Raw genomic sequence first — 63,963 nt, forward strand, 5'->3', positions numbered from 1 at the left:
TGACGGTGAGTTAACAATTACCAGTTGACATTATGTCCACACCTGGTGACTATCCCTGTGACCATGTCCAGATACCCCCCCCACCCGGTAGTGTACCTACTTAGGTAGGTACCTAGGTATGTACATTTTCTATATATCCCGTCAAGCAGGGATTATGTAGGTAGGTACCAAGAGGATGGAAGCTCGGCAGTACCTGCAGAATACCTTATCGATGTCGATCTTTGTAGTTATATAAGAGGTAGTCATTAATTTTCCGAAGCGTGTTGTTTTGTATATGGCTGTTACCTAGCAGAATTCTACCTAGCAGCCTAGTATATTGTAGTTGTTATCCTTAGTGTGCTTAAGATAAAATATGGAATAGAAGGAAACTGATCGCATCCATGGATGTCTCTACAGCACCTAGTATTATGCCAGAGCTAACTACCCCATCTGCCCATATATCGCATAGGTCCTAGATGTTTGCTGCATAGCGCTTGCTTACCTACCTATGACTTCATCATTCGGTTTGTTGTAGCTCCGTGTGTACCTAGTTTTGTGATTACGACGTCCAAGATCAACGTCCGAAGCGTCCTTAGGTACCTAACTTGGTTACCGGACCTCCTATTCCGCTAACTTCATCAATGATCGAACGAATCGAGTGCTGTGTAAGGCTGTAAGCTTCAACTTATGCCAATCTGAACTCCTGGACCCCTATCCTATTTATGACGTAGCGTAAAAAGCTTAGTCGCAAATGTAAACCACATTTCCTATCCCATGAGGCCCGAAGATTCTGTCGATTTAGCGCCCCCCACTCTTAAGCCCTGATAAGCCAATCACAACAAAGCTTCATGAAGCTTCAGTGTTATTTCTTCCTCCACATGGGTTTTTTCATTCTTATATATCGATTTTATAATATACAATGGCGATATATGGTATAAAGATATATGTGGTAGGTTTAATCGTTCAAGTTTTCATACGACCAAAATGGGGAAAATCTCTAATGTGATTGGTTAATGAGGTGTAGAAAGTGGGGGGCGCTAAATCGACAGAATCTTCGGACCTCATGGGATAGGTAGGACCTAGGTACATATCATTCTCCAGGTAGTCTAGACCACGAATTTAATTCATCTAGAAAATCAAAGTACAATGCAGTTTTACTATTTCCATGATCAAATCATAAATTTACTAGAATAATTACCTATTTGGAGATTTAAGTGGAGAGCAATCTGATTTCACCCCAAAAAATTAGAAATTAGACATAAGTGTCCCCTTCCCGTCTTTGAAGCATTTCGAGGCTGCGAGGCTAAATAATTATCCTCGTTTTATTAATCAAATGTACCTAGATAAGTAAACAAAAGAGGCCGTATATCTTTGTGGACCCGGAATTCGACAGCTTAATGTCATATTTAGGGCGCAAGACGATGTAGCTACAGAACTACCCCGCAATAAATACCTACTTAGGTAAATATCGTGATTGTTATATTAATCAACTTGAGAGGTTTTCCTGAAATCAACTCCAGGAGCGTTGTTGTAAATTTTGGTGGCTTCGTATTGTTTAATCGTCAACTATGACTACTCAACTCCCATCTACAGTCCTCATCATCGGGGCGACAGGCACTATCGGCAAGTATATTACCAATGCCATAGTCTCGGCCGAACCGCGTGTCGGCCGACAGATATCTATCTTCACTTCGCAAGCCACGGCAACTAGCCCTGCTAAGCAAGGTCTGTTGTCCTCATGGAAGTCTAAAGGCGTTTCGGTAATCACAGGCGACTTAAACAATTCCGATGATGTCAGAAACGCCTACAGCGGCGTAGATACGGTTGTTTCGTGTTTGGGAAGAAATGCGCTGGCTAGCCAGATCGAGCTGCTTAAACTTGCGGAAGAAAGCAAGGATGTGCAGTGGTTTTTCCCCAGCGAGTACGGCACGGATATCGAATACGACGCCTCAAGCAAGGATGAGAAACCACATCAGAACAAGCTCAGGGTAAGGGAGTTCATCCGCGACCAGGTGAAGAGGGTCAAATGCACTTACGTCGTCACTGGGCCATATCTCGACATGTTCCTGGCGTTGGCACCAATAGCCGAAGATGCTGGAGGCTACGATGTGAAGTCGAAGAGGGCCGTAATTGTTGGAAGTGGCGATGAAAAGGTTGGATTCACCACCATGCCAGAGTAAGCCTTACTACCTACTACCTACTACCTACTTACTACTTTCCTATTACCACATACTAGTGGGATTGTCCAATTGACATCTCACAGCGTTGGCAAGTTGGTGACTGCGGCTCTACAACACCCGGAAGTGTCGATTGGGAAAGTTCTCAAAGTTCAGTCGTTCGTTACGACTCCAAACGCTATTCTGGAAGAGTTTGAGAAACAGACAGGCACGAAGTGGACGGTCGACCATACGACAAATGAGAAGCTCCGAGAAGTCGAGAAGGAGAAGTGGGATGCCAACCACCCAATAGCGACGCTATACACATTGAGGCGTATTTGGGCTGAGGGTGGCACTTTGTATGACAAGACCGACAACGAGGTATTAGGTCTCACACCAGGAGATATGGAACCCCTGGGCGCTGTCGTGAAGAGAGCTGTCAATGGCGAAGGGTACTAGCGATAGTTTATCCTCTATGTGACATATGTAGTATCTATATATTAGGTACTATACTATATGAGGAGAGAAGCTCGTCGAGTTTCAATGATGAAATATCATGATATTATGGGAATATGAATATCTCAATTCAATGAATGTAATTGAGCAAATCATGCATTTATATCGTGTAATGCCGGTAGGCAATGAAATTTGGTACCCCGCAGCCCCGCTAATAAAGGTACCTACTACATAGTAGGTACATGACTTGGTCTATCGATAACGTGCTCTTAGAAAAAAAATTTACGATCGGGGGAAGCTACGATTTGATGCCGACGCTTGTTAATTGAATTATTCTTTTCTTCTTCTTCTTGATCTACGAACCTGTAATAGTCATAAAACAGTCACCAATTTAGCGGTCCATTTGACCTGGTTCGTCTGATACGGAATGGCTGATGAACAAGCATCGACATCGGCTCTGGCTTCCGAAAAGAAGCATAAATCTCATAAGAAGCACAAGCGACATCTGGAAGCTGATGGTACTGAGAACGAGCGAAAACACAAGAAGTCGAAGAGCAGCAACAGTGTGCCTATCGTAGAACCGGAAGCTCCAATTCGGATAGAGACTAAAACACTCGAAGCAGCCGAGACAAATGGCGCTGACGAAAAGACGGAGAAGAGAAAGCGACGGAAACATAAGAGCCATGCGACAGATAAGGTAGACGAAGGTCAACCAGCACCAACGTCAGCGCAAGATGGCGCAACAGATGTGAATAAGGCAAAGAAGGAGAAGAAAAAGTCAAAGTCGAAAGACCATAAGAAAAAACACGACATAATTGAAATCAACGAGACAATCATACCTTATAGCCAGGAAGATCTTCCCAACCCCGATTCCATGGACATCGACTCGGGGCCTGCTGAGAACGAGATCGTTGGTTCTGACGAATTCGGGCAAAAACCAGTGGATAAGGAATACCCTTTCTTTACCCAGACCGTTTCCCAGTACCTCGCTTTATTTCCATCCGGTCTAATCGAACCGGTGGAAGGCTTCGCAGATCAACATCTAAGGCCTCTCCTCAAGCGATATGTCCCCAGCTTCCGCGGCGTTCTGCTGGCGTATCAAAACCCCCGTGTTGGTGAGGCGCCCGGCAGGGGATCTTTAACTGAGGAAAGCGCATCAGACGACGTTGTACTGCTCGAATCGATTAATGAATATGCTGTGAGCTATGGGTGGTTAACGGTAGATGTAGACGTCTTCCGTCCTACCCGAGGCGCCTGGATGGAAGGTATCGTGAATCTACAAGGCGAAGGTCATATTGGTGTTGTCTGCTGGGACCTGTTCAATGCTTCGATTGAAGCTGGTCGACTACCTAGTGGTTGGCATTGGGTCGATCTCCTATCAAAGGACAAGAGCAAGAGCAAGGATAAGGGTAAAGGTAAGCAGAACGACAGAGAAAAGACGGCCGAAGAAGCCAAGTTACCTACCCCTGATCCCTTCGACGATCCCGATGACGAACTTGAACACGATACGACCCAAATACATATAACGGGTTATTGGGTGGACGAGAATGGCACGAGAGTGCGTGGAGGAGCCAAGCTCTACTTCCGGATTAAGCATTACGAGGTTGGCGTCAGCGGCGACTACGGCTACCTAAGTATTGAAGGTACTATGTTAAACGAAGAAGAAGAGAAGGCCAAATACACCAAGGAGATGGAGGTCTCAAGGCGTCGCAAGCAAAAGCACGGGGGCGTCTTGCGGAAAGAGCAGAAACGCTTACCCGAGTTCAGTATGACCAAGTTCGGCGTGAATGAAGCCGAAGATAACGAGGCCCAACGTGCTCCCGTGCAATGGGTCGCAAGCCGTCCCGGAAGCGACACGGAGTAGACGAATCATAATTACACGTATATCCATCATTGGGAGTAGGCGAACATCGGCGTCACTGGTTCGGTTGAAGGCTATTAAAAATTACCTGTTGCGCATGTCGATATGAATATGCCCGTACGTTCAACTTCTCGGCGGAGGGCTAGTCCACGGTTGGGGTATAATTGATATTTAGATAAACATCTACGAGTTACTTGATTCATATCAAGTATTAGTTCTTAAGTGCGTATTGTTCGTATTGTTCGTATGCGATTCTAGGGATACACTTATACTTTTTCGTCATCTTGAATCCATTATGATTACCCAGGTACCTAGGTAGTGGAGGAGATGTTGACTATCAAGACATCCATGGATGCTCTGAATCCATCTGCTCCATAGCTTTCCGGCTTGGTTTATGGCGGTCGGTATGTATTATTCCTCACCTACAAGGATTCTAATATGTTTGCGAGTAATAACTAGAAGAAATATTGGTTTAGAATAATATTTGGAGTATTAACGTTACTTGCACATTGTGTTGGATATGGCAATATTCTGTACCCGATCTGCCAATATCAGGCTAGGGAAGTTACAACTACTCCGTTCATGCCCCGGAAAGCTGTCCATGACACAGGTTACTCCACGTACCCTTGTACCTCCGCGCGCTCCACGCCTGGCGGGAGCTATTTTAGGTACATAGTACCTGGGCTTTACATAGTAGTACCTTGCACATACCATCAATTGAAACTCCCAATATCATCACAAACGTCGAGTTAGGGTCTCGGATCGTGTCATTTACTTAACTGAGTCTTATTCCCATCTACATTGTATCCTACCTTTCCATGTAAATCTCTAATCGATACCTCTATTGAACGCTAAATATGTCGTCGTCCGGATTGCGACAGTGCATCCGAGATGTCTCTCCGTACCTCATCCTCTTAGTCGCCATTAGCACCCTGGGACCGCTACAGTTCGGCTTCCATCTTGTATGTCCAACTCCAAATATACTATTGTCTCTTTCGATCTCACAGTCTGACCTACATATCTCTAGGCCGAACTCAACGCACCTCAAGATGTTATTTCTTGCCGAGCGAAGCAGCAATCCGTCTCACGATTCTCATCCGTCCTATCTTTGATGTCGAAGTCCTCCAACTCCGATGAAGTATCTACTACCTCTGCCCTTCCCGACTGCATACCCATGAATGATGCCCAGTTCGCCGTCGTATCAAGCATGTTTACCCTGGGCGGTCTGGTCGGTGCTCTCGGAAGTGGCCCCATAGCCTCTGCGAGGGGCCGCCTATTGGCCATGCGGCTGACCAGCTTATTCTACATCATCGGTTCTGTCGTTGAGGCCCTAGGTGCGTCTATTGCTATGATGGCTGTGGGTCGTGTGTTCTCTGGTGTAGGTGCTGGCGCTGCGACTGTCATCGTGCCCATTTATATCAGCGAAGTGGCGCCACCGCGTGAGCGCGGTACCTTTGGTGCCATGACCCAGGTCAGCATCAACGTCGGTATCCTAATTACGCAGACCATGGGGTATTTCCTCAGCTACGGGTCGGCGTGGCGGTGGATTCTAGTTGCTGGCATCCTCATTGGTGTGCTGCAGGGCTTCGGGCTCCTACTGCTGCCAGAGAGCCCAGCGTGGTTGGCAGCCAATGAGAGCGTCACCCAAGCGAGGCGGATACTGCAGAGGATACGTGGGAAGCACTACGATATTGAGGAGGAGACCTTGACGTGGGGCGATTCAGCGGTGTCGCCAGAAGAGGAGGGTTTGCTCAACGATTCAACTGTCGGTTCCAGGAGAGATTCTACCACCAGCAAGGTTAGCGGGAGAAATAATGGCAACCTTGGTTTTCTGGAAGTTATCAAGGACCCATTATACCGACCCGCTCTCGTCGCCGCTATTGGTGTCATGTGCGCCCAGCAATTATGCGGCATCAACTCCATCATCATGTACTCCGTCTCGCTCTTGAGGGATCTCTTGCCAATCAGTTCCGCGCTGTTGACTATCATGATATCGGCCATCAATCTCATCACCACGGTCGCATGTTCGCCGCTCCCAGACAAATTCGGAAGGAAGACTTGCCTGCTTCTTTCCATATTCGGTCAAGGGGCAAGCGCTCTCGCTTTGGCGTTGTCCATTTTATTCGAAGCCAAGATACTGTCAGCGTTCATGGTTCTTTTCTTCGTGGCCTTCTTCGCCGTCGGGTTGGGTCCGGTTCCTTTCATCCTCGCGTCCGAGCTAGTCGGACAGGAGGCGGTCGGGGCAACTCAGTCCGCCTGTCTGGGTGCTAACTACATTGCTACCTTCTTGGTAGCACAATTCTTCCCCATTATCAACGTTGCTCTAAATAAGCAATTTGGTGGTGCCGGTTGGGTTTATTTTATCTTCACTGCCCTAGCTGGTCTGTGCGGGCTATTCGTGCTCTGGCGCGTCCCTGAGACTAAGGGTAAGAAGGATGCAGATGAGGTTTGGGGCCGGACAAGGCGACTTGATTAATGTTAATGGACACAATATCTGGAAATGATTTATATATGCTGCCTAAGGTTTATTACATATAACGATATATCATGAATTTGACATCTCTAGTTTTGATTCTGGGTTATCACGGTCTCCCGGGAAGCAACCTCTGGTATTTGATCATCTGATCGATTTGTGTTATGCCCGCCCTAACACCATCTACCACATGCAATTCGGAGTAGGCAAATTCTTCTCCTTGCGCCTCGCTGGCGGCGCTCCGGATAATCGCTTCCAGGCCGGCCATCCCCGCACACCCCATCAAGATAACCTTTACACCTCCTTTAGAAAGAAGTCGCTTGGTAGCCTCCTTAAGCTTCTGCCTTACGATGGCGGGGTCAACACCATCGTGGAAGTCAGACGCGTTTAGGCCTGTAGACTCAACGCCCCTGAATCGCGAATTCGGATCTCCGCCAGCCTTTGATCCTAACATGAAGTCTACCCCATCGGCTAAATGCTTCTCCCACCACTTCCCCGTCGTCACGATACCCCAGGTATCATCGCCCCCGAGCAGAGATAGGGCAGCTAGGATACTGGCCTCGAAGATGCCGGTTACGGATTTGGGATATGCGGAGGAGAGCTGCATGGCAGTTACGAGGGGGTGCACGCTGTAGCATGCGATTAGGACGCCATCGTAGGGGAGGCCGGTTGGGTTACATGATGATAAATCGGCGAGCACGGCCGAGTGGCTGAGGAGAAGATCGTCTCCATTGTTTATGCTGGCTGGTGAAGAAGGGGGAGCCGTGTATGTGTATATTTCGGTGGACTAGGTGTGGTTAATACATGGGTAGTGAGTTTTATGTGTTTATGATGAAAGTGACGGTGTGTGATGTTTCATCTATAAGTGAACTTTTTTCTAGCTCTCTCTCACATTTCTTGAGACTGTCTCACACCTGGGGATTATATACGGGCTATGGGATATTGAGAATAGGGGCATCGGCGTACATATGGTAAATCTATAGAATCGATCACGTTTTTTAGACCGTCCGTCATGGCCTTTGACGAGTTGGGATTTAATACTAAGATTTTACTTAGTTTCCCACGTACAAGTTCGGTAGTCATGGCGGTCGTTGTCGTCGTCTATCAATATAGGGTGATAGGTAGGATTAACGAAGAATCCAGTGCGTAGATAAATGGTTCGATATAAAATATATGTATTTATGCCGTTAAATTAGAGAAATCAAAGTCTGGTATTGGTTGAAATTAGTGCTTGATCTCTTCGGCAGAATATCCAATAAAATATTTTCTTTTATACCCGTTTCCAGTTAGAGACTAAGTTGAAGCATACATTCGACCAGATATGATGAACTTAGCGAACTTGGGGTAGGTTGGTGGGGTAGTACCTACCTAGTAGTTGTGAATGAGGGTTGTCATCTGACAATTCTGTATCGAATCTATAACTCTTTAATGCAATAGATAGAAGATTTCATAATCAACTTTAGTGGAACCAGAAACCCCAGATAGAAAGTGGGGGTAATCAGCCACATTTGACAACGTCAGGCTGTCTCAGCCTCAATGGAATGCTACTACCTAGCAGTACAGCTGTACTTACCTCCAACTAGAACTGGTTTCATTAATTCAAGTACCTAAGTCAACTGAACTGACGAGCGCCTCAACTCCAAATCCAACCCCGCCATCCAAGCTACAAGCTGCCTGGCCAACTGCAGCCTACACGATTTAACGTAAATATACTCCCAAACTCGTCCTCGGACGTTTACGGCCTGCCTTTTTCTACCAAGGGAGTTATTAAATCATGGCTGCTCCTCCTCCTATCGGTCAGTAGCATTTCACTCTTACCCCCAATACTTACCTGGCAGATAGCTAGAGTAGCGAATAAAAGTATGGATGCCTAACGATACCAAACTAGTTCTCGATGGAGGTACCGGTTTCTTAAAGGTCGGATACGCCGCACAAAACTTCCCCGAATTTCAATATCCATCCATTGTCGGCCGACCAATCCTACGAACGGAAGAGAGGAACAGTGACAATGACATCGTTCTCAAGGATATCATGTGCGGTGACGAGGCGGCGGCGGCGCGGACCATGCTTCAAATCTCCTATCCTATGGAAAACGGTATTGTTAAGAAGTGGGATGATATGCAGCACCTATGGGACTACACATTCTACGAAAAGATGAAGATTGACCCAAAAGGACGCAAGATCTTACTCACCGAACCGCCTATGAATCCCCTAAAGAACCGAGAACAAATGTGTGAGGTTATGTTCGAACGATACGACTTTGGCGGTGTTTACGTGGCTATTCAAGCTGTGCTGGCCCTCTACGCGCAAGGTATATATCGAATCGCCCGAACTTCGTGGGATTCCATTTTAACATTAACTTAGGTTTGAGCTCTGGTGTTGTCGTTGATTCCGGTGACGGAGTTACCCATATTGTCCCCGTATACGAGTCCGTTGTTCTCAACCATCTTACCCGAAGACTTGACGTGGCTGGTCGAGATGTGACACGTAACCTGATCGCCCTTCTTCTGCGAAGAGGTTACGCGCTTAACCGAACGGCCGATTTCGAAACCGTGCGACAGATCAAGGAAAAGCTATGCTATGTATCATACGACCTGGAACTGGATAAGCGTCTTAGTGAGGACACGACAGTGCTAGTGGAAAGTTACACACTGCCCGACGGCCGAGTGATCCGAGTAGGCAGCGAAAGATTCGAGGCCCCCGAATGTCTCTTCCAGCCTCATTTGGTAGATTGCGAACAGCCTGGTATCGCGGAGTTCCTCTTCAACACCATCCAAGCTGCCGACGTAGACGTTCGCTCTTCTCTCTTCAAAGCCATTGTTCTCTCTGGCGGAAGCAGCATGTATCCAGGCTTGCCGTCGCGATTGGAGAAAGAACTTAAGCAATTATGGCTCACGCGCGTTCTTGGCGGCAATCCCGAACGGTTGAACAAATTTAAGGTTAGGATAGAGGATCCTCCTCGTCGTCGGCATATGGTCTTCTTGGGCGGTGCGGTGCTGGCAAATATCATGGCGGACAAGGAGAGCATGTGGATCACGCAACAGGAGTGGGCAGAACAAGGGCCGAGGATCCTGGAAAAATTAGGTCCGCGGTAGAAAACTGAACTGTTCATGATTCGAGCCTGCGAGAAGGAAATTTAGAGTTGAACGATCATGGAGTTTTATGAAGTTGTAGCAAAAATGATTCTAAATAGGTTAGCCCAAGGCGCCATCGTCGTTTTTATTTCACCCAATCCACCTAAATCGACGTATTCGTGTCTTATCTTTCTAGCTTTCCTACCTAGTTATCTATTTGAATTGTTGTATATGTGTAACTTACTCGAACCGAATCACTGTCTCACACATCGCCTTGTACTTAATTGAATCCATTATCTATCCTCGACTACCTCCCGCCTATGGGCAGGGGTGACTGCGCCACAAATCATCAGCCACATTGCCCAACTAGAATGAGCCGGACTTCAACTCTTCCAACTTTAAAACGCACGATGGTCGATGAGGCAAGGAATCCGCAAGTCAATAATAACCTTTCCATTTTGCTTTCCATCATATATTACAACTCACTCTTACTCTCTCATTTACGCTATGTAATATTACCCGCCATTTATCCGATTACCCATCGAGCTACATTCTTAATCACTCATATTATTTCTAATTGTCCCCTGTAAAAAATCACAAATAGCAAATAACAACATCGAAACTGGACACTAACATAATCGGCCTTCCGACGGGAACAGACACACACCACCACCTCCCGTCATCTCCGTCATCTCCGTCATTAGGTATCCAGTAAGATCCATATCATCTACCCGAGACGTCCCGCCCCCCCTTTTTCTAGATTTTAGAAAGGTTTCATTAGCCAATACGGATACATCAAAATCTCACCGTCCAACGACCTAATACCGATACATCATTCTCGGCGCACAGCACGAAAAAAAGAAAAAAAGAACGCATAGGCGCATGGGAGATCCCGCCGGCTGAGAAGAGGAGTTGAAGCGAGAGGACTAGATCGTAAGAGAGCGTAAGAAAAGTGAGAGATAGTAAGAGACTTGTCTCATCTCACTCTGACGCTGCCGGCCGGCAGTGAACCCGCAACCCGCCGCGGGCGCGCGCCTGATCTTTTTTTTCATTCAATCTGAAATCTGGATCTGGTACTGCGTCTGGATCTGGGATTGATCTGAGCTGACCGGCTGCCCCAACTCGACACGAGCACGAGCACGAGCACAGCAGCGTCTAATAAAACGATGAGTCTCAGTAATCCTGCTTCGGCCGCGTCGGGACCAGCTTCGGCCACCGCAAGAAACCAAACAACCCTGAAGAGGAGCGTACAAGCCGCCTTTGAAGGTACGCAAGAAATGCCATATTCTTATTAGTCCACATATCTTTATTTTATTTTTATTTATTCTTATTTATTTTATCGAATCCTTCTTTTCTTCTTTCCTTTTTCGGCGTATATCGTATACCGTAAATTTCGTCTGTTTGTTGGTTTATGTACTTTGCCTACTTACTGCTTGCTTTGTTCGCATCTACTCAACAATTTTCTCCTTCCTCTTTTCGGCCGTCACAGTATCTATCTCACACCTCGAATCGCCACCTGATTGGTGGCCTTCGGACTTATTCAACTTTGGCGACATGCTGCGCCGCTGAGAGCTTACCACTCTGTTACCGTCATGTTCCATACCTAGTATTCATATATCTTCACTACGACTCTAATTTTCCGATCCCAATTTCTTTCTTCTTCACATCATCAAAAAGCATCCTACATCATATGATGGTGTTTGGAGACGGCCTTGATAATTCCTTACGGTATCGCCGAACACGGCTACCAGAGGAAAACAAGTCGTCTTACGGTCCTCCAAACACGGGCTTCTCTCTACTTAAGTCTTATGAGCCTAGACCAATAAATCATGCATTTCATACGCCCACATTCCAACCACACCTTTCTCCGTTCCGTAATCAACGTACGGATTAAACATTTCTTTTATATTCCTTTCCTTTAATACACCAGTTTAATCGTAGTGGGTGGGTAGCTAATTCCGATATAGATCCTACTGATAGAGGTGGAAGCGTAGGTTACCAGTCCAAGGTTAGGGTCGTCGACAAGTATAAAGTCATCGGTTTTATTAGCAGCGGGACGTATGGCCGAGTATACAAGGCCTTGGGTCGGCATGGCCAACCGGGTGAATTTGCTATCAAGAAGTTCAAGCCCGATAAGGAAGGGGAACAAATACAGTACTCTGGTATATCACAGTCAGCGGTGCGCGAGATGGCTCTATGCTCGGAGTTGAAGCATGACAACGTTATCCGCCTTATCGAGATTATCTTGGAAGACAAATGCATCTATATGGTGTTCGAGTATGCCGAACACGACCTCTTGCAGATCATTCACCATCACACCCAGCAACCACGCCATAGCATACCACCTTCCACTGTCAAAAGTATCATGTTCCAGCTGCTAAATGGATGTCAGTACCTTCACAGCAACTGGGTTCTACACCGCGACCTCAAACCCGCCAACATCATGGTCACATCGAGCGGACAGGTCAAGATCGGTGACTTAGGGCTGGCCCGCCTTTTCTACAAACCCCTGCACTCACTGTGGAGTGGCGATAAAGTAGTTGTGACGATATGGTACCGTGCCCCAGAGCTGCTCCTAGGAAGCCGGCATTATACGCCAGCAATCGACATGTGGGCCGTAGGTTGCATATTCGCCGAATTGTTATCCCTTAGGCCTATCTTCAAAGGAGAAGAGGCTAAGATGGATAAGAAGACAGTGCCTTTCCAGCGTAACCAGATGCAAAAGATCGTTGACATCATGGGTCTTCCTACCAAGGAGCGCTGGCCCCACCTACCTAGCATGCCCGAGTATAACAACCTAAGCGTATTACAACCGCCCATGCTACACCCGGGCCATCATCACGGACACCATCACCATCATCACTCCAAGTCCGCTGGCTCGACCAGCCACCTCGAGAAATGGTACTACACCACCATCGGCGCGCACTCGTCAACCTCGTCCCCGAATTCCAACGCTACCCTCGCGGCTCTCGGCGCCGAAGGCTATAAGCTACTTGCTGGCCTTCTCGAATACGACCCCGAGCGTCGTCTCACAGCCGCCCAAGCCCTACAGCACCCCTTCTTCCAGGTTGGCAGCACAGGTGGCATAGGCGTCAGCGCAGGCTGCTTTGAGGGCTTGAAGGTCGCATATCCCCAGCGCCGTGTCAGTCAAGACGATAACGATATACGTACCGCGAGCCTGCCTGGGACAAAGAGGTCTGGGTTGCCGGATGATAGCGTTGTTAGGCCTGTTAAGAGGATTAAGGAAGGCTAGGAGTCTTGACTTGCTGCTAAGGAGCTGCTAAGGAAAATATATCTATGGGTGGCCTAGAATTAGGTTCTAGTGTAGGCAGATTATATGGGTGGTTTGATTTCATGCGAAGGAGTTTGGGTTTGACTTGGGGTATGGGGGCGTGATTGATATTGTTATTTCAAGGAATAGGCATGGAGTAAGGCGATATGGTCTAGCATGGTAAAGCATGACGTTGTGTAGGTAGTATTGATATTGATGTTAACATCAACATGGTCCTCAAGGTTACCATGCGTCCAAGCTTACCGCCGTTCAGAAAATCATTAGCTTTGCAAAATTCGAAACCCATGAATACTTAGGTAGGTAGGTAGCAGGTATCAAACTGCCTGACTAGCTCACACACCCTTCAAACTAGCCAGGCCGTCAATATTACAATATTACAGTATTAATATGTACGTATGTATCTGTGTACAAAAAAATGATGGTGCTAAGTAGATAGTATGTTAAAACACCCGCTCCCGCCAACCGCCTAGATAGATGTGCCGCTCCCGTTAGTGTCGTAAAAAGCAAGTTCGATATGATGGTATGTATGGGATAGATTTCGTGACCAAGAGACAAAAAAGCAAAAAAAAGACTAAAACTTTGGGTATGCATATAGAAAAGAGGGGGTTGGATTAGGAGCCTCGGGTATATCCGCTTCGCTTCAACAACTATCATTGCCCCCGATCGAGTCCGTATACGAACGTATTGACTATAGCAATCTATTGCAGCCCGTATTTTTCTCAACCCCCCTTTTGCTATCTTTGCATGAACAACTGGTGAGACTAAAGATTGGAGGGTGTCAGGTAGGAGTGTGGTGCAAAACTCCGCTAGACTCTATCGCATGGCTGCCCCATGCCACTCTCTGATGGCAAAATTCCAAGTCGCAAATTAGACCCTGACGCAGAAGACCCTTCACTTTATCGTATCGTGCCGAAAGGATTTCATATCCGAACCAAAATTCTTCGTATTATTAGAGCCATACGGACTATGCGACTCGACAGACGATTGCGGCTCGATCCATCAATGTCCACGCCCGCGCCCCACTGGCTCTTTGCGACGCGGTTATTCTAAATCAAACAACAAGGGTATCAAGGGAACAACAGAGAATTAAGAAGCCCTACTTCTTGGGCGGTGTAGGGGGAACCTTGACATTGTTCGATAGCCATGCCAGACCCTCGAGCAGACCCTCTCCCGACATGGCACAACTGGGCGCCACGTTCCAGATCTTGTCCTTCAAAGACGGGAGTTGTAGAGCATCCGTTACTTCTTGGGGACTCATAGCTGTAAATGGTGTTAGTATGCTATCATATTTCCCCTCGGGATCGGAATAAAGACTAATTAAGACATACCATCCTTAATATCTTGCTTGTTCGCGAATACCAGTAGCAAGCTGTCCTTCATCTCCCTGTCGTTGATAATACGGTGCAGTTCTTGTTTGGCCTCGGCCATTCGTGCGCGGTCGGAGGAGTCGACAACGAAGATTAGACCTTGGGTTCCTATTCATATATTGACATCAGTATTGGTATCTCTTATGGTTGTTTGATCGCCAGACAGGTATGCTACGTTATCGTGTTTATGCGCATACTAATCTGCCTGCCCATTCAAGGGTCAAAGTCCATGGAAGTCCTCGTCTATGAACGGACACGCAGATTAGCAAGAAGAACGACTTGTTACTCACCGCTAAAATAATGTCTCCATAGAGGTCGGATCTTGTCTTGACCACCAACATCCCAGACGTTGAACTTGACATTCTTGTATGTGACCGTCTCGACGTTGAAGCCGACTGTAGGAATGGTAGTGACGTCCTGACCGAGTTTGAGCTTGTACAGAATCGTGGTCTTGCCGGCAGCGTCGAGACCCAACATCAACAATCGCATTTCCTTAGATCCGAAGATCTTGCCCATCATCTTGGATAGTTGACCCCCCATTTTGATCTTGGTTGTTGATTTCTGTCAGGAGAGATTCTACGAGGTCGATCGAAATAGGTGAACTATGAGGGAAGTCGGGTCACGTCGTACGTTTAGGTTCCAAGTGAATATTATATCGCCCCGGTGACTGTCATTAAAGTCTGGAGGGAGGGAGGATGGTAAGTAGAGCGGTGATTTGCAAAGCCTAACGCGTAACTATTGGCTATCGTAATATTTGTAAACCCAGCAACTGAACAGAGCTGCCGCGTCTTTGGTATCGTGTGTGGTTGAAGGGAATCGTGAGATAGATTTGCTGTGCCGACGGAAACGATGTCGCAGTACTCCGTTATGAGGGTGAATAAAAATAGATAAAAACTACAATTTCCGAGATTGACACATGCACGACGAATGAGTGGAAGAAAAATAGGGAGATTAAAAAAAAGAGTGAGTAAGAACAAGGGGAGAAAAAATAGTTTGCAGCGTCGATTTCCAAATTGGAAGTTTAATGAAACATTAAAAATACGCCAGGACCCTCATCAAATGTTTCAATCTCCGCTGTTTTCAGGTGGTCTTAGCAGTCTCAGTCGCTCTCTAGTTGTTTTCTAGGTGCTGCAATCCCCTAAAGCTGCTACATGTAAGGGCTTCAGGGCTCACACGCGCTACAGTATCACGCTAGAAACGCGCTGGGTGCCCAATGAGGTTAGACAAACAGTTTCCCCTGACGGGGAGACAGGTACAGTACATGCTACATGCTAGGTACGGAGAATAAACGCTTGGGCCATCTCGATCAAGCTCCTATTTAAAATCATCTTAAAAAGGGGGGACACATAGATCTACTATGTACCTTACGTGGTACGTCCAGGTATGTATCTACCTCTGTTACTACCTAGTATGTACTATGTATTTATTTCTCAAAGAGACACGAATGCGTAATAAAATAATAAGAGGGACATGATAGTAATAAATTTTGGTTTTTTTATCTGGCCTGGTTACGAATAATGAAGAAGATGGCCCGTTTAAGAGAAATGGTAAATTCAACTATCGTACTAGGTACTGAAGATGTTTTAGGATATCTCGATGGCGCAGTCATTAAAGTAGGATAAAGAGAAATAATTGCAATTTTTTAGGCCCAATAAGCTCAAACCATTCGTAGTCGTCCATAGAAACTCCCCATTAAATACATTAGGATTCCTTTTCCATTTTCTCTTTCGTATAAGATAGGGCCCCCTATAAGGATATTCCCAGACGTAACCTAACATCCAACCTACGTTCTCTTGCGCAACTTTGGTTATAGTGACGCACCGTTGCTGTGGTCTTCAACCTCACAGAACGCCTTGAAGGTTGTGAGCGAGTCATTCGAGCCCCCTTGAGATTCTAGGATTAACTCCGCCGTGGCACCAACAAAGAAGACATACCCTTCCTTGATCTCTTCGGTTTTAGACCCAACCGTGATTTTACCCTTACCTCCGGTACAGATGACGATGCTTGGTCCATCGAGAGGGTCGAACGTAGCCTTTGACCCATCACCATTGAGGACCGTTCTGATGACACTAAATTCATCGATCGGTGGATCATATAGATTTGCCTCCGAGCCAGAGCTGTATGCGGCACGATTCAGTACTACATATGGGTATTCAGTTGGCTCCATCTTCTGCTCCTCGATAGGTGCGTAATTGTAAGTAAGCAAGTCAACCAATGTTTGGACATCCTTAAACTTGGGTGTAAATCCTGCTCGAACAACATTGTCGCTTGCTGCCATACACTCAATAATATCTCCCGAGACATATGCATGTATGTCATCCGCCTTGAGGAAGAGGGCTTCACCAGGAGAAAGCTTGACGAAGTTAAGGAAGAATAGGACGAAGAGTCCGATATCATCAGGGAATTGCTTGTTTAATCGAGTCACTAACTCGGTTAAAACTGCTCCGTTGGTCGACTCAACTCCGCCATCCGCAAATCCGTCTCCTTTAGTCTCGGCCTCTGAAACGAGTGCCTTGGAAGCTGAGGCTACATCTTCCTGAGAAGAGTTCATGAGAGCAGCAAAGGCAGACTGTAGGGCTCTCTTGTTTTGTGTCGTAGACTCGGATGAATTGTCACTCTCCTGGCCTCGAACCGTGTCGATGAAAGATTTGGCTGCATCTTCGCCTACTAGTTGCCGTAGGGCGGACACCGATGATAGAAAATGAGCAATCTCGGCGAGTGGACGGAATCCGCATAGACCTTCGAAATCGGTTATGGCAATGGCCATCTCAGGCTTATGGTTATCGTCGGGGTAGTTTCTGGGGTCTCTGGCATGCAACTTCTCGGCAAGCTTCTTGTTGGGATGCGCTTGAATGGAAAGCGCTTTATTTATAGAGAGCACCTTAAAGAGAAAAGGTAACTTGGTGCCATACCTCGCTCTCACAGACGGTGCCAGAAGCATCTGGTTTTCCTCAACCAGCTCAAGAAGAGTACGGCCAGACTGGAGGTCTTTAGACGGGTTCGAAGGATGTGTACCCATCCATAACTGTGAACGCAAAGTCCCTCAACATTAGTGATCGAGCTGCTTAAATTCAAGCAGTAACAGACGCACCTCGGCGTATGGCTTGTCTGACTGGATGCTTAAAGTATCGGATGGTGTTGCTGCGGCAAATTTTGCTGCTGCAGAATCAGATCCGATCTTGCCCCAGTCATAAGAGTTCACTCCGCATTGGAGCCGTATTAAGGGGACGGGTAACACCATTCTTAATGGTTAGTCGAAAACTACGCTTAGTTTGTAAGAGTGTTCGATTTAATTGTGATCGTGATCGAGGTGAGAGTCGGAAAGGGATTGCTTTTGCAAGTACGATTTAGCAGAGATATATTTTCTATATCGCCTAGTACTATACGTGCGTTGGATCTCGTTATGGGTCAGTTTCGTCGTGGATGGAAGCGTGTAATAGTTAAAAGTGAAGAAGTAATCAAATCTTACCTACCTGCTAAAAGCTCAGGATGCGGGGCGTTGCTACCCCGCCGAGCTGCCGACATTCCATCATAGCCCCACGTAGCCCCACGTGCTCTCAGGTATCTACCTATGTACAGTATGTACTAGGTCTAAGGGTCCAAGCCACTTTCAGATTGGGAGCTACTTATGTAACAGAACAGCACAGTGGACCTGATCCTAGAACTGTTTCACAGACCACTTTCAAGCCACAATTGGCGGACTGAACTTCAATTGGCGCCATCATAACAACGTTTATGAGAGGGTCGCGGGCATCCATCACTCACTTTTTAGACCTAAAAGATGGTCACACTGTCTCTAATTAGACAAAATCTTAGATACGCTATGAAGCCTTTGCTCTTGGGCCCTTCCAATGCTTTCAAATCATCCTTGTTATTATAAAAGGCGACCTTGTCGTGGTTTCCCACTTACTTATGGTACATATCATTCATAATTGCTTTGGTTATACGTACCTTCTTTTTAGAATATCAGCATCGTTACTCATATTCATTGCTCTTTCTGCCGCGAAGTGACCTTCAGCCGTCACTGCCTCTCATATCGTCTTGGCTAGATTAACCAGTAGGTAGCTCATTCCAAGCCTAATGTTTCCTGTAATTCGTTTACCTTATAGTAAGAAATTCATCTTGTTTTCTTTTCAACACACCTCGTCAAGGCAGATGCATACCTAGGTACCTATATATACGTGCACATAAGTCGGGTATAGCGTTTACAAGAATAACGAGCTGTATTTATTGTCCATTCACATTCTAGTATTGTCTCTTCACTGCCACCAAGATGAGGACTGACAAGAACACTAAGAGAAACTTGAAGAGGCTCACCAACTCACTTGGCCCAGCCTGGGATCCTCCTATTAGATCTCGCAGAGCTTCAGAAAGTACAACACCTGCTAGAGACTTCTCTGAGCCTATTGATCCTACGGACTCCAATACTAAAAATACCCCCACAACTCCTCGCATCAAAAAAGAAAATCCACCCGAGATGTCTTCGAGAGGAAGTCAACGCAGGGGCCCAAATCGCAACAGCGAGATCGGCGAGCACGGAGAAGAGTTGGGAATGTGGAAGGATATCAAGGACAAGATCCCCGGCGCCGCAGATGCGTTTAATGAGAGCAGTCAACATGTTTTAGAAATCCATAACCAAGAAAAGCTTATGGCAGAGAAAAGAAAAAATGGCAGTAAGTTTAGTTTTCCGCTCTCACTTTATTCACCTCTCATTGTGCGATTATATACGTATGCATTCTAATCAACCTGATTAGCTCTCACGGCTGAAGACCACAATGAGCTTGATAGGCTCTGTCGTAAGGGGGTAAAACTCAATGAGTTGGCCAGCCAAAACATTGCCGAAACTATCGAGAAGCTTAAGGTATTACGTGCCGTGCAGAAGGCCAAGGAAGACCAGCAGGAAGCAAACACGTCCCGAGCAGCTGCTCAGCGAGCTAAGGAATCGGCTGCGGCTGCATCTTCGCTATACGACTTTGACGGAGCCGGCGACTCTCCCGTCCCCTCCCCCAACCCCGGCCTACCCCGTCGCATGGGCGGGGGTAGCAAGGGAGATCGTGACTCGGTGCCACCAAGGCTAGACCGCTCTACTCCGGCAGCCAAGGCGGGTAGTGCCGAGCCGCAGTCCGGACCAGCATCCAGTTCCAGTCGGTCTAAACAGACATTTGCTAAAGATGACGAAGTAGCGTTTAAGCCGAAGCCGATGAGCAATGAACAGACGGACTGGATACTAGGTATCGTCCAAGACGTACGTGGTGACGGAAAGTCGAGACGGTATAGAGTGCTTGATGCCGATGTGGATGAGAATGGCCACCAGAAGGATTTCCGTACCAGCGCCAGCAGTATGATTCTTATTCCAAGGGATGGGACTATTCTACCACCCTTGGAAACAGGCAAGACGGTATTAGCGCTCTACCCAAACACAACAACATTCTATAAGGCCGAAGTCATGGGAATGGACGGCGATGGAAAAGTTAACCTGAAATTCGAGGGCGAGGAGAGCAGCAATACCATGCAAGCTGTTACTCGTCGACATGTAGTGGAATATCGAGGTTGAAGTGTATGAGGCTTGATTGGTTGGTTGGAATATTGGAAGGACGAGTGAAGCTACGGTCCGAGGCTATCTGGTTGGGTGTATGAGACCTGGAAGAGCTCCGATTGAGAACGGCGTGTGGAGTACAAGCTCTGTTCCGAGATTTACTCGGATGGGGGTAGAATTATTGCAGTGTACAAGTCGCTTAGTTAAGGAATAATAGTCTTGCTCCAAAATATGTTGACGTTCTGCGGTTGCCCTCCAACCCCTATCCGAAAACATCGAAATATTAAACACTGAGTAGAAGATTTAGTAGTCCTTCGAATACTAAATTAAGTGGCTAGGTAGGTAGGTTGGCAGGGAAACCTGTATTTAATTCACGATCGAATGAGAAATACGATTTTAGTTCTATAAAAATTACCATCTGACTGGGTATGACATGTAGATACTTGAAACTAAGTCTTCGTCCGCGCGACCACTTAATTGTAGGCTTGAGAGAGGTAAGGAATTAATAGCATAGGTGTCTATCTTAGGATGTAGGTAGGTATTCAACTTAAGTACCTGATGTCAAACATGGCAGCAATTCTAGGTAGGTGGGTTTCCATCTCCAAGTGACTTGGATCTGTACCTAAGATTCATATTATATACCTACCTACCTACCTAGGTACTCAATACCAGATTCAGATTATAAGACGCTTCGCTGAGGTGCCAAGCCATGACCGTCACCCAGTTAAACAGACCGGGTCCAATTAGTCGGCAGTAAAGAATAAAATCTATAAAACCTTGAAAGTTCTATCGGCCTTCCATCCTGTTTTTTATCTGCAATGCACCGAATCTCAACATTCAAGTCTCAGGGCGATGTAAATTGCTGGATCTGGAATATTCCCTACAGCATTTAAGGAGGGGAAAAGGTGACCCTGCATATGCAACTCACCAATCACATCTCTCGGCACCATCAAATGCAGCTCACAACTGCGACAAAAAAAACCCATCGGCCAGGCTCTCCTTCGTCATGGCCGAATGGGCAGCCTGCCGTTTGCTAGATTGGCAACTTAGCTCTGACACGCGAGGATATGGGCTTTGCTACCTTTTTATCTACTTACCTACATACATAGGGTAGAAACCCTTTTCGATCTCTTTCGCCAAGGAAAAGAGTCATTTATCATCAGGGATCAATAGGTGAAATGACCCGCGAACGAATGCGGGAAATCCGATGGATCTTATTCGGGGCTTGTGAAAAAATGATGTATCGTCCAATAGCTGCCAACCTGCGAGTTTCTAGGATGCATGTGTTGGTACTCTTCGCATACATGATAGTCTGCATCACGGCAGCCGGGGGGGGATTGGATGGAGTGGATGGATGAGCATGATATACCTGAGATCTTATTAGCTGAGAATCCCGTGGAATAGGTCGTGGAAGTTATTAAAGCGCGTCTAAATAGTTCTTATTCCCTGTTGTGCCTGTATTTGGTCCTGATCTAAGACTCTCCTGTTTGCTCTTCTGTGACAGCCTTGTCGTTTTCACGATATCTCCAATTCCACTTAGGTACTAATTGTATATCTTAATGAGCTGGTCTCAATAATATATTACCTCCATTCGGCCGTATAATCTACATATTTTAGCCTCACTCCCCATCTCCTTGAAACCGGCTGTATCCTCAAGCCCTGCGAGAAATCGTTGACGATCATCAAACTCATAATACGGCACTACAAAACTCGCAGCGATGTTTGCAATCATCGTTCTTACCACCCTACTGAGTCTTGCGGAGGCCAGCTTCAAAACACCAAGGACTGCGCTTCCTCCAAGCCCGAGTCTTTCTTCCACAACAGCGACGTCAGTGGTAGAATCGCTGATCTCAACAGTCGCGACAAGCAGCATACCTCCAACCCAACCTAGCGTGTCAAGTACATGCGCTCCACAGCCGAAGAGTTCTGCTGCCGCTGAGACCCGGTGTTCTGCTTTACCATCGAATGTGCCTACATCTATATCGACTGCAAGTGCGGGCAGCCCTGAAATAACACCATCACCCGAATCAGACTCTCCAGGGGCCAACTTCCATGAGATGGGTGTCAAGTACGTTCAGACTACATATTGGAGTTGCGTTACATTTCCCCTCGAAACGCATTGCGGTTGGCACCAGCCTATCCTAGATGCTGGAGCTGGTAGAATACGATGCGAAGGCAGTGGACAGGCAGCTTTGCGCGCGGGTATCGTGGCTGGTGTTGTCGCTGGTGGGTTGGCGCTTGGGATCTAGTATCCGATATCTGAGCAGAGCACCTCTGCCTATTTGGCTTCTTTCCTTTGGGTCGATACCCCGGATAACCTGTGAAATTATTTATGATAAGTTTGCGCGACATGGGACATTGTATATCTGGGAATATTGAGGCGTCTCGGAGTTAGCAGAGGGGTGGAAATGAATGTATGGTTAGCGAATAACACGCAAAAAGGTCACTTATGATGATGAATCTCAAATCGTGATTGCCATGTCAACTCCTTGATTTATGCTATCGTGGGGAAATCATCAAATTCATTCCGTCACGCCTCGAGGAAAAGTTCCTAAAACCGTATCTCGACTAGTAGTAGGAAGCAGGATGCAGAGAGATGCATTATCGCATGTAATGCACAGAGCCAGTGCCAAAGCCGAGCCGAACCCACTCCGCGAAGACCATAAAAACCCATAAGCCCATCGTTTATTTCTCCTTCTTCGCCTTGGCACCCTTGACCTTGGCCGTTCCGCGTAGGGTCTTCTGGCGGTTCTTGCGTTGTTTGCCTGTATTTCATCGTGTTAGTGCCAACAACTGCCAATGACCCCTCCAAGATCTCTAAGCCTTGGATATAAGATATATGAATAAAAAAACGTACGCTGCTGTCGGGATGCTCGTTCGCGCTTGGTGGCCAGGCCGACACGGACAAGTCGGTACTGGGGCTCGAACTTCTTCATGGCCTCGGGAGAATCGTAGACGAGGGCGAAACCGGTCGTCTTGCCGCCACCGAATTGTGTTCGTAGACCGAAGACGGAGACCTGGTCCTTCTGAGCCTTGTACATGGAGGATAGCTTGTCGCGAAGCTGGTCCTTGGAGATGTTGGGACGGCCGGGGTGGAGAATGTCACTGTATATGTAAAAACCCATCATTAGCTAACCAATCCAATTTCGCAAATTCGACATATCCGTGTTGATTCTTATTTTTCGCGATATATTATGGATGGATGCGATGTCATACGACGGTATATGACAAAAGATCCTGCGAAATGCGTGAAAAGATCAGGCGAAGGGTTCAAACGTACACGACCATCTGCTTGCGACCGAGGAGAGGGTTGCGGATAAACTTGCGGGTTCGCAAGGTGACAGGAGTCTCGGAGTCAGCCATGTTGGCGGTTGACGATTGTCGAGGATCGAAATGAACTGTCTGGGGGTGAGAGGTTGGCGTTGAGACAGAACTTCTGAACTTCTCGATGTTGCTAGTAGTATTGATTTCGATGAAAGTGGAAAAATCCTTGGACAGGTAAAATTCATTAGTCGAAAGTGGGTTTGTGTGATTGGGGCTAACAATTCACTGGTCCGTGCTTTCACCAGAGCTCTAGCGGCATCGAATGTGCACATAGGAATTGTGTTAGGCGAGGTTAAAACCCTAAGAAATTTGATGAGCCTGATAAGCTGATAAGAGTAAGAATAGTACTAGTAGGTACTAAGTACCTATCTATGTACAATACAAGCCACTTCATGTAACGATCAGCCACATCAGATCATTATGTATATAAATATTATTACCAACTTTCGAAGTTCCAGATCAATTACTTTAACGTTCTCAGATTTCATCAATCAACAATATGGCGCAAGAACAAGTCAACACAAAAAACCAAATCATTTATCGCTTCTGTCGCCAATATCTCCAATTAGAGAGAGATCTAGATTACCCTTCGCCTACACTCTTACGCGAGGCTGATGTTCAAAATTCTCTTTACAATCAGATTTTTAGAGACGGAGCTCTTAATTATTATCCTCCCCCGAGATACCAGCTGAGAGTCTTGAAGGAACTCATGTCCAAGATCGAAGCGAGTATCGAGGATTGGGATAGCCATGTAAGGGAGCAATGTTCCTTGCTAATACGTAAATGCCATTCATGCTCCGTGTGACTTTCCTTTGCCATGTAGCCATGGCTGATTCCTATCTCTTTCTCAGGGAATATCCGACGACTTAATGTCATCCCTCTCTAATCTCCTTGCTCTTCCGCTCCCATCGGAAATCACTGCTGCCCAACAAAAGTCATATGTGACATACTCTCCTTCATTACTTAATGTCTCAACTAGTCATCATGGTTCTCTTCCAGCCCAAGTTACATTATTGGAGTCGCGAAACCTCATCTCTGCCTTTGGAACGACTGGTTTACGCACTTGGGAGGCTGCTCTTCATCTCGGACAGTTCCTCAGTACTAATCCATCTATCATCCACAACAAGACTGTCCTGGAGTTAGGAGCGGGCACCGGGTACTTATCCATACTCTGCGCCAAATTCATGGCTCCTACTATGGTCATCGCCTCCGATGGTTCTGATGATGTAGTGGCAAATCTTCCTGAGAATTTTTTTCTAAACGGGCTTCAGGAGTCGGAGATGATCCGAGCTATGGACGTCAAATGGGGACACGCTCTTGTAGGGACGGAGGATGAGCATTGGAATGGCGGCAGACCAATTGACGTCGTTCTCGCTGCCGATGTCACCTACGACAAGGGCATAATCCCCGCTCTCATCGGCACTCTAGAGGAACTAGTGGGGATGTTCCCGCATGTTGCCATTTACATCGCAGCCACCGAAAGGAATCGAGAAACATTCGAGGTCTTCCTTAATGCCTGTGAGGAGAGATATCTCAACATTGACGAGATTTATTACGAACTCCCACGCAGAAAAGACCAATATGGTCCATTTTACAGCGACCAGGTGCCGATTAGGATATGCAGAATACTAAAGTAATAGGAGTTCCTGAAATCTTATAGCGTCATTCACTTAGCTTTATATTTTGCATTAGGTATCCTCGTGTTGGCCCTCAACATTACTCCATCGCCAGTTACCTCCTCGCGCGGAATAGATCATCAGTTTGCTTGGTTTTAGGATGGGATGAAAGTGGATAATATGTGGTGGTCGGTTGTTAAGTCGCACGAAATCCCCTTTGGTAAGGCTTCCCGCGTCCGTCCGTCCCACGTGTACAACACAGCACGACGTGCAAACAATATATTACGGTATTAATATGCTTCCATGCGATGTTAAAATTCGAAACCTACCTAGCTCAGTAACACTTATTCATCTTCCTTCATCCCTAATTGCCTACCTTATATCCTAATGAAGACATCACTCAAAACCAGGCTCAGTAGTCATGTTGTCTAGAGCAATATCTATTTTATTAACCCTAAGTAACAGTTGCCAAGCCGTGGTCAAATTCACGACAGATCGATGGGAGGTTGATGATGAAATGGGACTTGTCCTTACATGGGCTGATGCTATCGGCGTGGTTAATATCGACTTCACGAATGTGGCGACAGAGGGACCTACACGACCCAACAATATTGCGAAAGGTTGGAGTATTCTTATATTAGACTCATATCGCCATCTAACCGCTTACAAGTCTTCTAGATTATACAGGTAACAACACATTCGTATGGAGGCCGAATGTCGACCTCGCCCCGGGTGATTACGTCTTCCACATCAAAGACGAATGGAGTAAGGATGAGTCGCCGAGGCTGACACTTTCTGCCTTCTTTGCCCGCTCTCCATACGTATGACTATATCTCTAAAATTGCGTGCACATTTTCATCTAACAAAGTGTATTACAGAACAACATGCCTCGGGATAGGGATACCAGTAAAAGTAACGGTAGCGATGGGAGTGGCGATGATGGCATTGGGCCCAGTACCGCGGCTGGAATAGGGGTTGGCTCCACCCTCGGAGGAATACTCCTACTCGCCCTGGTTGCTTTTCTAGTCTACCGTGGGCGGCAGAATAAGACTAGGTTGGAAGACCAAGAAACCAACGAACGGATTGAGGGAAAACAGAAACAGAAGGAACCTCGACTCGAAATCTACGAGAGCTAAGCACAGGACTTACCTAGGTACGCTAGGGTTTCTAAACGATAATTCTCGGCTTTAACCTGCCTAGGTACCTAGGTACCTAGTACCTGTGCAGGTCTTAGGTCAGTCCGAAGTATAGTCATGTTCTTCAAGGTTATCGTCGCCATAGCCTCCTAAATATTTTCCGTACTTTCGCCATATTACTCGAATGTGACTGCTGCTGTGATTTAAGCCATGCTATAGTAACCTTTCTGGTGTTTAGATGGGGTATTCTCGATTCGTGTTCTGCAAGTAGTTGAGCTGTCAAATCTTTTGCTCTTTCGCTGACTTTAGGAGGTAGATCGTCGTCAAACCTCTTCGTCCAATATTCGATAACACGATCCAAGGCAGTATGCCCTAGAGAGGTAGGCTCAGTGACTTCGGGACCATGGTCTAAAAGATACAGGACGGATCCGGGCATCCCCGCTTGGTGTAAATCTTCCACGAATCGTGGCGGTCTCTGGTAGATAGAAGACGAACTGTTAGAAGGTCTGGGTGGAATTTGATGCCACACGCCAATATCGCGCCAGTACGCAACTACCATTGTAGCTTTTATATATATTATATCGACGGAGTTCAAGTAGTTTTCGTATTCCTCCTCACAGAATTTCGCAAAATACGCCTGGTCCTGCTTAACGACATAACCGTTTTCTAAAATGAAGCGGAATATGGCGAGATGTTTTCGTAACGATAGATTATTAGCTAGACGTAATTCTAGCAGTTCTTCTTCCGTGTTTTTGAAAACGTCGGGTTCGTAGCGTAGCTTCTCCTTCAGGTATACTTGCAGATTGCAATGTAAGGCAAGAGCCAATGGACCGTTCAAAGACGTGTCGTCGAAGCAGTACGGATAATGATCACTGGGAATGCCATCAATAAAATATTTGAGGCTGCGTCCCGTTGTCAACTCATGATTCAAGAGTTGTTCGACACATGATTCTTCTTCCGTAATTAGGTAATATTTAGCCAGGAATGTGTGGCCATTCTCTCCACCTCTTCTGTCTTTCGGGCTTAAGATGGCCAAGAAGATCTGGTTAAAATCCCGGCTGCGGACAAACTCTTTAACCGTTTGATGTATGAATTGGACTGCTGGTTGACCTTTTCTATCATTTAAAACGTTGATGACCTCGACCAGGTTACCCGTGCTGGTCAATATTCTGTTGTTCATCTTGGCGAACATTCCACCACTGTACTCCCCCTGATGCACAGTTTCACGGCAAGCCCCATAGCCGGATTCCCTAGAGCACTCAACTATTTCAACAATTTCAGATGGCCGATGGATCTTCCTTGTCTTCGAGAGTATTTCGAATATTACGAATGCATCTCGGCGGTGACTCTCCTGTATACGATAGATAGTTCGAATGTAGTACTTTTGCAAGTCGGACGGGATTGAGTTGAGGATGTTTGCAAGCTCCTGATGGTTGTTTCTTCTGGGAGCTTCGCTTATTAATTCATGTAACGCCAACTTGACCCAGAGGAAAACTCCGTTTGCTTTGTCAATGACGTCTGGTATGATGGGGCTTAATGTGACAGAGATCTGGTCGCTTGTTAAATCGACCATACCCCAGCAGTAATTTTCAATATCGTCTTTCGTGTAGTCTTGGAGTTGTATTGATGCGACATCTTCAAATTGACGTTTGAATTCATCCCAGGGACGGCTAGAAAAGAGTATTTTTATCTCTGTGTGCGAGCCGGCTGTTGCATCCAGGAGGTCTTGCAGAAAGCGACAGATGAACCCAGGCTGCCCATCATACTCGTCCAGTGCGTCAAGGAGAAGGAATATCTTCAAGCCTAAAATGTTTTGCTGAAGTATGTGGCGTAGACAGTTTTCTAAAACATCAAGAGTCCAAGATTCAACTCGTCGCCGCTTCGGGGGAAGACATTTGAAAACATGCTCCATGAACTCGGTAACTCTCACCCCTGATCGTTGAGCTTGATCGATGATCTGGTGAATGATGCTTCTGAGAAGACCTTCAAATGACTTTTGCAGTAAGTCGCCCCTGTCGTGGAAGAAGAACATGGCAGATATACCTAAAGCTCCGGATGAAAACTTATGAATGTGTTCCCAAGTACGATTATTCTCGGCGATAAACTTCATCAGTGTCGACTTTCCCGAGCCTGGTTTCCCGTGAATCCAGAAGAAGCCAACTCCATCCCTCAGCCAGCTTGGGAAAGAGGATCTATCAGCATCAAAAACCCATTCAAATGTGTGTTCGAAGTTTTTGTCGATCGTGTTGAAGCGGTGGTCTTGACCCGGAATCAATAGCGACTCCATCAGATCTGTTCTTAATAGGTAAATATGATATATGGAACAGGAGGGTGCGTTTTTTACTTACTCTTTGCGGACCAGCTCTCAGACTCATCGCGGCCCGTTGGCGCAACTTCTATGGTATCATATGACTCAGAAATCAAAGGTATTTCATCTATCGTCCGGACAACATCCTCACGCAACTCTCTTAGCTTACTTTTCACGATACTGAAGTTTGGGTCAGCGTTTCTAAATTTGACCATTTCGGAGTGATTCTCGTTAATGGGAAAGGTGCTGAGTGGTCGTGAGTTATAGATATTCCGGGTTGCTGATTCCTTTGAAACTAATATATCCTCTAACCCAGCCCTTCTAAAGGATCCATCAGGCATTTTCTGCAAACGATTAGACACTTATAGACCGGCAAGCACATGGCGAAGTAAACTCTTATAACTCACCATAACAGTTGGTGACATCTTGGTCTCGTAGCCCCAATAAATGTGCATACTTCTGGTTAGGGAGAGGCCTGAGAAGCTGTCGTCCAGGTCTTGCAGATATTTCGAACCTCTGGATAGATTTTGGACCATCTGATCATTTTTCTGGCCTTTGACCATCGTTGAAAGATGTTCAACGGACATGCCCTGACTAGGAACGCCAAAGAAAATCCCCCCTTTAAAGAGATTAAGGATATGTGCATTCTGCTCATCACTGTCCGCTAATATTGTGAACGCCTCCTTTAGGACAATACCGCCGAGGCTATGGGCTAAGAAAATCAACGGCTTTGCACTTGGAAGACTCTGCCCAGAGGCTTTGATGTGACCAATAAGAGATATCGCCAGATCTTGGATGGACTGAAAAGATTTGCTACCCACAAGGGCAGTATCGTACCCGTAGATGCTGATCCTCGTCTCAGGCATGATGCTGGGTAGTTCGTCTCGGATCCACATGAAGCTTTTGTCTTTCCCTTTTGGTTGCCATGAGCCGAAGGGGTGGCTTGCCAAACCCGAGATAGCAATGCAGCTTAATGGAAGCCAAATATCAGTATACATAAAAATCATTATATAGGTAGGTAGGTATGTAAGACAGTCTCGTTAGCACTTACTCAAAACTACATTTCTCTTGTTCGACATCATTCAGGGGCGTTATCCCCATGAAGTGGGTGTCAATGATTAGAGCCTTTTCCAACCCAACCACGGCCAATGTCCATTCATTATTCTCGGTTTGTTCTTCAATCAGGGCCGGGAGTTTACGGAACATTAGTGTTCCTACTTTGGTCGGAGGTCTCGCCCATGGATCCAAATTTGTTGCCAGAGACTGGATGGCAATGTCGCTGGGCGCGACATCTCCAAGTTCTCGGCTGAGCAGCTCAGCGGTTCCCGATCTGTCTAAATAGATCGGGCATCCTCTCAACCGATAGACCCTGGGCTTCGGTGAGCTGGAAGCCATAGCCTGCAATCACATGACTGGTCTGAGGTAGAAGAAATTCTAAATAAATGGGCGATCCCTAGATATTTTGTGTGAAAGTAAGAGATGAGAAAAAAAAGATGATCAAGAAGGCTGAAGTGTATTCTCCACTCCGTCGTTGGCTGAAGCTATTCTGACCTATCAGCATCAGCCAGAACTTACGCATATGATACCTAATGTGTGACGAATCAGCGTCTTATCCAATGATAGAAAAGCTGCCTTCTGGTAAACCCCATAACCGAATTATCTAGCGATGTTCCTCCAACAAGGTACGATTAACTAACTACCTATTAGATACTCTCTTAACATCATATACATATATTAAGCATCTATTACGACGATCAACGTACCTCACGTAAACACCTACCACCGAAACCCCGCCACGAACGAAGCCACCAAAGCCCACCCCGCTTCCAGCCAGACCGAAGCCTCGTCGATTTCTCAATAAAAACCCTCCCAAGACCCCACCGACTACCTCTTCTACGAACGAAGCGCAACCCGCCTTTCCCGCTTACGCTCGTAGCTCTAGCTCGCCGAGCTACCGGCGCCCGCAGCTGGTGAATCGCGCTGTCGTCATAACTAAGCGCGAGGCAGCCATTGGTCACCGAGAAACTTTTTAGAAGGGTGTATGAGTAGTATTATATGGTACATAACCTTCTTCGAGCGGTATTTTGGCTGGCTGTTCGTTGGGTTCGTGTACGTAGGTAAACGTAGTGTTGTGGTCGTTGTAGGTAGGTCTCGCGACTAACATGCTCAGTAGAAATAGAAACTTTTAGAATCTCGGTCTGGGTGTCACCGTTACTGGGCTCGGGGTGCTCTGCCTGGCGCTGGGTTCCATCGTGATACTTTATCTACTACGTAGGTACCTACAAATAAACGATAAAACATAAGTCTTTGAATAGAAGAGGTTTAATTACTTTGCTATATTGTACTTCGTATGTAGGTAGGTACTGAAATTGTGAATATTAACTTTTATTAGATTCTAGCATTGTAGCATATGTTGCCCTGTCATCTAGTGTGAGTAGAAACACTTTATAGGGCACATCAGACTTATTAGAATACTCCACGGCCAAGTAAACATCGTCATTGATCATGTTGTTCATGCTGAATAGCGACGATACAAGACTCGATTCACCACTAATAAAAAACCCTAGTTCAACTGAGATTACGATGATTGACTTTAGCATACATGACATCACAGCGAGACCGCTAGCAGATATAGACTTGGCATTCAATTATCATTGTGCCATTGGATCACTACCTAGGTACTTCAGGAGTTGGACAAGTACCTCTATCGATGTAGACGTTCCAACCGAGGAGCTGAGCCCCAGCCCGCACAGCTTAGGAGGGAATCGCATCCACAAGAGTCGTCAGTGAGATGCTTCCTCAGCGAGGATCCCTCCAAACACAACGCATTTAGAAATGAATAAAATGTGTGGTTTGTGAGAGAGAATGACGTGAAGTATAAACAGCAAAAGAATCCCACCCACGGGGTTTTTTCTCTCCAAGCCGCTCTATCCCCTCAAAGAAGTGTATCGCCGGATGCTGGTTGGGGGTCCTCGGTATTGCAAACGAAAATCAACGTATCGGAATGCCGCCAACCCCCCTAATCCAGGTTCCGGTACCGCCAAAAAAACAAATCGCGAAAAGAAATGGCCATTCTGATCTCCAGTCAAGTCCCGTCCATTCGTACGTAATCTCTGCTCGGAGGGATCTACCACTCCGACGCAATAGTCGTGAAGAGACAAGAGACGTTCGGAGCATGCGATCATTATTGCGTCAAAAAGAAATTGGGGCCGATTATGCCTTAAGCCACCACGACGCCACCCTTGCGCTTCTCGGCGCTGGTAAGGACGAGCATAGGCGCTTTCCGCTGCCCATCGATCAACTCGGTCTTGCCTGGTCGTTGGGAACCATTCTTGAAAACGCTCGCAAAGCTGCCTTCGCCCTCACCGCTGCTAGACAGGCTATCGACACTCTTGCGCGACTTCTGGCGCGAGCCCGGTCGATCGGAGCCAATAGCTCCCCAGCTGCCACTGGTGGAAGTCCTGGAACTAGCCAGACTCGGCTCCGCGTCGCCGGAGAGGCTGCCCGAGCCACTACGCCCAGAGTCAGACTCGTTGTCGGTCACAGGGCTGCCGACTTCCTCGGCACTCTCGGATACGGGGCTCATGCTTCCGCAGCTACTACCCGTACCCTTACGTCTAACCATACCAGCCTTCACTAAGTTATGGACAGCAGAGCGACGAGTTCGCGCCGCAAAGTTCTTGCTGCCCTCGTGCTTAGCAGTAGGTTTCGCCCTAAGCTCATCCAACGCCGGAGGGCCACGAGGCTGACGGATCGGATGCTCGCCAGCACGACCTTGACCGGGACCATAACCACCATTAGTCATGGGCGATAGAGGGAAAGAAGCGGTCTTTGGGCCAGCGGACTTCGGTGCTTCGTCCGTCGATAGAGATAGCCCCTTGTTGACACCAGCTAGAGACGATGACTTCTTATGGCCTCGGCGAAAAGCGTTGGCAGAGGGGGGGGGCAGAGGTGTGGGCTCTGCCGTTAACTCCACCTTTTTCGGGGGCGAGGTAGTTCGGAACGTGGGCGGGCTGTTTTCGGCAGGAGGCGGCGAAACTTGAACACGAGGAGTACTGTTGCTCGGTTGGTGGCGGTTGTAACCCTGAGGGGTGCCGGGAGCTCGCTCTACGTAGCTGTTGTTGGCGTTGCTCATCTGGCTGACACCTTGATCGATATAGTACACTTGCTGACCGGACGCGGGATCGAAATAGGTGTACAAATTTTGCTGGGTCGGAATTGACGAGGCCATCGATTGTTGGAGGTTCTTGAGCTGCTGTTGCTGGTGATATAAATTCTGCAAGGCCATTTGCTGCTGTAGTACTGACTGTCCGCTGAGACTCATGCTTTGGAACTGCTGAGCGGCAGCTTGGACACTAAGCAACTGCTGCTGTAGTCTCTGCTGTTGCTGGGCGAGGTACATATTGGTGGCCACCAATTGAGCATATAGGGAAGGATCCATCTGATCTTGAACCTGCTCATCGAGATGAAGCTCGGGAGGTGCCAGAATCTGCTCAGCGGTATACTGCTGGTGGCTCATGTTCATCATTTGATTGTAGCCCTGCTGCTGCTGCTGGTGATGGTGATGATGATGTTGTTGCTGCTGCTGAGATGAAAGACGAGGAAGAGAAGTCTTGGGACCGACATACATGTTCTCTTGGCTCCCGTACATGTTACCGACGATGCTATTCCTACCATGTACATGAGTAGGTGGGACAGCAGAGGTGGGAGAGGCGGCAGCGAAAGATGTCGCCGTAGCCGATTTCGGTGCCGTTCTGAGGCCTGCAAGCAGGTGAGATCGACTAGTTCGCGGAGTTGGAACACCGTTGTCCTTGTGCTCGGATGCAGCTTTGATGGTCTCGAAGGACAGGGGCTTAATGTTCTGGCCACCGCCGCGACGTGAAGCTAACCCTCCGGTAGGCATTCCTAACCCAGTCGAGGTAAACCCGTTATGCGCCATTTGAGCGAGACCGCCGGTGTCCATTGCTCAAATTAATTGGAAAGATGTGATCTCTCGATTGAATAACTACCTGAGGCGAAGTCGAGGTACGAAATTCGAATACGAACGATGGCGAGAGGACGATTAGAATAGAAATCTAGTAAGGAATGGATGATTGCCTCTAGAATAATAGGGCGATCAAAGGGATATTACAACAGAAGTAGATTGGTGATAACAATAGTGAGTCGAGAAGGTTGTGATTAATGCGAAGGTATAGTTGGTACTGTCGGGATTGACGATTGCGTGGTATGTGGCCAGACAATCGGCGCAACGGCTAACGATGTAGCAATTGGGAAGAATGTCGTATCAAACGCGTGTTTGCCGGCAGGATCCAACAAAACCAAGAAGGCAGTTTTGTTGATGCTGATGATAGAAATTGGTGAACAAGAAACAGAAGAGGGTGCGAGTAGATGCAGTTGTCGTCGTACTATTTTACTCCTGGGGTGATATTAAAATATTCCGTAGTCGTGTCCGAATGAGCGACAGACGTAGCCAATAATGGAGAAACTGCGTAATGAGGTTCTAAGAACGAGGACTAGCAAGAGCGAAACTCGATGATCCGGGATGAGGTTTCCGAATTAATCCTGGTCAAAGAAAAGTCAAGAAACCGGAGGTTGATGCAAAAGACGATGCGGAAAGACCACGATGTCGAAATTACGCAGGGACGAAATAGAAGGGCTATTAGAGGCTAAAGCTTCCTTCTTTGTTCTCTTGACTCGTCCGAGAGCGGCTTAACCGGGCAAGGCGGGAATCCTGATCCTGATAGATTGGCTGTTGCCGACTTGTGTTACTTTGCTTTGTTTCTGTTCCTTAGGTGGATGTCCCCGACAAATACCTCGGGAAAGTTGGAAAAGACTTCCTTGTTTGCCAGTGGTTCCAATGAAAGAAGTGAGAGCGAGAAAATGTCTGATGCAAACCACTCTAAATTGTCAGGCTTTTTTATGGTGTTTCTTTTCCTTACTTCTCCTTAACATGTAGTATGCAGCTCCTCCGTATCGGGTTGACGTAGTTGGGAGGGGACGCGAAATTATTGGGTCAGTCAAGTATAGGGTATACGTAAAAGCGATGCGAATCGAAAATGGCGAAAAAATACGTCGATAATTTGTACAATGATTAAGAAGTTGATGGTGTGGATTGAATCTTCCGCGGCTTTTTCTTTCTCTTTTTGTTTTTCTTGTCTTTTTCCTATTTCCCTGGTCCTGCTGCGAAAAAAATGCTGGGCTGGATTGACGATGGTGGCGAATTGTCTTCTTCTCGAGAGAACGCGATGCTGCTGCAACTTGTTTTTTTGACTTTTGACGAAACGACGATGGACAAGCCAACGACGGGATGAACTAATTGATTTTTGGCGCGCGCACACAAAAAGGGGAGAACCTCGAGGAGGATTAGGAACCAACGGACAGAGGGAGAATAAAGGAAGGGCAATTTGCGATCGAGGGGGGAAGAAGGAGGGGGAGGAGGAAGAAAGAGAAGATGGACAAAAAAAGTTGAGAGATGGAGAGAGAGAGAAATGTGTGATAGATGAAAGAGAAAGGTACTTGTGTGTGGTCCGCGAATGGCCAGGAGGAAGGAACAAATAGAGTGGGAAAAGTGAAAATTGCTGCAGTGGGTTTTTTAGAAGTGGGCAGGTAGTCTCAAGCTTGGTTTCTTTGGGTCAGGCCAGCAAATACACCTGCAGCAAGTACGCAGGAAGTACCCTAATGTCAGAAATGTACCTAAATCTAGGGTACCTTAGACTGCTAATTGTACGGCAGGCAGGTCGGTACCTTCTACCTAAGAATTATCCGTGGATGAATTATTTGCACGTTTATCAAGAAAAAACGCAGGAACCACCAACTGCACTGTGTACCTTCAGCCCAGTACCTCTGATACTTTACATACCCCTAGACCCGGTTGATGAGACGTAGCTGGAATATTTGATTGGCTATAGGAGTTCATTTTTGCCGCGACGATGGGGTACTAGCGAGTCCCAAGTGGATCCTGGACATCAAATTGGCCACTAAAATTCAATATCCGTCTGATGAGAATTTTAGAGAGTACCTGGGCAAGCATCCGCACCTTCGCCTTACGTACATAAAAAATCTCTTGTCAAGAGAAGGCACCAAATTTGATTTGATCGAATGTCTTTACTTACATGTATTTAACCACCATCTCATACACGTATATTTTCACTATGTCTATCATAAAATGTTGATATTGGAAGATAAGTGAAGTTCATTAATAAAGAGCGATGGGAGTAAGAATTTATATTACCCAAGTAATCCATAGGTATTACATAGGAAAGGAGAATGAAGTTGAATGTTAGATCGAAGAAATATTGAAGGGAATGTCACTGACTGACACTGACACGAGCAGGTAACGCCACAAATTGAGGGACCTTTAGATTCTTATTGGTTTGTCTGGCTCAGCAGACCAGAAGGCAATGTACTATGTATCGTACAGTATGGATGATTAAGATCTAAAAGGAGTTGTGGTGTGATGGCCAGCGCAGTTCTAAAGTGGTACCATCCCGTTCAACCCATTCAATCCGCTCAACCTGTGATGGATGGATTTCAATCTTTCGTCGCGGGGATCAAGGGCTGACCAACTAAAAGATAGTTCTCCCCTAAAAAGGGGTCCGTAAGGAAATTTTAGCCAAGCTTGCTGACAGGGGCTCATTATGATAGTACCTTTGTACATACAACCCTAACGAACCCTGTAAAACCTGCTAAACACAGGTACCGCCGAATTGTCGTGTCGTAAATGCCCTGTCTTAAACCTTGGAACCTTCGATGGTGGAAATGTCCAAATATACATAGTACCAAGAATATTGTTGATTTCGCACTATGGACATACCTTTCAACTTTTCATAGCAACTCAGTCGTCTTGAAAAGAAGCAGAGAAGGCAAAATTGAGTTAGAATGTAACTACATGTGCTTACCTACTAGGTAGGTACCTATGTAGGACATTGTATATACCTGTAACTTGCCACTGTACAATACTTCACCTACCTAGTAGGTACATAGGTAGGTAGGTACCTAGAGGTAACCTTGAAAGTATTCCTAATATGGTTAATATTCCCTCCTTTTATAACTTCGTATCCATCAAATTAAGACCACCGACCAATCAATATTAATCGTACATTCTAAATACATAATGCCTTTTCTTATTTAAATTATGCATCTCGTTATTTCTTGTCTACCTTTGTCGTTATATATTATGTGTTATGGGTTTTAATCCTGTTCGCAAACTATCCCACATGTATGATTGTCCTCCAACTTAGGAAGCTTAGAAGCTTAGAAGCTCCTAATAGTCCGACAGGTGCCTTGATTTAGTATAGTGAATAGGAGAAAAAATATTAGAAAAGAACATGAGAAGAATACATATTGAAGGAAATAGAGGGGGGGGGAAAAGCTTGACTTACTTCGCTCTGGAGTTCCGGGCATCACCTCTTTTCGTCTAGCTTCTGCATCCAAGAGGCGCGCGTAAGAAAAGGAAGAGGCAAAAGGGTCAGAAGGATGTTGATGATTGGCGAAACGGGTTCGAATGGGTTTGTCATCGCCCAGATTCAGAATTCAGAGGATTCCTGCCATGCGTATGGGGAAATTGAACCCCTGTGATCGACCTACCATGCTAACACGGTCGTTTCATGTGTTTGAAACCCAGCACATCATCATGGAGTAGTGGGTGGAGGTGTTCGGGGGGACATGATATGCAGGCATGGCTTTCGCATTGATCATCCGAACATGCCTAGATAACTTCCTGCAGTTGAAGACTTCGTCGCCATCAACCAGACGATCTGTCCTCCGGATCTGGCCGATACTAGAAAGATATTGTCCCTATGACAAGAGTCTCACGATGCTATATACTACCTACCTACCAGGCACCTAACTCAGTATGTAGGTATGTAGTGACAATAATCGGCAGCATCAAAATTCGCCGCAACCAAGAACTGCTAGGGTAATGTATCGCATCAAGACAACACCCAGTCACCGTTACAATCGCAACCCCCAAGATCTAGCTCTCCTGATTCAGGTCGGTTACCCAACTACGCCGGTCTAATTTAGTCGGTTCATACATCGCGATTCGCGACAAGGCTAGCACGCGAACTACATATCCCAACTTCAAGGTTAAGATTCGAACCCTTGTATCACTTGATGTCCACTGTCCAGAGAGTCTACAGTACTATTATTGTCAAATATCTATGCAAGTTACAAATCCCACAACTTTCCAATCAGGCGATCGACATCAGACTATTCCTGATGTATGAGAGAATAATGAAAGATCACCCAGCTACTAACCTTACCCGTTTTCTGTGAGCCATAATAGCCCTAAAACCAAGAGACGGGGAGCTGCTCCAATTGCTAAAAACGTCTGAGACATTCACGTCTACAGTCCCACCATGTGCCCCCGAAGAGTGGGGTGCCCTCGTAGGCTTCATACGTACATACATTCTCGAAGTTGACGAAGAATAACGACCCACGGACCTTCAGGAGTTCGTGGGTAAAGGTCGAGCGACCCTTGCAGTTTGGAAGGAGTCACATCTGCTTCTCGAAATCCGAAACATGAGTAGGTAGGTAGGTACATACGATCAATCACCACGACATAACCACGCTGAGCGCGTCTAAACTCTCCGTCGTCTATTTAACGCCAACTACGAAACAAACAAACAAGCTTCTACCCACTACGTAGGTAACTATTTGGTCCGATACGTACCTAGTACCTATATACCCGCGGCTACGAAGCCAGCCAGCTTTTGAATTAACAAACGTTTAAAGAAACACCACACATGCAATATTCACGTCTTTATCAATTTACATTCCGATGCAACCCATTCCGAGACCTACAGGTGTACGGCGACCCAGCCGGCCGTTTACTTCGCTTATCACCGCTATGAGAAGCTGGACAAAAACCGATGACTCCCGAGTCTTTATATAAATGTGGTGCGCAGCCACGTGTTCAACCTCCCTGAGTGATAATCCGGGGAAGGATTAAGGATAGTCAGTATATGTCTACCTAGTAAATACCTACCTATTAAGCAAGTAGATACCTACTTATCTAAGCGTATAGGTATAAGTAGGTATGTTCTTGTAGGTAAGTACTAACCTAATCAAACAAATTATTGAAAGATGTCACTTCTACCTCAAAGTTACACTTGTTGACGGCTTGTTGACCCCCAAATTAGAAGGTCTTCATCACATTTCATCCTCCCTTACTTATGTTTAAATTTGAGTGAGATATGCATGCTGCAGGGCGACCTCTTACTAAACCCATCTTAGCCGTCTGGTTCCAGTTCTCACTGCAGAAGGCTACATTCGGATCATACACTATACATATATGCAAGCTCATCTACTGCATACGCATAGTACCTATCTACCTAGGTATACATACAATATAGTGTAACCTGCATCACGCCCCTGCGCACACGCGGCGCTTAAAAATGACGAACCCACGAGCTCGAGACTCAAGCGCCCGCCCGTTCGTGCGCGGCATCGGCATCGGCAGGCCATCGAAGAGACCGCCGATCTGGATCCCAATTATATCATCATAAATTATCCTACGTGGCTCCATTGACGGCGGCCAATTAACATTCGCAGCTCCTATTTGCTCTTCCATGCAGCGGGTGGCTTAGAATTCCCAGTTGCTTGGCTTCATCGCAAACCACTGACGGCACGTAAAGTGCTTGGCCCGCGGGCAGACAGACCTGGTTGGCTAGATGGACATGCCGATAGATGGCAGCTGAAGCTTGCTTTCTGCGGGGGTTAAATCGAGTCCTACACCAAGCCGCAATTCCACGTGCTCGACTTACTTGCATTCAAGTGTGCCCCTTACGTGCTTGAGAAAAGCCACTTGGGGATTTGCCAATTCCATCATGGTGGCAGTAGATATTAGGTAGGTATCGTGTCTCAAGGCTGTGTACTACATACCATTGTAACAATGAGAATCATCTTCCTACCGTCACACACAGCCTTGAAGGGGCAATACGTAATATTTTGTACCCAAAATATCCTCGCAGCGAATAAACGACACGTGACAGAGGAAACAGCTTCAATCTCCCAATTAAGAAGACAGAAAATATAACATGTCAAATAACACAACACCTCGATACGATAAGAAAAGAAATCGCATAAAATTTGTAAAAGTGTCGTCTCGTTACTTGGGCATTATATCAATCTATAATACCTTCCACTTCCCTAGTCGTGGTGTCTTGAGTCAACTGTGCAATAATAGGTACCTACCTCTAGGTAGGTAGGTAAGTAAATTTCATCCGTCACATCACCTGTGACGATAGGTGATAGAAGCTTTTCAAATTCACCAAATCCAATCCATAAAACCATCCTTCCCAAAGCGTTTTACCGAAAATTTAGCGTAAGTGAACTAAGTACTACCTAGGTATATAGCTCATCTACCAGTCTCCTCTGTGAACAATCACCTAGGAACCAACTAATCCCAAACATACCTACTAAATAGTCACAGCGCCCATACGTTCGCTCGAATATCCAGCCACGCTATAAGGTTAGCCACACCTCCCCTTCAGTTCAGTAACTCCTCTCTCGATGTGATATACCGCATGGCAAAGTTAATGAAGAAGCTTACTTCAATCTCAACATGGAAGGATGAGTCATTGCTGTACGTCCTCTCCCCGCAAATATATGTCATTACCTAGGGGCGCAACATTATGAGTGTATTCATCTCTTGAGGATGCACATGCTATAGAGGTGAACCTAGGTAGGTAGGTACGCATGACACGCGATGGTGGTTCATGAGGCATCTAGAGTAACCCTTTCGAGAGGGGACAGAGCTTTCACGTCAGTTCCCCAACAATCGTGTATCATCGATAACAGCTCTAACCCTTACGCTTGCTGAACATCCTAACGAATACCTATCGGATTTGGCTGGGGCCGAGAACATGGTATTAATGTTGGCATGATATAAACGAATAGCTGCTAATCCAATATTCTCTAGTGCCAAAAGCTAGCTACCTACTTAACGTGTGAATAACCCGAGAGTTGTCCAGTATCAAATAAACCCAGCTCCTTCATCTACACCTAGGCAGGCAACAAACAAAATGCTAAACAAGCCATATTCACTTACGAGTCATATAGTTACCCTAAATAAAATAACGTCATGGCTGTTGGTAAGAGTAGGAAAGGGATCCTATCGCTCTTCTAAGGCAACTAAAACTCGTGAAAGCGACCTCCTTTGATAGCGGTGCCTTGGTCAGGAACATACTAGGCCAAGAAAGACTCGCCTGGTTCCTAACGTATTATAGGAGGCCATAAAGCTAGTGGTTGGAAGCGTTGAGAACTATCTTAGTGGACACTTGGTTCATCACGCATGTGTTAGGTAATACTACCTGCTAGGTAGTCGTAGGCAGGTAGGCAGGTATACATAGAATATTTGGGCAGACAAGCAATGGGAAGCTCATCATATGTATGATTTGCCTTCGAGATTGTCCTAGATCTCATCCGAGAGCAGGTAGAAGGGCTTACTACGCTGAGTGTTCATGGACACCGTCGTACCATCGTTTATACTACCCACTCAGGGGGCAAATAGACCTACATAAGTCCTAGGTCACCGCCACCAAATAGAACTCGGCCACCTCGATGATGGGGGGTTAATGAGATACCTAGGTAATCAAGTGAGTCATTCCATAGGTCGCATGGGGATTTCTATAGAATGATATAGCATATCGAAGTAACCTGTCATGACGCAGCTGTCTGAATATTGTTAAACCTAGATTTGAAGATCTATGAAGACGCTATCTTCGAAACTCTTCAACATTATTTAGTGATCCTAGTGTTGATATTATAAGATTACTTGGTTATACCAGCACTTTCTGAACTCGATCCATATATGTGATCATTTCTATCTGCCTGCTGTTGAAGGCTCGTTACTTGATCGCTAGGATAAGTACCTACAGTAGGTACCTATCGACTGGTCAATAGGAGTCAAAGCAAGGGTTATTTTCCAGGGCACCAAATCACGATCTGGTTTAACGTATGATGTGGTTAAGGGCTGTATCTTGTGCTGCGTACCTACCTAATACTACTTCTCTCTTTCTTTAATGCCACAAGTGCTTCCCATAAAGCTATGACCTTTCCTTGTGACCCTTTGTGAACATGGAAAGTCTCGACAACTCTATGAGTGATCCATGGATGCAATTTATCGTAAAAATTGGGTGGGTATTAGAGAATTCTTTCGAGGGACATCTTACAAGTAAGATCAAACCTTGACGTAATGTTTTAAATATGTTTTGCGGCTATCATACCTAGGTACATATGCCCTGAAGTGTGTATTGAGTCTCGTTGAATGTGAAAATAAACTACTTACTCTTGACCAGCAACTGGGTCTCAGCTCATGATCAACGCTTACACGTAGGCTCTCGGACCGACTGCCATAAACTGGTAGTGCAGCAATGCAGATAGGTACCTAGGTATATTGGGTACCAGGCAACCAATTCGTCAGCGGGCATTGCCGTAGCATGGGTCTAGTCCTAACTTTGAGTCGCCCATCACATTCGTCAAGTCCAGCCGATTCCCGAGGTTTACCATGGATAGAGTAAAGTGCTGTGCGGAAAGTATCTCGTTAGAGGTGATTTAAAAGATAGGTGTATGGTTATCGTGTTGGATCGGGATGCTTACGGTCTGTCGTAACCGGGGCATATCTCGCTTTGATTGCGGGGAAAGGGGAAGCGAGATATCCTCTTGCTAGAGATGGCCACACCATGATTCCTCCAAAAAGTCCTACGACCTAAGTTAACATCTCTTTAGATGGAGCTTGGGGGGATAGAGAGAACTAATCTTAATGCTTAATGCCCCGCCCCTTCCGAAGTGATTTATACCCATTAACTAATATTCTGTCGGTGTCAAGGGATCACCTTCTTAATAGAATAGATTATAGTACAATATCTACTAAGGATTGATAGAATAGCAGATCATACTATAGAATGTTCATTCGACACCGAGTCGATTCGAGTAGTTGAAACTGATACCGAAAACGCCACGCCGGCGTTCAGCCTCGAAACAGGAATACCACCCAAGGGTTGTCTCCGATTTATTACATCATAGCGTAATTGATGAAATTATTTATACGCGTGGTCAGTATGTATTTAATGTATCGGACGTCCTGTGGAAGCTCCAAGTTCTAAGGAATGTTGATATCATGATATCGGTCTACCTCTTTCATTCATGCTAGTGGATGGCGCGGCCGTATTGCTATCGAATCGACACGAACTTTGATCCTTTGAGCCGCAATGCCGACAGGCGGCACAGTGTAAGAACTTAGATAATATATATTATGGATATATGCCTATATCTTTTCATTCGGTGGAGATCGTCTTCTTGCATGTCGCTAGGTAGGTAGGTAATTGTCTTAAATGGCTGTGCTATTAGTCGACCGAGATTACCGTTGAGCGGATCCTCGGTCGTGCCCCTCCCCCCCAAAGAGAAAAAAAAGTTCTTGGTAACAAAAAGGATTTCGGTATCTTGCTTTAGCTCCTATCCACGATCTAAAGTTGCACCCGGTATTGTCATCCTTCTCTCGGCATCGGATACAACCCATATGGAAGGTGTGCGATCACACATGGTATCTTTGCGTATTTACGAACCCTGCTGGACTCTGGGTAGAGACCTCTGAAGACGCCTATGTAATATGACGTGAGATCCTTCGGTCAATCAAGCAAGATCCTATTCGGTCGTGAAAGTAACGGTCCGTCGCCAAACCCCTGGTCGTTGAATATCATAGCTTAGGTAGGTACTAGTAGATAAACATATTTCCTTATCCGAATAGAAAAAGGCATAAGTTACGTCTAGGTAATAGATGAACGTGATCAACGCAGGGGTTGTTTGCTTGAGATGATTTCCAAGGATGGAGATGCAAGGGGTCCTATGCACAACGATTAATTAAATGCAGCCGATTCAGCCCTAAACCCATTCGGAAGCATTGACGCGGAACATGGGGTTAAACCATTCTATTCCTGATTTAGAGGATCGGTGAGCTGTCACATCTGTCAAGTTGCTTCCGTCGGGGCTGTCTCCCTGTTTGCGTATTTAGGGGCATCATGGGGTGCCTTAAGGCGTACAGAATGACAAATTGGCTAATTCGTCTTAATAAATTTACGGACCGATCAAGAATGGCGAGAAATCCTGCGTACGACGGACCACGGTATCCGGGGGAGATCTTTTGTTTCCAAGATTGAGCGTCGTATAGGTAGGTAGGTAGATGTAATTATCTGCCTAGAGTAAGCAAGTTCCTTACATTACATTGTAGCCCTGGAGCATAGCGAGTGTCCCTGAGTTCCCCGGAGATTAATAGTTCGCATAAGGATCCATATTGAAAAAAAGAACGGCCTCGCATTTCGCCGGTTAATCTAAGTGACGTCAACAACGCCGACGTCGACTAGCAACGCAACGTCTTTCGCATGAATGGATTTGTTTCGGTGTTGGTGTAAAAGTGGCTGAGCCTCACCCTGAAAACCAACATTGGCTGTTATTTTTCCGCGAACTAATGATCGCGCCGCGACACTAAGAACTCCCTCGGTGTAGCCGAAGCCACTCCACGAAGTAAGCGAGGGATTTTAAGAAGGACAGGAAAAATTTCCTCCAGAGGGTCCGACAGCGCGCCGTGAAAAAAAGTGGTGATAAAAATAGACAGAAAAAAAAAGAAAGAGGGAAAGTGACTTTTCTAAACATTAAAAACTTTTGCAAGCTGACGATTCTTGATATGCCAGGAAGTAAAAAAATATATAGGTACATAAACGTAAGAGAAAGGAACAAAGAAATGGTCGTAATAGGCGTGAGCAAAATAGTACCGTCCTCTCCAATCCAAGTTACCACTGTCGCGAAACAGGTATATCCTTTTTCCAATTATGACCGCCCAATGTAGAAAAGATCCCAGAATGATATATCGAACCCCCCCTAGAGACATGCTGAAATCTTGCCTAGAGAAGTTGCCAAGATAGACTGACCCATATTCATCGGAGCTCCTCCGGTTCCTCCGGGATAGCTACTTGCGCCGCGGTCTTCTGGAATATTTCGAAGCCTATACCGCTTCTCCCTTTCGGAATCTCGAAGCTGACCCAGTGTTTCGAGCGGAAAAAAAAACACAGTTCTGATTAGGTAGGTAGTTATCGACGATGTTCAGGGGGGACGTTATCGCCGTAAAAGCCTCCTTGGCTACCAGATGCTAGGCAGGCTAAGCAGACGCCGCCGCCGTAGACACGGGTATGCCGCTTCCAACCAGCACCTGAATCGTCCATCACCGAGATGATCTCGCCCTTTACGTCGATCTCCCTATGGTTAGAATCGAGTGACTCGTGCGGCGCAAGAGGCAAGATCGGACTTGACGACGGGAACGAACTTGGTGGAAAGGATGCTTCACCATGTTCGGAATCTGAATGAGCGGAGCCCAAAGGCAATACCTTCGTATAAGATCTTCTTCTTGGGATGGAAGGCGAGTCCTGGTCATGCGGCAACGCAGTAGACATCGATCCTGGCGAAGGCGAGAGTGTGTAGTCCGGATTCGGCTGGTGAAAGAAGCTCGTGTCCAGATCACCCATGCTCGACGCTGCAACGCTTAACCGGCGATCCTGAAAAGTATAAACTCCTGTCGAAAGAACAGGTGGTGTTAGTGGCAGTGGAGGTGGTGGGCCAGATTTGAGAGTCAGTGGCATGCCTGCGTCTAAGCTCATGGAGGCTGTCCGCTCTTCCTCAGGGGTCTCTCCCTTAGCTCTCTCCTTAGATCCATCCCGTTCACGTTTGTCTTCCCCGTCATGTAAATTTTCGGCCGCCCTCAACTGAGAGATTCCCGATGGCTGGTTAACTGACATGATATCGTTGTAAAAGGCGTTTCCACGTGACTTCTCTGAGATCCAAAGAGGCTTGAGGGTAGTCGGACCAGCATCTGGCTTACCAGTGTAGGTCGGGAGGGAAGTCTTATATCTTCTCTTGTGTATGCGTAGTGCTACACCGAGGAAGATGAGTGCCAGGAATGTAAGCGCGACTCCAGATAAGAGCCGCAGCTGGGTTCCCGGCATTGCATATAAGGTAGTGTTACCATGGGTATCCTGCAGAGGGAGATTGACAGCGGGCATGGTTGCTGATTAGGGAAACTAAATAACAAGGTGTGCTTTCTGTGCCGTCTGGGGTCGGGCCTTCACCGATGTATCTTGTATATTAGTAAATGGAAGCTCGGGGGTGGGCCGGTCTGTCGATCGGGACGACCTTTAGGACTCAGCAAGGATTCCCGCTTTACTCAGCGGGATTGGCCACAGTATCGGGACACCATGAAATATGCACAAACGCGGGTATAGAGTGGCCCGGCTCGCAAGCCAGGGAGAGAGGAGAAGGAGTGTATGTGTATGTGTATGTGTATGTTTAGGCGAGTGAAGGATATGACCTGATAGGTGAAGGATAGGTAAGCCGCGGTTAGCTCGTTGGTAAACAGGCTCAACAAACAAGGCTCCGCAGGCCGGCTTCCACGTTGGGGTCCCAAGAGGACTCGTGTCTACGTATAGCAGAGGAGACGAGGCCGGGTTTAATGGTTGATCTCAAGCTTGCACCACGAGAGAACTAAGCTTGCGACGACTGCTGAGCGGATAATCCAGTCGACGGGGACATATATAGTAGATGTACCGTAAAGTCGATGAAGGGTTTGAAGAGATTGGAGGAGCGGAAGGGGAGGAAAGATTTATACGGGGACGACTTGGACTTAGAGCTAGTACGACTACGTAGAATCAGGGTCCCATCACCAAGACTGAACATGGACATCAACAAGGAATATGGACTATCTATGGAGAAAAGTACACTCGTGAAAACAAGCAGCCCTAGCGTCCGGGGAGGGTGTGAGTGTAAGTGGAGAGTGAATGTGAGAGAGAGTAGCTACTTTCCTATTAAAGACCCCGCTATCCTTCGCCAGTCAGCCTCAATCGAAGAGACATACCTACCTAGTAGCTGCTTAGCGGCTTGCCTCTTCGGGGCCGCGTGCGAAGAATTAGAGACAACGGGCAAACACGCTCTTAATGCATATCATTCACGTAAGGTGCGGGCCGAGTCAAGACAGGGTATCCATCAGCTTGCTTGGCTTGGCTGTATAAACCAGAGGGGGGGGGAGGGGGGAAGGGGGGACCTAAGACGATATAGATCGGGTAGGAAGAGGAGAATTAGGAGAGAGAGAAGAATGTGAGCTGGCGGGTTAGTAATGAGTGAAGGAAGGTTATTAGGACCTAACGCCTTTCCTGCTGTCATGCTGCACGATAACAAAGCGATTCATCGTGCATACATACGAAACTGGGGCAAAACGACCAGGCCTTGAACGCACGGTCGACGTAATTGCCAGCGGCACGAAATTACGCCGTAAGCTTAGCCGCTGAGTCGGGATATGGCCGGGCAGTTCGGTCGACAAGGTAGCACGAGACTAGTGCAACCTGGGATGATGTGGAAAAGGACGAGGCGGGATTCAAGAAAATCAGCATGAGGTATGTACGTACAGTAGATAAAATCTACATAGTAACAAATTGAAAGAGGAATCCCTGTTGGTCTTCACCAAGCCTAATGGGACTCAGGAGTCTTTCGGACTTTTGTGTGTGTCTGTGGAGTGTTGTGGAGCTGTTGTGACTTTGAGTAGTTCAAGGTAGACTTTTGCATGTCGTAAAGGAGGAGCCTCTCCCGGTGCGCGCTATTAGGAGGCGTCGGGACTGGGACTGGGAGTCTGGGACTGGAGCTGGGACTTCGAGTAATCCATAGGTAGTGTACCTAGATATCAGCTCGAACGCCCCCGGAACCAGCCATCGTTACACGGTAGGTACCTACACAGGTGCAGCTGTAACTCATAACGCAGCCATAGAATAGTTTTCCCGTGACGATTGTGTTGTGACGCTCGGGCTTAAGAAAGCAAAGCGTCAGCGTCCGCGGGCGCAAGTCTTGACTGTTTTACCATGGATGTCAGGGAGTGCTGGTCCGTGTGACGAACTAGATAATAAATGGAACATCTAGGTAGTTGGGTATACGGAGCTGAAGCTGGATCCAATGAAAAGCGTAGGAAATATGAATTTCAGGGTCTATGCCCTAAGTATGCACGGCATGTGAGCATGTTGCCTGCCTAGGTGTATACTAGTCTCTATTCCCGCCTGCGATCTTTACATACCTAGTAACAAACACGCGCCTACTAAGTCCTGGCGACGTACAACACCAGGTACTCTGCACCAGTAGGCACCTAGGTAGGTATGCTTATGGATAGCTGACATGTGCAACGTATTACATACGCTAAAGGCACGGTATGATCGCCATCGAGAAGGCGAGCTGGCGGGATGTATGTAGGCAGGTAGGTATGTAAATCGCCTTATATGCGATCTAAGGATACGGCGTTAGACAACGCGACCAATCCTTTGAAACGTCAAGGAGGACTCGTCTAGATTATTGTTGTACTAGTAGACGGTTAGCATACCCGGAAACAAAAGTAAGCTCGTTGACGAGACCCAATGGGTCTGCAGGCATTTTGATGCGCCGTTAAGCTACCAAGGATTTATCTACCAGGCGACCCCTGGAACAGGTTAGCCTCGTTTTCACTGGCACTACCTAATACTTATCTGGCGAACGGGGTTCAGCTGAGGTGAGCCCTACGCCGCCCTAACAACCTTGTCGAAGGTCGATCCTTGGCGCACCGAGAGACCGGGGATAGGAGGAGCGAGGTTGGCAAGTTGGTACCGAAAAGAGGAGCATGTCTTAATAAGAAACCGGATAAGGATGGGCAAGAAGTCGATCGTCTTGCGAAACATCCGAATCGTATCTCCTTTATTAGTCCATCTAGTAATGATGAAGCGAAACACGGCTACCTTCTTCCTCCACTTACACCAGACTTATAGTACGCAAGGGGTCGCGACATCCTTCATGTTTTTTGCAAGTGAATGAGTGCTGACGCTAAGGGTATTTGCGAAATGACCAGTAGGAAGGAAGAAGAGGAGGAGTAAAAAAAAAAAAAAAAAAAAAAAAAAAAGCCAGGGGTAAACCTGCCTAGGATACATCGTCTTGTCTCCCCTCTTTACTACCTAGGTTTACTTTTCCACACCCTGCTACCTAGGTAGTGCCCAGGTAATACATAGGTAGGTAGGTATTGTTAGTAGGTATGTTAGTAGGTACCTAATCAGCATGAGATGTCGATATCCCAAAGTCGGTAACTACTAGGTAGTCGTTGCTCCCTAGCGAATAATAAGCGACATGTGATCATGTAATGTACGTAAGTGTAATTCCGCCAAGAAAATGCCCTTTTGATGATGAGCCTGTCATATTCGTGACATCGATAATGATAGTATCGCGGCTGCTTTCATCCGAGGTCTCCCTTCTGCTCCACATACGTATACCCTATTATCTAGGTCTATGTTTATGATGGTAGGTCGCTATTATGTATGTGCGTTACGGACCGTTCGTGCGGTACACATGCGTTTGAGGATGGTTGATTCGTCAATGCGGCGGAGTGGCACAGTCCAGTGGATAAACAAACAAGCAGACAAGGTAGGCGGCATATGTATGGACTGGAGAAGAGAAGTGCCGCTGGCGTCGACGATGGATCTTGGTTACATCCGTAGGTGGCTGACGATATGGTGAACATGAATCTTGAATGCTGCTGCATACGAGTTACGGAGCATGAAAAGAGAAGAGACCCATATGCTAGGGCGGCCAGTGATATTTTGAGATTTGGGGGCGAAATCGATAGTGCGATTAGCAAATAACTAGCCACTCACGAGCCTCATAGGTTGATAAGGTAGGTAGGTCTGCAGGGACCCCGTGTTGCTGTGTCGCTGTTTATGGGTTGTAGCGGGAACAAGAAAAGTTCATAGGGTCATGTTCAGCTGAAATAACACCCCGGCTAGGCATCCTTATTCGTCAATCTACTACCTACCTAGTACCTTCACCTTCTTTTTATCTTGTGCCGAGATGCTTCAACTCCCGGCTAATACAACCCTACAACTTTAATCATCCGCCCATCTATGCTATATCTTGTCTTCCCGTCAATGATCACGGCTAACATTTCTATATTCGCTTAGCTTATGTACGTTTATTTTTTTTTCTCGCTTCTCCTTTCTTTTATGCTTATGATGAATGGGTCAACATAATAGGTTGAGGCTATTTACACTATTAGAATGAGGCAAAATCACTCCGTCACCATTTACGGTCTAGACGTCTTCGAGTCCCTCATTCGTCTCTACCCACCGGCGCCATGTTTGACGATAGTACATCACTAGGTAATTACGACACTGTCCGACACATCGATTAGTAGTCGTGAATGGTCAGCCTTGCCACCAACTTCATCGATTTAGCAAGGCTCGCTAATAGGATCCTTGTTCTTTCGTATCCAGACTTCCTGTTTGGCTGCAGTGGAGGCGCAAGTAGCAGGTTTTCTGTCTTGATGATCATGTTCATTTTTTTTCTCACCTGAAGTCTGTCTACAACCTAGTATCTACACCGCCTCTCTACTACGCAATCCGGACCCCGTGTGAATGTGGAATCCGTCTACTTACCAATTACTAGGTACCTATTTTTCCTCTGATGGTAGCAAAATTACAATTTACTACGTCGTAAGGAGACGCGCAATCTTAAACGATGAGCATAACCCTAGTGTGTGGATTTCTTGGCTGGAGGCTCTTAGGAGTGAATGGAAATGTCACGGGTTGATGGAAGTAAAAAAATAAATAAAAAAAAACACTGCCTACTGCCTACTACCCATACTGCGCTTGGCCGCCACGTTGCAATACATCGTATCTTCGGGGGTTTTGGCTTAATCTCTGACCGCTATATTACAATAGCAAAAGAAAAATCAAAGCCCGAGTTCCTGATTTCAATACCTACCTACCTACCTACCTACCTAGTACCTATCTTCAACTCCGTCAAGTCGACCCGAGTTATCAGGAGGCGTGTTTGCGTCGTCATCAGATTCACGCTACGTTTACTAACACACATATCTCATACTACCTGGTACCTACCTCTTATTCACCTCGGTTTAAAGAACAAAAATTTTCACCTGATTAGGACATAGGTATAATTACCTACCAGGTATATCACTTACTGATACTACTCTATCTTACTATGCCGATTTTACCATCATCAGAAACTCTCCGTCCCCCGTCCCGGTAGGCATGTTTGTAGTTAAACAGGTAGGTAAGGGGTTATCGGAGAAGGTAGTTCGCGGCAAATGAGATGCGAGTCGGCGCTTAACTTCTCTTTTTGGATCGCCTCGACTGTCGCATCGGCGGCTGAAGGACCCAATTGTCATCACGAACGCCCGCTTATTCAGTACGACGACTAGGTAGTAGGTATACATCGAGTTTCTTTAAGAGTGCTCCACTACAAGACCCCGGTCGCCAATGGTAATCTATTGACATGATCTTGCGTGTTGCTGCAATGTCTCTCAGCCCTACGAGATTTAGGCTCGGAGATCCTGTAGCGATCCACCACACTGCATTTCCCGATCCCTACGGATAATTGGATATCGAGCCACTTAGATTCCGATTAGTCACATTGTGACCTGTACCCCTTGTCCATGGGTCATCATTTCGAAGCTTGGGTTACACCCCGAATCCGAACTCGCGTCGTCGTATCGTAACCGACTCACGATCACCAACATAGCCCGTACCCCTCTACCCAATCTCGACCACAAAACGCGACTCGACCTACGCAAACCTCTAAACAGCCGCATGTAAATTGCCACGACAAAAACAATGGCCTACATAATGTCCTCGCCCATCTGTCGGAGATCCTAGCAGCTTGTTCCATGTTCAGCCTGAATGCCAAATGCTGAATGTCAAAAAACACGTGATTGCTTGGAAACCTGCGCCCTGTACTTACGCCTTCGCTGACGCTATACTTCGAGATCTTGGGACTTTTGGCTCTCCGCTTTCCACATGGCAGATGCAATGCGGGACCTAAGCCATACGATCCGAAGAGAGGCCTCCTTGTCAACCCGGTCTACCCGGGTCGGGCGACTCCTTCTACCTGGCCCGTCTCACTGGTTCATTTACGGTTGGGTCGTAAACATACCTAACCAACAGACTATCTAGGTAGCCGTCCATTCGGTTATTAAGTACATCATGTTTTTGTTGACGCTTCAATGTCTTTTTTTATTTCATGAAAATAGAAAACAGAGACGCCATCGGCTCGTTCACTTCTCAAAACGTCGGAGCCTCATGGCCGCAGTATATCGTCCCATGCCACCTCAGTCTCGTCAGCTTATCAACTCGGCGACGACGCGGGTTTAAGCAATTACATATTAACTATAAGTAACATTAAGTCTTCTGCACCTATCTACGTGGCGTCGGTGATTAGTCGACTAACCTATAGCTTACCTAGGTAGTATCTGAGTTCGATCTCGGTGCCGTACCGGTTGAGCCCGTATCCCGTAGCTCGATATTATAGTCCACTCCTGCTCACACTCTAACATGCTGACCGACTCTTATATTCCCAGGCTTATTCACGTTACAAATACCGCATAAATTGAGGGTTGCTTGTGTCATCCCTTAGGTATGTTGCCCGCGGACGTGAAGCTCATACTCTGTCATGCTGTCACTTGAGATAGAAGCCTGAATAGGATTGTTCCCATCTGAGTCATGCTCCTATGATACCATCTAATAAATCACCCCTACCACCAAGCATGGAGCAGGGTCCCGATCGGAAAAGCATTCAAACGCCGGCCTTCCTAAATACGCTGTGGCATTCTTTTTTTTTTTATTTTTTTTTTTTTTTACCGCTTTAGGGTACCTATGTTAACTCGTAGGGATAGGATTCCGAGCTTCCTGACCCCTGTCTAGGACAGGACATCGATCGAAAACTAACGTTAGCTGAATCAGCACTTAGGACCACCATATACCCCATATAGCTCTAGGAATCGAAGAATGCCCACTTACTCAATCGTAGAGTGGCTGACAAATCCGAAAGGAAGAGGTGTCGTTTGCGTTTTTGTTAAATTACGCGCAGGTTCCACAATAGTAACAATTTGCGAGGCGGTCGTCTATCATACCTTTGGGTTCGGCTATCGACCTTCTTTACCTACCTAGGTACCTTAGATGGGTAGGTAGATATTGAAACGCCGGTCTAAGGTAGACTTGGTAGGATAGTGGTATCTTTTGTCTTCCTCATTTTTGAATAGCGTCCTCGAATCCAAATGCTCGTAAAAGGACGTCTTATGTCAATCCCCTTGCCAGCTTGGGGGCTAGATGGAGCAGGTCGGTTGCGACACAATGCCTAAAGAAATCAACAAGTTGTAGGTATATACTAGGTAGATAGGTATCTACCTACCTATTGGGTACCAGACATAAACTGCACAAATCAAACTTATTTTCTGGCTACCTATAACTTAGGTAGGTACCTACCTAGGTAGTTAGCTATTTTATGATCCGAGGTTACCTACCTATCGACGGTGATTTGGGGATTGAGTTACCCACACCCACACCCACACGATCCCAACCCAACGTCTCGAGTATCAACCTCCCACCCAGAACGGCCTTTGACTCCAAATACCGTCTGACGCAGTTGCGCCTTTTGAACATTTCGAGCTTATCCTTTACGAGCCAGACGCATCTCATACCCGCAATACCACCCGCCCATGGTTGACCACATCATATATGTGTGCTGACGGTGTATAGGTATACATCTACGAATCGAGGACAGGCAATATACCTACTAGCATAAGTGGCGTCTCCATAATACACGCCATTAGAGAATGGAGTTAACATAGAAGACTAGGACTAGGCAGATATCGGAAGCCAGAAAGTACCAGACTTAGAGTCTTCCCGTGGTGCTAGTCCTATCATATCATGCCGATTTCCCAGTCTGACCTGCCGCAAGGGTGGAGATACTGACTTTCCTCCAGATGTATGCCTCATCTACTCACTGCTGGCTATACCGCGTTACCACATGTCACCGTAACAAGGGGTTTATATGTTGGTACTAGAAGATGAAGAGCATAGCTGTTGGTTTCTCTGTGTTACCAACTGACCAATCAATATCATGGTCGTGAAATACGGGTTGACAAGGACACCAAAACAATGGATTCTTTTCTGCCTACTTACCTACCTACTTAGTAGGTAGGCAGGAGGTAGAGAGGCATTTGGTCCTTCGTAATTTTAACCTCGACTAAGCTGATACCCGTGCTTTTACTATGCCGACTTCGTTCAAATTAGAAGTCAAGTAAATGCATCTACCTAGGTAGGTACCCTGTTTAGGTAGGTATATTCAGGGGTTTTGATCAGAGTAATAGAAGTGTCTGTATAAGAATAGGTTTTCTTCCCTAGACAGCCTTCATAGATTTCCTTTATAAGACAGCCCTCGCGTGAAACGTGTCTATTATACCTCGTATTTACCTACAGGTACCTATCCGGTAGGTACCTATAACTTATACCATCTGAGTATCATGAACATGAGATACCTATATTTTATTTTATTAGATTTTATAGCGCACAGTCATAAACTACTACCGTAAGGACACTAAATATGTTGGGATAATCGAAGTTGAGTCAACTCCGGATTTCTAAGAGGTTAGCTCCGTCTGGTCGCTAGTTGCACGAGAACTTCTGGATGCATACCGGTATCTATCTCCAAGCTGACGAGCAAACTTCGAGTTTTGTCTGATCAATTCACGTAAGATATGTTCCTCGTTTAGGAGCTGTAATGCGAAACTAGCATTTCAGAATCCCCCACGGAGCCGGCGCCCACTCTAATCATCGACACCCCTGTTAGATCAACATAAGGACTAGCATATTATTGCCAACAGCAGGACACCGTCTGGGATATTCCAGCTTGAGTATCCCGGGAGGAAAAAAAGGGAATAGAATAGGAAAGGGAACTCAGCTTGTGGACTCCCACCCACGTTGTCTGTAGGTGCCAAGTAATGCTGGAATGACACTTGTTAAGCTGTGCTCCATACTGGCCTTAAGTACTTCACGCTTGATAAACAGTAATATAATTTTTCCAGGCTCCCGTGTTTGGCACTTCAGCTCAATTCTAGCTGGCAGGTTCCCGCACGTGGCAGTTATCTGACAGTTCCCCGTCCCCGACATCCCCGTTTTGCGTGTTGTCATGTCATCTTGTTGTGAAAGCCCTGAAAGACTAGATCCCTAGGTATTAGGACTGGTGAGATTACGGATTATTGCATCTGACATAGTGTAAATAGTCGTATAACGTGACGTCGATGAGTCTTCATGAAAGATTGTCTTTCAGCGGGCTTCAGAGGTGAACAGAGTGGATTGGATATTCGATATTCAGCGTGGCTATCTCTGTGAACTAACCTCTGTAAGTATTGTGATCAGAAGTAATATCGCGTTCGTTTTCGTAGAAGTATTCCCAGGTAATTGGTAAGGTAGGTAGGTATGACTTGCATGATGCAGAGATATTGTAGGATATGCTGTGAATGGTCATCCTTGAGTAGTAGGGCCGTGGTGGCAATGGTACTGGAAGCATCGAACACCACAATTTCTAGCAAAATCGTTTCCATTTTAACATCATTGAATGCTATTCGTCGACTCGAGTAGATTCAGCTTATGTCTACCGTGTATAGACCGACTTGATTTATACGCAGCACTTGTAAGGATTCGGAAGCTCCTTCTTTGGTGGGGGGAAATAAAGAGAGAAGTTTCTTGCGACACCTCATCTTCTGTAAAGATATACAGAAGAACACGAAAGGCGCAGGGAGTTAGCTGAACGAATCGTTAGATCCTACCTGGCAGATGATAGTCCCGCATCGGCTTACCGATTCTGGTCAGTTTCAGCTCTATACTCCAAAAATACCACCAGGATGAACGAAAAGGTTAATTGTGGAATGCCACAGAGTAGATAATTATCACCTGCTTAACTTGCATTAATTGGAACTTGATGTCAAAATTTTGACTCTCTCGTCAGGCATGAGTCACATATCTCTTTGCTTCTAAGATTTGCCGTAACGCCAGCACGCCAGCCACATAACGCCAGTGCCGCCAGAACAGGAATCCAAGATGGATATTCGCCAAGCATTTATGAGGCGATGCAAGATACATTCAACGTATAGGGAAAGGGTATCATGACATCCAATGGACATACCATACAGCCGTAAGCTAACCTATCATCATAGGCTCTCCTTGACCATGCATCACTGGCGCGCCCTCACTTCGCTCCTCTTCCATCATTTCGATCAAGTCGTCCAAATTGGAATCCAAGTTCTCGGCTGCTTGCTGATCTAGACAATCCTTTAGAAGTCGACGGTACTTGTCGATCTTTTCCCCGGTACCCGATGCACCTAGAGCATCGACATATTCTTTCTCCGCACTTCGCTCTTCTGCAAGGAGTTCCGATAACTCGTAGGCGAGCTTGATCCTATTCGCGTAGGAATCGTCGTTGGCGTCACCGTTCATCATAGATAGACTTTTATCAACAGAGACTTGAACGTGGAGTTGGCTTTGGTTAGCTAATATGTCAAGCAGCTGGTGCTGTAGCACAGTAGCATCGCCGACCGCTTTGGTTGCCGCCTCGGGTGATTCCAATTGCCCATCAAGTTCCGTGATTTGCGCACGCACAACGGAAAGCTCGTTCTGGGTATTTGCAAGAATACGTCTGGCCGCTATCTCGGCTTCGTTCTTCTCTTTCCATTCCTCGTCGTAACTATGGGCCAGGTCCTCGAACTTCTCCAGGACAAGTGGCGTAATCTTATTCTGAACCGTGTTTGCTGCTTCGGAGTTATACGTGACGGCAAGCTTGGTGACGGACTCCGTAAGAGCGTCACGGAAGGAGACGTGCCGTTGAGAATCAGGAGCAAAAGGGGAAGACGATCGTTGGGGGACGCGCTCCTTGGGGTTCTTAGTGGCGTTCAATTCCTTGATTAGATCTTCTGCTCGGATTCCTTCAGCGTTGGGGATGTCGGTAGAAGCGCCTCGGCCAAGGAGAGCTCGTATACACTTGCGAGCATTTGTCTTAGCCGCAAGATGTAGTGCCGTGTTGCCAGCATGATCTTGAGCATCGATGAGATGCTGAACAAAATTCGGGTCATGAGTTTCCAGAAGTTTATTTAAGATGTTGTCGAGATAGTATCGACAAATTGTTGTACTTGTGATCCGGCCACTCTTCATGATGGCAGCATGATGAATGACGGTAGAGCCTGTATTATCACGGGCATCGACGGTGTCCCATAACTCCTTCATGATGGCAGGGAATGTTTGCTTATCGAAGCAGTTGGTGAAGTTAACCGAGCGCATGAAAGGCGTCTCGCCCCTGGAATTTTGCACTCCTAAGGTGGCATTGAATCTCTTCAGTTGCTTAACAAGCTCTAGGTCACCCATGGCACTGGCCCAGTGGAGGGCAGTGTGCTTCTCCATGTCGATCATCCAATCAGGCTGGAAGTTAGGGGGTGGCTCGGGGCGATATGTCGGCACATCTTGGCGAGCTAGAAGAAAGTAGTCTAACAGCTCATCACTGTAAAGAGCATGATGCTGCTCTGTATAGTCATGAGCAGGTTCGTCCCGCTTTCTCTTGCGGTGCCCGGTGGAGAAATGCGACAGATCATGGTGATCGTCCTCGGCCATGTACGAGGCGGAAGCGACAGTGGCATTATCAGGGGTGTCATCCTCGTTTAACTGTTGGCTGGCGCTTTCGACATCCGGGGGTGGAGGAGGGCCTATGACATGTTAGCATCGATAGATAATATATCGCTCGTTCGCGATGTAGGTGTTTGTGTAATGACATACCCCATTTCGGAACAGCAGGCTTTCTGGGAGCCTTGGGCTTGCTCGCATGGCGGGGTGCGGGAGGGGGACTTTGATTCCCCGGAGTAAATTCGAATATTGGTCGAAGTCGTTCATATACATTGTTACGGTGAGCGAGCTGTTCGCCAACATCTAAGGGGATCCATGTGCCCTGGTATTTGCCGTAGCCACCTTGAATCTTCTCATGAACGTCCTTCTGTACCTCACGCTCGAGAATTCGGGTTCGTGCAGGTTTATCGAAACCAGCAGCCTTGAGGATATGCGTTGCGTTGACCCAGTCGTCTTGTCGGCGGCGCATAACATGTTCCTTCGTATCCCCTCCAAATTGGTACTCGTATACGGGGACCTGTGATGATGTTTGTCAGGTTAGCACTTGATCGCAGCTGTAGCTAGTAGGTTGACATGATTGATTGGGTTGGTATGAGTGACTGGTGACTAGCGAAGTCGCATGAAGATATCGGCATAGGTGAGCGATAATATATATATATCTATGGAGAGTAGGAATGCGATCTTAGGAAAGGTATGAGATAGGTACCTACACCACTATATGTCGCACTGTATATACCACCGGTGGTGGCGTCTTTCACCATGGTGGCAGCTTGGACCCAGCTGGGACCTGGAAATTGATAATGCGGATTATTAAATTGATAAATGGCAATGGTCACTGCAATGGTAGAAAAGATGAATATATCGTGCGATCAAATGATAGACTCTATACCGACAGTATACTGACTAGGCAACTATAATTTGCATGAATCGGTGATACGAGAGGCTGAGAGAGGAAGATAGATTGCGCAGTCATAAATTGTTAGATCGGTTGAGTTGATTGGGCGACTGGAGTTTTGAGAGATCGAGGGCTAAGAAATCGCGGAGACGCGAAAATGATTAAAGGGAAAATGAGGGAAGACGCGGTACCGTACGTACCTAGTATAATATACGCGTAAATTGAAATTGGCTATTACCTACATAGTACTGTACCTACCTAGTAGGCAAGGTGGTCATAGCGTACAGGGATCTGTAGTCTCTAGATTTGGGTTAGATCTGCTTATCTAAGCTGATACTAGGGCGCATTTGAGGCTTCAAAGTTCAAACAGTGCTGTTATGCATAGGTATGCATCTGTGCATATCCATGGATGAGATTCATTTTTGATGTTGATCAACGCCAAAGACATTTCATTTTTGAGGGAGAAAACTACGCCGAAGAAGACCGGCACTGATAGATTAGCGCCTTCGATGCAAGTGGCGTTTCTGTTGGCGCTTTATTAAACATGGATGCAGTTAGAACCCCTTTCCATCATTCTTCAAGCAAATCAATTTGCTTCTTCTAATATTCAGCTCGGATACTCATTCGTTAATCATTACCGGTATAATGGCTACTCATACGAATCCCAATCTCTTTCATATCTGCTACTGTTTATAGGTAGGTAGATACTTCAGCTACGCTGCTATGTTCCGTAATAAGGTACCACGAAGGGATATCAATTCCCTTTTCTAAAGTTATCCAGAATCTGTATTTGATATATAATATCCTTCTTCATCTCTTGTGGGATTTTTTCGTCCCAATTTCGAGAGAAAGATCCTAGCGATAATTGCCCAGCTTCATATCCAATTCATGTCCTATCCCACTCATTTGCGACAGTTGTCCCGTTATCCCTGAACCTATGGGATAATACCCTAGTCTCACGACTCGAACCGAAAATGGCAGTGCCTCTTCAAATCCTCGTGGGGGACGTCGAATATGCTTGTGGGACCGTTGCTAGTCGTCTCATAGATTTAGGGAAGTCAGCCATGTTGACTCAGGCTAGCATGTTACCTGTGGCGGCGGAATGCTTAACCTCGAAAGCAGTCCTTGAAAGATTGGGGACACTTCTAACGCACATAGAACCGACTGAGTTCGATGCTACACAAGGCACCTACAAAGAGCAAATCGAGGACCTAAAGCCTTGCTTTGAAGTTATTTTGCACTCGACATCTGAAATTTTGCTCGACGTCGATCACGAAATCACACGTCTACGCCGTTACCACTCCCGGGGAGATCCCCTCGCATCTTCAAAAGTTGTTCCAGTGTTACAGGAATTTTTTATAAATGTCAGGTTTGGCCTGCGGAGGAACCGGTCCTCACTGTGTCTTATGATGGAATGTCTTCAGAGGTAATCGATTGAACTCTTCAAGTACCAACGACGATGATGACCTAATTGACACGCAATACAGAGGAAGTTTATTGGGGGCGACTATCCAACTAGTCGACCAGACTACATTGATGCACCGCTCTTCTGTGAAGACGACAGAGTCGTCAAGGCTACAACCATTAGTAGCAGTTGATCTGCATAAAGTATCAAATCAACCGGATATACGGCGACTTCTCGTCAAGTACCGAAACAAACGTATAATTTCTCAAGAGAGCGAGTCTAAGCTTAACCGTAAGCTCCACGAAGCCATTACTAGGTGCGATCATGGCTCCGTCCATAAATGCCTCTTATCGAAAGCCAAACCGGACACACCACTTGAACAATCGAGGCTTGCACCGATTCATCGAGCCCTAAGCCAAGTGGAGGCATCGCTCGCCTCCGGCAATACCACAGCCGCCGCAGCATCAGCTTCGATCGTGACGGCCCTAGTTCTCGCAGGTGCGACGCTCCAAACATTAGATGAAGATGGCCGAACCCCTCTTATACGAGCGGTCATGAATGAGATGCCTGATTCTCTGATATCATTGTTGCTGGAATTTGGAACACCCGTGAATGTTAGGGATAGAAAGAAGAATACCGCACTCCATTATGCAGCGACGAAGGCCCCTTCGGGCGAGATGGGAAATATTGATACTATTCGGATTTTACTAGCCCACGGAGCGAACCAAGGCTTGAGAAATAAGAGAGGGCGTACAGCCTTGCATGAAGCTGTGTCGTTTATGTGCCATGACCGAAGTCGAGAGCTCCTGGACTACGGAGCAGACCTAGACATGACCGACAATAATGGATGGTCCCCTTTATTTGGAGCAGTCACGCAGGGAAGCACGGCACTTACTAAACTACTATGTGGTCGCGGCGCTCGCGTTGACAAGAAGGACAAAGGTGGGCAGACTGCTCTCCACTATGCCATATCTCAGGGATGCAAAGAGGTGGCCGATGCCCTACTGAATAACGGAGCGGATGCCAATCTCATTTCAAGGGGAGAAACACCTCTTTGCCGAGCAGCATCCAAGTCTAATTTGGCACTTGTTGAGCTTCTTCTGGCTTATGGTGCCGACTTCATGTTACCGTCGCCAAGTTATCACGGTGCCCTACCCATACATATTGCTGCCATGGGGAGCGACTTAACTATCTTGAACACTCTCTTGGAGTCGGGATCTCCTATAAATCCTATCGATGACGAACTACGGACACCCTTGAGATGGGCGATGGATGGTGGCAAAAATGAACTTGTGCATTTCCTGCTAAGTAAAGGAGCGGCGAAGTGAATTTACTAATATTTAAGCAGTTTGCTATATCTAATTACCTAAGTGTTTAAATCACATTTATGTTCTTAGATAGGTACCTACCTAGGTATGATTGGTACCTAGTACCTTTAGCTTTTATAGATCGGTATAAATCAAGAACCAACGGCGATTATATCTCTTTTCAAATCCGATACGAGGGTGAAGAATTTAAAGGGAGTATCGTAGGTGAATTTAGTAACACCTAAATATACCCAGGTAGGTAAGTTATAAATAACTGTTAGGGACCTCGCTACTCATTTATCTAAGTGACATGGATAAATCTAGTGATTTCGTCTCTACTAGGTACCTACGTAATGCTCATAGTATACATATGTAGGTACATACATATGTCTTATACTACCTAGGTACCTAACCTATGTAGGTACGGTAATGGACACTACCTAGGTAGAAATTAGGTAGGTCCTTAGCTGACCTTGGTTTCCCCGCTCGTCTGTTGTAAAACCTAAAGCCGCCGGGGGGTTTTCGGAGGTACGTAACCTTGGAGCTGGCCATCACATATAGCAAAAGCACGTAATATCCGTTATCCTTTTTCCTCTACTGCTACCTTCCCCGCTCTCTCTTGCCATTGACGGTTGGAGACTTCGACATTTCTGAATTTCATAACGGGATATGATTGTTTCCCTAAGAAGCTACAAGTAGACAAAGGCTAAGCATATTCTTTAGTGCGAGTCAAGGAACGAGAAGAGTGATAAGAGCTTAAAAATGCCTCTAATCGCTTCATCGCCGCGAGATCGCATCATCCTAGGTTTGATGACCTTTGGGCCAGATGAGAAAGTTGGGGCACGCATTACCGACTTGAATGAGTTCAACAAAGCTCTTGATACCTTCCAAGCTCGAGGCTACAACGAGATCGACACGGCACGGGTATACGTAAATGGCCAGCAGGAGGCATACACGCGACAGACCAGGTGGAAGGAGCGCGGACTGACGTTGGCTACCAAGTTCAAGTATCCCGTTGGAGACGGTGCCAACCAAGCCGCTAAAATTGTCGACTCTTTGGAAACGAGCCTTAAGGAACTTGGAACGGAGACAGTGGATGTAGGTTTGCCTGGGTCATTGGTCATGACTTGACTTACATTATTTCGTACTCGCTTCATTATGCTGACGAATATGATCTATAGCTCATCTATCTCCACGCGGCGGACCGTACGACTCCTTTCGCCGAAACTCTCGAGGCGGTAGACAAGCTACACAAGGCGGGCAAGTTCGTACGATTCGGCATCTCGAATTTCACGGCGGCCGAGGTCGCCGAAATCGTTTTGACATGCAAATACAATGGATGGGTAAGACCGACCGTTTACCAAGGCATGTATAACGCTATCACGCGTGGCATCGAGCCAGAGTTGATTCCGGCTTGTCGGCGATACGGACTGGATATCGTGGTGTACAATCCGATCGCAGGTGGTTTATTCAGCGGCAAGATAAAGAGCGTGGACATCGACCCGGGTGATTCTAGCCGGTTTAGCACCAAGAGCGTCACGGGAGTCAACTATCGTAACCGGTACTTCAAAGAGAGCACGTTCAAGGCACTTCAGACGATTGAGAAGGCGGTCGAGAAGCACCCGGGCTTAACTCTCATCGAGGTAGCTCTGCGCTGGATGGTCCATCACAGCCAGCTCAAGATCAAAGATGGCAACGATGGCATTCTTATCGGTATTAGCTCGTACGACCAGCTAGTGAGCAACCTCGACAATCTGGAGAAGGGCCCGCTACCCGAAGATGTCGTTCAGGCGCTTGACGAGGCGTGGATGATCGCAAAGCCGGATGCACCAAATTACTGGCATAAAGATCTCGTATACACTTACGATACACGTGAAGCGTTATTTGGAGCGAACGCAAAATAGATAGAATCAATCCATACCCAGGTAATTTATTAATCTAGATGCTACCTAGTGGGAACTAGGTAGGTAGTAGCCAATTAAAAATCGAAAAATCTAGATGTCTATTCTGTACCTAGGTACCTAGCAAATAGACAATGCTAAATGGTACCTAGCATATATGTAGTAGAAAGAGTGATTGGTGTTACCACATAAATGCAAGATGTGATCATGTAGCATAGGAGGCTGACTTGCTTTCTTACGCCTGACTTCCAAGGTTAAGGTTCTTAATGGATGGGATGATTGGGGGTTGGCATTGGCACACGGCAGGGCTGCCAGGTGTAATAGCCGTCTGACCGTTGTAATCGGTACTCTAGCCGGCCGGTACCGGTTAGGCACTTACAGCGGTACAATATAGTGGGTAAGTGCTGTAAGTAAGCCGCGATGACGATGATCTTCATAGTAAACACCGAGAGGACACTTTGAGAGACAGGGGTTTAGTTAGCGTGCCCCTTAGCGTGCCCTTCTTTAGCGTACCAACCAGCACCTAGGAACTCCATCCCTTTAGGTCCTTAAGGTATCATTTGACTTAATGTTTGCATATCCGACGTGCATATGGGAATATCTTCGTATGCTGCTACTGCTACAACTCGCCTTCTTGAACAACTTTGACGAATAAGAAACTTATTAGGTACTACCTGACCTTAGTCCCTCTCTATTTTTGTGCTACGTAGGTAATAAACGTACCTAAGTAACCTACGTAAGACGGGACTGTCCTTATTTTTTTTCCCCGTACTATCTTTAGATAGGATAGCCTGATAGCTTACTGTACCTTTCTTCTCTTTCTTTTGGTTGGTCCTTAAATTATAATTCTCACCTAATCGTTTATTTTTATTTATTTTAATTATTTTCCCTCCTTTGGCCCCGTTCTGTTATCTTTGATGTCGACTTCAAACTCGAAAAACATCCGCCTATCTAGCATTCCTGCTCGCTTAAAACCGACATCGCAGCATTCGAACTCGAGACCCGAACCATCACCGCTGCTGTCGGCTAGTTCCTACGGGTCTAGCGTCGAAGACTATATCGGTAGCGGTACCGATACTGTAGGAGGGAGAACGCCCAACTTCGATCGGCGGTTGTCTTTTGTACAGGAAGACGACGAGCGCTCCGATATCAGTCGACTCTATAGCCCTCGTAGATTCGACATACTCAGCTCCGCATACGACTCTGAAGACGACCACGACGCTATGTCGGATAGTAAGAGGCCGTCTTTCTTCCGTCCTACTGACGGCCGCTCCGGCACGCCGCTCCTAAAGAAATCGGACGATGAAGACCGCGGGAGGCCACGGTACAACAATTCGCGACCAACCTCACCTCTCCCTATTCCGGTTTCAACCCC

The 63,963-nt window shown here is 46.5% G+C and overlaps 19 protein-coding genes across 19 annotated transcripts in view; 10 read left to right on the forward strand and 9 right to left on the reverse strand.

Moving 5' to 3' along the window:
• Nucleotides 1-1,394: 1,394 nt before the first annotated feature.
• On the forward strand, nt 1,395-2,728 carry GGS22DRAFT_102099 (NAD(P)-binding protein). The gene is made up of 2 exons (XM_047957705.1): nt 1,395-2,155; nt 2,243-2,728. The coding sequence occupies exons 1-2, from the start codon at nt 1,548-1,550 to the stop codon at nt 2,592-2,594; spliced, it is 960 nt and encodes a 319-aa protein (XP_047813750.1). The 5' UTR covers nt 1,395-1,547; the 3' UTR covers nt 2,595-2,728.
• Nucleotides 2,729-2,908: 180 nt separating this feature from the next.
• On the reverse strand, nt 2,909-3,359 carry GGS22DRAFT_176343 (uncharacterized protein). Its single transcript, XM_047963396.1, has one exon. It carries the CDS (start codon nt 3,274-3,276, stop codon nt 2,983-2,985), a length of 294 nt encoding a protein of 97 aa, XP_047813751.1. The 5' UTR covers nt 3,277-3,359; the 3' UTR covers nt 2,909-2,982.
• On the forward strand, nt 3,283-4,675 carry GGS22DRAFT_176344 (uncharacterized protein). The gene has a single exon (XM_047963397.1). It carries the CDS (start codon nt 3,466-3,468, stop codon nt 4,453-4,455), a length of 990 nt encoding a protein of 329 aa, XP_047813752.1. The 5' UTR covers nt 3,283-3,465; the 3' UTR covers nt 4,456-4,675.
• A 544-nt stretch (nt 4,676-5,219) lies between these two features.
• Nucleotides 5,220-6,981, forward strand: GGS22DRAFT_102104 (general substrate transporter). Its single transcript, XM_047957706.1, has 2 exons — nt 5,220-5,414; nt 5,480-6,981. Exons 1-2 carry the CDS (start codon nt 5,310-5,312, stop codon nt 6,926-6,928), a joined length of 1,554 nt encoding a protein of 517 aa, XP_047813753.1. The 5' UTR covers nt 5,220-5,309; the 3' UTR covers nt 6,929-6,981.
• Nucleotides 6,982-8,283, reverse strand: GGS22DRAFT_102117 (Asp/Glu/hydantoin racemase). Its single transcript, XM_047957707.1, has 3 exons — nt 8,202-8,283; nt 7,892-8,133; nt 6,982-7,712 (listed from the first exon to the last, which is right to left on the reverse strand). The coding sequence occupies exons 2-3, from the start codon at nt 8,006-8,008 to the stop codon at nt 7,035-7,037; spliced, it is 795 nt and encodes a 264-aa protein (XP_047813754.1). The 5' UTR covers nt 8,009-8,133; nt 8,202-8,283; the 3' UTR covers nt 6,982-7,034.
• Nucleotides 8,284-8,493: 210 nt separating this feature from the next.
• On the forward strand, nt 8,494-10,267 carry GGS22DRAFT_102120 (actin family). Its single transcript, XM_047957709.1, has 3 exons — nt 8,494-8,721; nt 8,814-9,236; nt 9,290-10,267. The coding sequence occupies exons 1-3, from the start codon at nt 8,700-8,702 to the stop codon at nt 10,018-10,020; spliced, it is 1,176 nt and encodes a 391-aa protein (XP_047813755.1). The 5' UTR covers nt 8,494-8,699; the 3' UTR covers nt 10,021-10,267.
• A 178-nt stretch (nt 10,268-10,445) lies between these two features.
• Nucleotides 10,446-13,661, forward strand: GGS22DRAFT_176348 (kinase-like domain-containing protein). The gene is made up of 2 exons (XM_047963398.1): nt 10,446-11,265; nt 11,967-13,661. Exons 1-2 carry the CDS (start codon nt 11,166-11,168, stop codon nt 13,250-13,252), a joined length of 1,386 nt encoding a protein of 461 aa, XP_047813756.1. The 5' UTR covers nt 10,446-11,165; the 3' UTR covers nt 13,253-13,661.
• A 505-nt stretch (nt 13,662-14,166) lies between these two features.
• GGS22DRAFT_102130 (ADP-ribosylation factor 6) lies at nt 14,167-15,360 on the reverse strand. The gene is made up of 3 exons (XM_047957710.1): nt 14,949-15,360; nt 14,620-14,766; nt 14,167-14,551 (listed from the first exon to the last, which is right to left on the reverse strand). The coding sequence occupies exons 1-3, from the start codon at nt 15,196-15,198 to the stop codon at nt 14,388-14,390; spliced, it is 561 nt and encodes a 186-aa protein (XP_047813757.1). The 5' UTR covers nt 15,199-15,360; the 3' UTR covers nt 14,167-14,387.
• A 698-nt stretch (nt 15,361-16,058) lies between these two features.
• On the reverse strand, nt 16,059-18,111 carry GGS22DRAFT_176352 (mannose-6-phosphate isomerase). The gene is made up of 2 exons (XM_047963399.1): nt 17,750-18,111; nt 16,059-17,683 (listed from the first exon to the last, which is right to left on the reverse strand). The coding sequence occupies exons 1-2, from the start codon at nt 17,897-17,899 to the stop codon at nt 16,466-16,468; spliced, it is 1,368 nt and encodes a 455-aa protein (XP_047813758.1). The 5' UTR covers nt 17,900-18,111; the 3' UTR covers nt 16,059-16,465.
• Nucleotides 18,112-19,135: 1,024 nt separating this feature from the next.
• Nucleotides 19,136-20,212, forward strand: GGS22DRAFT_182692 (SGF29 tudor-like domain-containing protein; the record flags this gene model as incomplete). The annotated part of the gene is made up of 2 exons (XM_047963998.1): nt 19,136-19,331; nt 19,413-20,212. The coding sequence occupies 2 exons, from the start codon at nt 19,136-19,138 to the stop codon at nt 20,210-20,212; spliced, it is 996 nt and encodes a 331-aa protein (XP_047813759.1).
• Nucleotides 20,213-21,632: 1,420 nt separating this feature from the next.
• Nucleotides 21,633-22,661, forward strand: GGS22DRAFT_102185 (uncharacterized protein). The gene has a single exon (XM_047957712.1). It carries the CDS (start codon nt 21,913-21,915, stop codon nt 22,441-22,443), a length of 531 nt encoding a protein of 176 aa, XP_047813760.1. The 5' UTR covers nt 21,633-21,912; the 3' UTR covers nt 22,444-22,661.
• GGS22DRAFT_102184 (putative 40S ribosomal protein S24) lies at nt 22,662-23,750 on the reverse strand. The gene is made up of 3 exons (XM_047957711.1): nt 23,475-23,750; nt 23,052-23,299; nt 22,662-22,959 (listed from the first exon to the last, which is right to left on the reverse strand). The coding sequence occupies exons 1-3, from the start codon at nt 23,555-23,557 to the stop codon at nt 22,880-22,882; spliced, it is 411 nt and encodes a 136-aa protein (XP_047813761.1). The 5' UTR covers nt 23,558-23,750; the 3' UTR covers nt 22,662-22,879.
• A 267-nt stretch (nt 23,751-24,017) lies between these two features.
• GGS22DRAFT_193765 (putative methyltransferase-domain-containing protein) lies at nt 24,018-26,270 on the forward strand (the record flags this gene model as incomplete). The annotated part of the gene is made up of 5 exons (XM_047965419.1): nt 24,018-24,269; nt 24,370-25,151; nt 25,600-25,754; nt 25,813-25,955; nt 26,013-26,270. 5 exons carry the CDS (start codon nt 24,018-24,020, stop codon nt 26,268-26,270), a joined length of 1,590 nt encoding a protein of 529 aa, XP_047813762.1.
• GGS22DRAFT_176360 (uncharacterized protein) lies at nt 25,758-30,034 on the reverse strand. Its single transcript, XM_047963400.1, has 4 exons — nt 29,630-30,034; nt 28,986-29,547; nt 28,619-28,922; nt 25,758-28,562 (listed from the first exon to the last, which is right to left on the reverse strand). The coding sequence occupies exons 1-4, from the start codon at nt 29,971-29,973 to the stop codon at nt 26,401-26,403; spliced, it is 3,372 nt and encodes a 1,123-aa protein (XP_047813763.1). The 5' UTR covers nt 29,974-30,034; the 3' UTR covers nt 25,758-26,400.
• Nucleotides 30,035-31,798: 1,764 nt separating this feature from the next.
• On the reverse strand, nt 31,799-33,517 carry GGS22DRAFT_182696 (uncharacterized protein; the record flags this gene model as incomplete). The annotated part of the gene is made up of 1 exon (XM_047963999.1): nt 31,799-33,517. The coding sequence occupies one exon, from the start codon at nt 33,515-33,517 to the stop codon at nt 31,799-31,801; it is 1,719 nt and encodes a 572-aa protein (XP_047813764.1).
• An 11,046-nt stretch (nt 33,518-44,563) lies between these two features.
• Nucleotides 44,564-45,868, reverse strand: GGS22DRAFT_102250 (uncharacterized protein). Its single transcript, XM_047957713.1, has one exon. The coding sequence runs from the start codon at nt 45,627-45,629 to the stop codon at nt 44,664-44,666; it is 966 nt and encodes a 321-aa protein (XP_047813765.1). The 5' UTR covers nt 45,630-45,868; the 3' UTR covers nt 44,564-44,663.
• Nucleotides 45,869-55,410: 9,542 nt separating this feature from the next.
• On the reverse strand, nt 55,411-58,122 carry GGS22DRAFT_102281 (ANK-repeat protein MBP1). Its single transcript, XM_047957714.1, has 3 exons — nt 57,791-58,122; nt 57,234-57,597; nt 55,411-57,163 (listed from the first exon to the last, which is right to left on the reverse strand). The coding sequence occupies exons 1-3, from the start codon at nt 57,839-57,841 to the stop codon at nt 55,611-55,613; spliced, it is 1,968 nt and encodes a 655-aa protein (XP_047813766.1). The 5' UTR covers nt 57,842-58,122; the 3' UTR covers nt 55,411-55,610.
• A 1,007-nt stretch (nt 58,123-59,129) lies between these two features.
• On the forward strand, nt 59,130-60,835 carry GGS22DRAFT_176370 (ankyrin repeat-containing domain protein). Its single transcript, XM_047963401.1, has one exon. The coding sequence runs from the start codon at nt 59,512-59,514 to the stop codon at nt 60,706-60,708; it is 1,197 nt and encodes a 398-aa protein (XP_047813767.1). The 5' UTR covers nt 59,130-59,511; the 3' UTR covers nt 60,709-60,835.
• A 614-nt stretch (nt 60,836-61,449) lies between these two features.
• GGS22DRAFT_182700 (NADP-dependent oxidoreductase domain-containing protein) overlaps nt 61,450-63,963 on the forward strand; it is a gene marked incomplete at both ends in the record, with an annotated part of 3,757 nt that continues 1,243 nt past the window's right edge. Inside the window, 4 exons of the mRNA XM_047964000.1 lie at nt 61,450-61,785; nt 61,869-62,566; nt 63,544-63,758; nt 63,798-63,963. The exon at nt 63,798-63,963 is cut by the window's right edge and continues 1,243 nt beyond it. Of these exons, the coding sequence (XP_047813768.1) occupies nt 61,450-61,785; nt 61,869-62,566; nt 63,544-63,758; nt 63,798-63,963 (1,415 nt within the window). The remainder of the gene's footprint in view (nt 61,786-61,868; nt 62,567-63,543; nt 63,759-63,797) is intronic.

The sequence above is a fragment of the Annulohypoxylon maeteangense genome (genome assembly GCF_022496945.1).
Source record: "Annulohypoxylon maeteangense strain CBS 123835 unplaced genomic scaffold GGS22scaffold_35, whole genome shotgun sequence".
Lineage (NCBI taxonomy): Eukaryota > Fungi > Ascomycota > Sordariomycetes > Xylariales > Hypoxylaceae > Annulohypoxylon > Annulohypoxylon maeteangense.

What these genes read in the sequence shown, in the direction of transcription:
- GGS22DRAFT_102099 (XM_047957705.1), top strand. Translation starts at nt 1,548, where the DNA reads ATGACTACTCAACTCCCATCTACAGTCCTCATCATCGGGGCGACAGGC. An exon ending in GGATTCACCACCATGCCAGA is followed by an intron (nt 2,156 to 2,242) that starts GTAAGCCTTACT and finishes GACATCTCACAG; the next exon opens with CGTTGGCAAGTTGGTGACTG.
- GGS22DRAFT_176343 (XM_047963396.1), bottom strand. Translation starts at nt 3,276, where the DNA reads ATGGCTCTTATGTTTCCGTCGCTTTCTCTTCTCCGTCTTTTCGTCAGC.
- GGS22DRAFT_176344 (XM_047963397.1), top strand. Translation starts at nt 3,466, where the DNA reads ATGGACATCGACTCGGGGCCTGCTGAGAACGAGATCGTTGGTTCTGAC.
- GGS22DRAFT_102104 (XM_047957706.1), top strand. Translation starts at nt 5,310, where the DNA reads ATGTCGTCGTCCGGATTGCGACAGTGCATCCGAGATGTCTCTCCGTAC. An exon ending in TACAGTTCGGCTTCCATCTT is followed by an intron (nt 5,415 to 5,479) that starts GTATGTCCAACT and finishes ACATATCTCTAG; the next exon opens with GCCGAACTCAACGCACCTCA.
- GGS22DRAFT_102117 (XM_047957707.1), bottom strand. Translation starts at nt 8,008, where the DNA reads ATGACTACCGAACTTGTACGTGGGAAACTAAGTAAAATCTTAGTATTA. An exon ending in ATTCTATAGATTTACCATAT is followed by an intron (nt 7,713 to 7,891) that starts GTACGCCGATGC and finishes AACCACACCTAG; the next exon opens with TCCACCGAAATATACACATA.
- GGS22DRAFT_102120 (XM_047957709.1), top strand. Translation starts at nt 8,700, where the DNA reads ATGGCTGCTCCTCCTCCTATCG. An exon ending in GGCTGCTCCTCCTCCTATCG is followed by an intron (nt 8,722 to 8,813) that starts GTCAGTAGCATT and finishes ATACCAAACTAG; the next exon opens with TTCTCGATGGAGGTACCGGT. An exon ending in GCTGGCCCTCTACGCGCAAG is followed by an intron (nt 9,237 to 9,289) that starts GTATATATCGAA and finishes ACATTAACTTAG; the next exon opens with GTTTGAGCTCTGGTGTTGTC.
- GGS22DRAFT_176348 (XM_047963398.1), top strand. Translation starts at nt 11,166, where the DNA reads ATGAGTCTCAGTAATCCTGCTTCGGCCGCGTCGGGACCAGCTTCGGCC. An exon ending in CGTACAAGCCGCCTTTGAAG is followed by an intron (nt 11,266 to 11,966) that starts GTACGCAAGAAA and finishes ATTCCGATATAG; the next exon opens with ATCCTACTGATAGAGGTGGA.
- GGS22DRAFT_102130 (XM_047957710.1), bottom strand. Translation starts at nt 15,198, where the DNA reads ATGGGGGGTCAACTATCCAAGATGATGGGCAAGATCTTCGGATCTAAG. An exon ending in ATGGAGACATTATTTTAGCG is followed by an intron (nt 14,767 to 14,948) that starts GTGAGTAACAAG and finishes ATATATGAATAG; the next exon opens with GAACCCAAGGTCTAATCTTC. An exon ending in CAAGCAAGATATTAAGGATG is followed by an intron (nt 14,552 to 14,619) that starts GTATGTCTTAAT and finishes CACCATTTACAG; the next exon opens with CTATGAGTCCCCAAGAAGTA.
- GGS22DRAFT_176352 (XM_047963399.1), bottom strand. Translation starts at nt 17,899, where the DNA reads ATGGTGTTACCCGTCCCCTTAATACGGCTCCAATGCGGAGTGAACTCT. An exon ending in CAGACAAGCCATACGCCGAG is followed by an intron (nt 17,684 to 17,749) that starts GTGCGTCTGTTA and finishes TTGCGTTCACAG; the next exon opens with TTATGGATGGGTACACATCC.
- GGS22DRAFT_102185 (XM_047957712.1), top strand. Translation starts at nt 21,913, where the DNA reads ATGTTTGCAATCATCGTTCTTACCACCCTACTGAGTCTTGCGGAGGCC.
- GGS22DRAFT_102184 (XM_047957711.1), bottom strand. Translation starts at nt 23,557, where the DNA reads ATGGCTGACTCCGAGACTCCTGTCACCTTGCGAACCCGCAAGTTTATC. An exon ending in GGTCGCAAGCAGATGGTCGT is followed by an intron (nt 23,300 to 23,474) that starts GTACGTTTGAAC and finishes TTACATATACAG; the next exon opens with TGACATTCTCCACCCCGGCC. An exon ending in ACGAGCATCCCGACAGCAGC is followed by an intron (nt 22,960 to 23,051) that starts GTACGTTTTTTT and finishes GATGAAATACAG; the next exon opens with GCAAACAACGCAAGAACCGC.
- GGS22DRAFT_176360 (XM_047963400.1), bottom strand. Translation starts at nt 29,973, where the DNA reads ATGGCTTCCAGCTCACCGAAGCCCAGGGTCTATCGGTTGAGAGGATGC. An exon ending in AGATGTCACCAACTGTTATG is followed by an intron (nt 28,923 to 28,985) that starts GTGAGTTATAAG and finishes AATCGTTTGCAG; the next exon opens with AAAATGCCTGATGGATCCTT. An exon ending in TGAGAGCTGGTCCGCAAAGA is followed by an intron (nt 28,563 to 28,618) that starts GTAAGTAAAAAA and finishes TATTAAGAACAG; the next exon opens with ATCTGATGGAGTCGCTATTG.
- GGS22DRAFT_102250 (XM_047957713.1), bottom strand. Translation starts at nt 45,629, where the DNA reads ATGCCCGCTGTCAATCTCCCTCTGCAGGATACCCATGGTAACACTACC.
- GGS22DRAFT_102281 (XM_047957714.1), bottom strand. Translation starts at nt 57,841, where the DNA reads ATGGTGAAAGACGCCACCACCGGTGGTATATACAGTGCGACATATAGT. An exon ending in ACAGTGCGACATATAGTGGT is followed by an intron (nt 57,598 to 57,790) that starts GTAGGTACCTAT and finishes ACATCATCACAG; the next exon opens with GTCCCCGTATACGAGTACCA. An exon ending in GCCTGCTGTTCCGAAATGGG is followed by an intron (nt 57,164 to 57,233) that starts GTATGTCATTAC and finishes AACATGTCATAG; the next exon opens with GCCCTCCTCCACCCCCGGAT.
- GGS22DRAFT_176370 (XM_047963401.1), top strand. Translation starts at nt 59,512, where the DNA reads ATGCACCGCTCTTCTGTGAAGACGACAGAGTCGTCAAGGCTACAACCA.